Source organism: Pinus tabuliformis, chromosome 5_1 (assembly GCF_031772625.1).
Source record: "Pinus tabuliformis cultivar Carrire ecotype Pingquan chromosome 5_1, CPIR1, whole genome shotgun sequence".
Taxonomy (NCBI): domain Eukaryota; kingdom Viridiplantae; phylum Streptophyta; class Pinopsida; order Pinales; family Pinaceae; genus Pinus; species Pinus tabuliformis.
This window is the reverse complement of record NC_142305.1, coordinates 410531401-410603489: the sequence shown is the minus strand read 5'-3', so window position 1 is coordinate 410603489 and position 72089 is coordinate 410531401.

Here is a 72089-nt window from a genome sequence, read left to right as displayed (position 1 = left end):
AGGAGGAAAGTGTTAACACCCAGGTTGTTCCCTATGACTCCCAAGGGAATACGGCCGGGGTAACCACTAACCAATCTTTGGATCACAGCTTCTAGCCAAACTGTGATCAGAGAGGGCTCTCTCTTTATGATTTGTCTCTGTTATGATGGTGTTTTAGGCTAGGTATTATGCTCAGGTTTTGTTTTATGTTTTGGTTGAAGGATTTCTTTCAGGGCTTAAGATGTAGTGTTTAGAGAGTAATATATCATTGGGCAATGGAGTCTGGAGTTTGTGAAATGTTCTGAAATGCAGGATTGGTGGTGTTTTAACTGCAGGGCCTATTGTGTATCTCAGACAAACAAATTTAACTTGAATAGTGAGGCATGTCAGCCAACAGAAAGCAATTAAGAATTTTCTATTGAGCTGGTGAGGTGAAAGTGAAACACGTTGCACAGGAGAAAACTTGAATTCCTATGACAAAGGTCACTGTGAAAGATGTATTCGGAAAGTGCAGCAATTAAGAATTACACTTATCAAGATTACAGCTGAAGAAAACATTCATTAACAACACAGATTGAACTCAGGGTATTCATTGAATAAATCCTGAAAGTTATTCTTTTTCCTTGTTGCTAAATATTCAAAGTTAGATAACATATGGATTTTAACAAAACAAAATACATAACATAGAGAGTTACAGAGACTTATTGTATGGTGAAATACACAGGAATCCAGCAGTTTTCAATGGACACCAGAATGCATTCAACACTTCAGAAATCCGAGAAATTCCATCACTTTCATTATTAAACTTCTGAAAGGATTACAACATAAGAACTTCTTCAGGAGAAATAAACAACAACCCTTGCAAACTCATGCGAAGGGGACTTTATAGGAATGCTAATACAAAATATCTCAGGCATTGAGTCATCTGAGAGAGAAAATATCTTCAGTACTTCGTACAGAAAGTAGAAAAGAAGTTATTACAACTTTGAATGCAGCATAAATGCTCTTTAAGTCTGTCAGAGGATAATTTGACCTTTGGAGGTCATTGAGTCGGTTGAACCGCTTTGCTTTAACGCTGAATAATGTGTCTTTACTTTTTGTTGCGCTGTATTTTCTCGGCTCTGCCAGCTGTGTTTTCCTATTCTTGCTGTGTTGGCCAAAATCTTTGCTGAGTTGGCTCAGCTTTAATCTTTGATGCATGCTGATTTTGTTTAAACTGTACTTTGCATCACAACTGATATTTTAAAAAACAAAATTTGGTGAATGGCTCACTGTTTATAAAATTTTTTGTATTGTACTTGTCCACCAGTCTTGTGTAGGGAGTTGATGCCTGAGAATTGCATCCATAGTCTCCTCTGCCTCTGTATACTTGTAAAAATTGGGTGCCACATCAAACAGGTGATTGATCTCATTCATTATAAAAAACAAATTTTCTACCTTGTTGTAGATAGTCTGTCCTGTAGCTGGCCCTGTTTCTTCTGAGCTGCTGGGCTTCTCATTGATTTCATTTGTGGCAAATGCATTCACTCTTTTGGAAAAATGCTCATGAATGAGCAGTCTCCCTGCGCTGTTCAGTAAGCTAGGGAGTTCTCTGTTTTGCAGCACCAGGAATTTATCCATGAATCTTTTTACCTCGGTCTGCATGTCTTGGGTTCTTCTCTCCAGTGTCTGCACCAAATTTCTTAATGTGAGAACCCTTTTGATCAACTGAATGGCCTCAGTCCTATTGGGAATTCCCATGTTTGCCAGCTGAGTACTTGTTCTATTATTTAGCACATTGATCATTCTAGTGGCAATTTCAGGCATGTTGCCTAGAGCAGCCCTTGACTTGTGAATTTCGGCTTGTGCTTTTGGGATGAGCTCTACCTGCTCATGGATTGTCTCTATATACTGCCATTGGTCAGTAATAGACTGGCCAATGTTGGCCCATAGCATTGCCTTAAGTCCAGCTATAACCTTATCTAATTTGAGCTCATTTTCTAGCTCTTTTATTCTGTCTTTGAGGGCTTTCACCTCCCTGCCCTTCTCTGCCACTGCTTGCTTGGATTTGTCATACCTGTCATTCACGTTGGCCAGTTTATCCCTGGTCTCATTTAACTCAGTCATTTGAGCTTCCAGGATTTGAATTTCATTCTTCATCTTTTGCATATCCAGGCTTTGGGCCTGCTCTGTGGTTGTTGGTGCTGCTGAAGTAGATGTTGATGTCTGCTCAGTCTGTTGAGGAGGAGGAGAAGTGATAGGAGCAGTTTCCTCAAGATTGATGACCAGAGGGGGCTGAGAGGTCTGACCCTCTTCTCTTTGTTTCAGTTTTGTTTGCAATGCTGCTTGTGTGGCCTCTGATTCTCCCAACTTTTCTTGTGCTTGAACCAGCTGCTTATAAAGGGAAATCATCAAGGTTGTGGCATCCTGCTCATGTCTTTGCTGAGCTACTTCATCTGTTTAAGGGTGAATGGTAGCTGGGAGTTTGATCTTTTTCCTTAAGGAAGCCATGTCAGCATCCCTCAACTTCAATATCTCTTGTATTCCTTTGATGTCTTTGGGATCATGCCCAATCTCAATGATTATGTCTTCCAAGGACCTTATTCTGTTGTCCTTTGCCTGGGATGATGCCCTCTCCAACTCCAGTTGAGAGGCTGTATTATTGAGGCTGCTTTCTAGCTTATAATTTTCTAATGTTTTGTCTGCCAAGGCGGCATACACCATCTCACCAGTCTGTTTGTGCAGTTCAATTTTATCCATTGGGTGTATGTCCTTGGCCAGGACCTCCAGATTGGTTTTGAGGTAATCTGAGGTAGATTGGGGCTACAGTGCTGTTGGCATAAAATGGCTCATGATCATTTTGCCTTCCTGTACATCAAATGCAGACATCAGTCTTTGTTGATTGGTAGGAGCCATTTTCAATAGATGGTTGTACAACTGTATCTTGAAAGGGTCACTCCTCCTTTTGATGTCTATAAACTGTTGCTTGATGCTCCTTTCTCCTTCTCTTTGCTGGCTGGAGGAGCTGACCTCTCCTCCCATAGTTCTGTCCTGTTCCTGCTGGAAGGAACTGGCTGAAGCTTCTCTGCTGGGTGGGCCCATGCCCATTGCTTGCCTTATTGCTATGTCATCCTCAGAAAAGTCATTCAACCTTTGCCTTTTCTCACCCTGGTTTATAGATGATGTCAGGGGAGTTTCTCTATCCCATTTTCTGTTTATGTCCTCTTTCTGTGGAGTTTGGAGGACCGAGGCATCGAAGGTAGTTTCTGGCCTAGGAGGCACTATGTTTTGAGCCTGTTGCTCAGTGGAAGTTGGAGTATCAACTACTCTTTCTTGCTGTAAGGGCTGCTGTCCCTCATGTGGCCCTTCTTCTTGATGCAGTTCCTGTTGTTGTTGTTGTTGTTGCTCTGCCTGCTGCTGCATTTCTTTATCTGCCTGCTGCTGAGTCACTGGAGGTGGCTGCTCCTTGCCATGGAGTGATTGTTCTATCTCCATTTCCTTTTCTTTGCCTTTGCTGGATATATTTTCAGTGGCCTTGGTAGCTTGTTGTTTAGCAGTTGAGGAGGATGCAGTGCTCCCACTTGTGTGCTCGGAAGTGTGAATACCTGTGAACAAAGTTCAAGGTCAGCCATCTTCCTTAGATTCCTTATTGCCCTCTGATTTAGCTCTTCTTGTGACATGGGCTCTTCTAAGGTCCCTCTCCTCCATTTGTCTTAGCATATTTTTCAATGTGAGGGATACTATAATGATCATAGGCAGACAACTTATATTTGAGCCTCCTCATAGTTATAAAATGATTAGGGTCATAGGGTGTCCATAGGAAACTGGTTTGAAGGCCAAGGGACTCAAGCATTCTATCTGCTTCCTTCCATCCTTGCTCCCTCTCGTTATAGACCAAATGGCCAAGTTGGCTTTTCACCTTCAACTGTGCTTTTTTTCCTTTTCCTGAAAAGTGAAGCACATCAACCCTCCCAAATTGCCTAAAGTACTCTAGGGAAAATAGCCTCATAGGCACATACTTAGGTAATCTGAATGGAGGCAAATCACACCCATATATCCTGATGACGGTGTGGTTTTGGTAGAAGTACCAATCCCCAATGCTGTAAGCTTTGGATAGCTGAAGAATTCTCTGCATGTCATCAGTGAGTCTCGGAGGAGGTGAGCTCATCAGCATTGCCATAGCTGGATGGATGAACAGATCTATGAATTCACAATAAGTGTATGGGGACTCAGGTGTAGTGTGGAAGACAGAGGACCAATAGACCACTGATCTGGGATTGCCTTGGGCATCCACTCTTTTGACTGAGAAATGAAATTTCTCATGTTGATGGTACAAGATCAAATGGTAAATGTAGGAGGTGTATCTGAACATCTTTTCTCTGGATAAATTCATTAGCTACTCATGCATTTTGTCGGAGATGTAGGTGGCATAATCATAGCAAACTGGGAGTCTGCCCGGAGCGAACATCAGCATCATTACCAGTACAGTTTGGTCTACCAATTCTATTGAGCTATAGCCCAAAATCAGGCTAATCATATCTACCAAGTCCCTGCCCAACTGGTTAAGGTATACTTGATTCAGAGGAGGATATTGCACAGAATCAGAGTCAATGTATAACTGATTTAGCTTAGTGATTTGGGCATCTGTCAATCTATTCCTTTGTTTTATCAAGTCTACTAGTGACAAGGGGACCAATGTTTTCTGAGTTTTGAAGCAAAGCATGTTCCTGATGGCTTCAGGAGTGATGTAAAAGAGAGCAGCACCAGAAGGATCCAACACAGCCCTCTGAGTAGGGTCATAATATTCAGCACAAAGGTGGATTAAATCAGGAAATTGATTGACTTGAGGCAACTTAAAAATAGGAAGAAAAGAATCCCATATACCCAACACATCTGCTCCAGTTTCATTTTTGGCCTTAAGTTCATTGAGCAAGTGGATATGGAACTTGGTTCTCATCAACATCTCTTCTGAAATATGATAATCCATATCTGCCAAGGCCTGCCATTCCAAGTTCCTTTGAGGGGCATTCGGAGGCTGGACATTTAGTACTACAGGTGTCTCCATTGCAAAAGAGGATTCTGAGTTAAGCGTAAAGTGGTTTCAATTGAGCAGGACAGTATAGAGGAGTGTCTCTTCACCAGGGAGGTGAATTTATGAGGAACAGAGAGTAGTTCTGATAAACAACAATTGAAATACTGTTTGAGGTTTAAATAAGACCAATGCCTGGCCCCACTCTGTCTTTTCCAGCAGGTAAATTCAGTTTAAATGAGTCTTTCGCGAATGCGCGAACAGAGTATGGTTTTTGGTGAAAATGAGGGCAAACAAGGCTCAACTAGTGTTTTTCGAGTTCAAAACTGTAAATGGGATGAGGCGCAAGTGTTTCTGCCGGTCAATTATATGTTTTTTCACAATTTTAATCGTCCTTGGCAATTTACAGACAAAACCAGGTGAAGGGAGGATTTTCAAGGATAAATACCTAGCTTTCAGAGAGAAATGGAGAGGAATGCAGGTGAAAATGGTGCGCTGGCGGTCTCCTAGTCGAGTTCTGCAGGTTGGTGCACTGTTGGACGTGGAAAAAACATGCAGGAGCAACAAACGTATTTGCAGAAAAAGAACCAAAAAACGCGAATTTTGGCTATAATATTGATTTTTCCGGACTTTTGGCGCACTTTTCTGGTGATGTCAGCATGACGTCATCGGTGGGGTCAGGGCCGGGTGACGTCAGCATGACGTCATCAGGTGAGGTGGCAGGCTCTGAGTGGTCCACGGGGATGATGAAGTGGCAAGACACATTGGCAGAAGGTCGGGCGCAGCGGTTGACGCGATGGCAAGGTGGCGGTGACGTGGGATGACATGGGAGTGACGTTGAACAAGCGGGATGACCGAAACCGGAAGCGGTTGGCGGTTTTATATCGCACCGCTTACGATACGGACGGGGTATTTGCAGGCGTACCTCTGATGCGCTGTGGGGAAGACTCGTGGTGACCGTATGACGTAACCCTTCTGACAGATATCGGAAGGTATCTGTCCGCCATCAAAGCCGCTCCAATATCAACGAGGACCGTCAGATCTTGTGGGCCCGATCCGACGGTTGACGGGGGGGGAAGGTGCTCGACCGGTACGGGGTAATTGGCGGACGTCGGAGCCGCTCCGACATGGATGAGAGCCGTTGGATTAGAGGCTCTCCATCGGACGGCTGTCGGATCAATGAAATGATCGGCCGATACGGAAGGGGCGGGGTTATTTTAATATTCATTTTGGGATCTGTGCAGGGCGGAAAAACCTTAGGATCTGGGTTTTTGTAAGGTTTTTCGGTGTATTTGGAAAATCACATATATGCGCCCGAACCATTGGATAATCACAAAAATGGGTTTTTGTGTATTTATTTGGCAATTTAGAGCGGGTAAGGGTAAAGCAAGGTTTTTTACAAGGTTTATGTTTGCAAATGGGGTGCAATGGGTTAAAAATGGATTCAGAAAGGGGGAGGAGGGTTAGAGTTAGGTTTATCAAGATGACCAGGTGTCATTTGATCCCTGATATAGAACTTTATTGGCTATAATGCCAAGGGGAGGGGATACTTATACAAAATTTGGGGTTTATACACCATGGTGTTTATACTAGTAGGGGAAAGGTGATATAGGGGATTTATATAGTAAAGTTAGAGTTAGTATGGATGAGGGGGGTGAATGAAGGGAGAAAATACTGAGCTTATTTGTGAAACACTTAGCTTAAAGAGTAGATCAAAATGAAAAGATTTTTACACAAGAAATGTGGCTTTTGAAGAAACAAGAACCACCATGAAACCATAATCTTCTTCCATGAATCTCAGCTGATGAGGGAGTGTTAGTAATGAAATGGAAAGGGGAAGAAGGGAAGTTAGTCATGCTTTCTGTTTGCTGCAACTTGATGAAGAAGAACACCTTCTCAATTGATTGACTTTGCTTTGGTGAACAAAGTTAACACACCTGCAATGGTAAAGCTAACCTTTCTGCAACCCCAACTACTTACCCAGGTACTTGCCTAGCATTTTTTATTTCTTCTTGAAGGGTGCACTTGGACTTGCAGACCCTTACCTGCCTTTTCTTTTCTTTGGCTTTTTCTTTTGTTTTTCTATCAACTTCTACCCTTATTTCTTCCAAGGTCCCAGATTAAGCTGTTGGGAGCCTTTTCTTCTCTACCTGAACTATTTGTCTGCCAAGATTAAACAGTTTGGACAGACTCCTTTCTCTATTCTACAACTGAAAATTTAAATCATGGAATGATCCAGATTAGACTGTTGGAACATCCATTCGAAATTTAAGTCCATACCAAGCTATTAGCATAGATTGGATTCTCTTGGAAATATGTGATCTTTGAATTATCAAAGCAGAGCATATTTGGACCTTTCATAGCCAATCATGAAATATGAAACCTATTGGTATAGGTAGCTAACAGTGGCTCCACATGGGGATGGTGTTTCATTTGAAAGACCAAGAACAGCAGGTCAGATTGCCTTGCACCTTGATTGCTCTTGCCCATCTTGTGGTTTTCTACTTTGAAGTGCCCAAATTGTGTGCTTTTCTTCTTGGTAGCCCTCTGATTCTATTTACCTTTTGCTGGCAATCAATAAACTTGAAGAAACTGCATTTTCACAATCTAAACAGAAAATAATATATACATCTGCATATATACAAGGGAACCCCGAACTGCACTCATGTGTAATATTCAAATTAGTGCTTGAGCATCCTGCCATTCACAGGACCTTCATCCAAGTCAGTTTTAGTTAGACTTTTAAGGAAATAGGTATTGTTACCTTGTACTGCTTGGACAGCAAATGGTCCTCTCCAAAGGGAGTCAAATTTTCCATGCTTTCCTTTGTCTTCTCTTCTTGCATCCCACTTGAGGACTTTGTCTCCCACATTGAAATCTTCTGCCTTAGTTCTTCTATCAAAGGCCTTCTTTAATTTCTCTTGTAGAACTTGAACTCTGCTGAAAACTTGGTCTCTAGTTTGCTGCAGACATATGATTTGATTGATTCTTCTTTGCATATCATTTGGTTCAGCTTGGCTTTCTTGAAGAAGCTTCATAACAGGCACTCCTAGTGATGAGGGGAATTTTGCCTCTAATCCATAAACCAACTCATATGGGCTGGTACCAATTGATCTTTTGGTTGTTAGTCTATCTGCCCATAGGGCATTCACAAGCTTCTTATGCCAATTCTTTTTGTTCTCTTCAAGTACTTTCTTTATGATGTTTACCAGACTTTTGTTTGATGATTCAGCAAGGCCGTTTCCTTGGGGATAGTATGCAGTGGAATGGCCCAAAGTAATGTGAAATTTGTGGCAGAAGTTCACCATCTTTTTGGATCTGAAAGCAGCAACATTGTCTGTTATTATTTTGTCAGGACAACCAAATCTAGCCAATATGTTGTTTTCCAGGAACTGAATAATTATTGAATCATTTGCTTGTCTGCATGGGGCAACTTCAATCCACTTAGTGAAGTAGTATGTGGCTGTTAAGATCCATCTGTGTTGGCCTGAAGATGAGGGATGAATTTCCCCAATGAAGTCCAATCCCCATTGTTGAAAAGGTCTCTCTGTTGCAATAGGCCTTAAAGGAAGTGGCAGCAACTGTCTCTTTCCCTCAAACACTTGACATTTATGACATGAGGTGATGAATTTCTTGACATTAGAGAACATGGTGGGCCAGTAGTATCCAGCCCTTAGTATCTTGTCCACAGTGGACTTCCAGTACAAGTGTCCACCACAGTCACCTGCATGAAATTCTTTTATGATATTGTCAGTTTCATTTTCAATTAAACAGTGCAGCAATATACCTTCATGGTTTTTCCAAAGCAGATTGCCATCCATCACACAAAATCTTGAGGTTTTCATTTTTAAGAATCTACACTTAGTTCTGGACAGTCCTGGGGGAGCACACAGGTTTTGTAACACATAACAGATATCTGAATACCAGGGGGATTGTTCAAAGGCTACATTGATCTTTGGAGTCGCCATCTCCGGTTCACTGTCCAGCTGGTTAATGTCTAAGGCTTGAAAATTAGTTTCTGTCATTAATTTAGCCAAGCCTTGGCCTTTTATTAGTTTTGTAGGTTTTATCCCTATGTCAAATTCCAAGATGTTAGCAATCCATTTTCCTCTTCTGCCCTCTAAATTTTCTTGGGTGAGAATGTCTTTGACAATAGGACTTGGCACATATGCTATAACATGGGAATAAAGGATATAAATCCTAAAGTATTTAATTGCTTTGACTAAAGCATAAGCTTGCTTTTCCATGATTTGATACTTTATAGGTGCATCTCTGAGAGCTTTGCTAAAGAAAGAAATTGGCTTCTCATTTCCTTGGTCATCTTTTTGTAATAGAACAGCAGCAATAGTATGCTGGGAGGCAAAAGAGAAAATGATAAATTCTCTGTCAAACTGAGGGTTGGTCAACACTGGGGTTTGGGTAAGGGCCAATTTTATACTTTCAAATGCTTGATTGGCTTCAACAGTCCATTTTACTTTTGAATCTTTCTTTATCATGTTATTTAATAATCTGATTAGTTCTGCTAAGTTTGGGATAAACCTTCTCAAGAAATTGATTTTTCCCAAGAATCCTTGCAACTCTTTGACATTTCTTGGGTGGGGCATTTGTAGGATAGCCTGTATCCTATCTGGGTCAATTATAATGCCATCTTTAGAAATGATGTGGCCCAACAGCTTACCTTCCTCTAAGCCAAACATGGATTTCTTGGGATCTAGGGAAATCCCATATTTTCTGCATTTTAGGAAGATCTGTCTCAGATGTTTTATATGTTCTTGGTCTGATTTTGAGAAAGGTGTAAGGTCATCTAGGTAAATGACTAAAAAGTCATGAATCTCCTTTGCAAAAGCAATGTCCATTTCTCTTTGAAATGTTGCCCCTGCATTTTTCAATCCAAAAGGCATTTTTACATATTTGAAAGTTCCCCATGGGGTTGTAAATGATGTTTTATCCTGATCATCAGGGTGAACTAAGATCTGGTTGAAGCCTGAGAATCCATCAAGTAGAGAAATTCTGGAAGCCCCCATTACTCTCTGTAAAATGTGATCCATCTTGGGTAAGGGGTAATTGTCTTTAAGGGATACTTGGTTCAGATTCCTCAAATCCACACACAGCCTAATTTCACCAGTCTTCTTTCTTGTAGGGACTAGGTTGGATATCCATTCAGAGAATCTGATTGGTGCTATGATGCCTGCCTTGAACATTTTTTGTACCTCTTGTTCCATTGCTGGGAGAAGCATAGGATTGATTCTCCTCAGTTTTTGTTTAAAGGGCTTTTGATCAGGTTTCAGAGCATGGAAAATTTTAGGGGCTAATGTTCGCCCAGTGGGCTAATTTCCCATGATTTTTCCACAAAAAAGATTCACCAATTTCCAATTTTATAAAAGACAATTCGCCCAAATTTTAGAATATAAAATTATTTTACCTTAAAAATCGCCAACATTATATAGAGAATATATATAAAATAATTATAAATTTGAATAATTTTACAAATATATCAATAAACATTTATAATTTGCATATTAGGGATTAGTGAGATTCGCCAATGTTTTAAACTTCAAGAAAATTTTCCATCCTTAAAATTTTCCTTGTTTCAGAGGGATAGTGTGCTGGATTACAGAGGTGTCATAGGTGTTATAGACATTTTTGTGCCTCGCAGCATGGAGCATGAAATGTCGATAATTACAGGGATCCTCAGTCCCTAAACATGTTGTTCTTACCCCTAAAAGAACAAGGTCATCAAACAACAGCACTTCCAATCAGTTCTCCACCTGAAAACACTTCAAAACAGGCTTATTTTGGATCATGTCAGCTGCTCCACTGAGCTTCTGCGCTGGAATGCAACTGTCCCTCTTTGTACCTGCGCTGGAAGTCAAAATTAATGAAGGCTACCTGCGCTGGGCGAGATTGGCCAAGTGGCACAGTCATCCTGCAAGGTGTCAACTGCCCAGGAAGCTTCCAAACTGACACTTGGTTCATGAGATTCGCCCTGTGATGAGTAAGAGGTACCTGATCACCATGTGTAAGCAAGGATCTCCAAGTGGACTCAAGAACTGAAGATGAACTGAAGAGGGAGAGGACACTAGTCAGCTCTATGCCAGCCTCAAGCTGACTCATCCTCTCTTCTTCTCTCCTATATATAGAGCTCTTCTATGAGGTCTAAGGAGGCTGGAATTTTGTGTTAAGCAAGGAGGTGCTGTTGGATTACAGTTAGAGCTATTGGGTGATTGTTTTACTAGAGGTGAAGAGGAGAGTTCTTGCTGCTGGGGAGGTGCTGCTGGATTGGAGCCATCATTGGTTGTAACCTTCTCAGAACCCTGTTACTTCTATCAATAAAGTTTTGCATGTTCTCCTATATACTTGTATTACATAGATGTTTTGTGTTTACATGTATATTTCATGCACCCTAATCCATGCTTCAGTTATGAGTACATGTATCTTGTAGTTTGCTCTCTTGTTTTGTGCAGGATCTGTGTGTAGCTGGGCCGGCTAAGAGAGCAAGAAGCTGGGAACGAGATACAAAGAGAGAAGGACAAGGATCGACTAAGCGAAAGACACCAGGTTGGTTGACCTTCTTTTCATTCTCTCTGTATTTTCATAAAGTGGAACATCAAAACTTTACTTTCAGTTGTTGCTAAAGACTGTCACCTTTAGAGTAGGGATAGGGTCATCCGCATCGGATACTTTTCCCCACAACAATAGGACTTTAGGTCCTCATAGCTCCATGCAAAAACATCCTGGAACTCTTTGAATAGGTCAATGTATTTGGGCTTTTGGTCAGGAGGTAAGGAAGCAGATAATTTAATTATCTTGGGCTTCTCACTTGTACCTATGTTGCACTCTTCAATGGCTGCATTTAAGGGCTGCATTTTTGGTTTTCTGGGAATATCATTTGAGTCAAAGATATCGTCTAGCGGGGTTAGGCCTGTTGGTAGAAAATTGTCTTTTAGCTCGATGATTTCAGTTTCAGCATTGGCCACCTCCTCACCATTGATTGATTGAATTTGCTGAATGTTGTCTATGTTGAAAATAGTTGGATTTAGTATTTGTTTTGCTGTTCTAGGTGATATTGGGTGAGCAATCTGTTGAAACTGTATTTTTGATGGACTTGCTCCATCAAATATTTGTGATTGACTTGCTGTCTCAAGTATTTGTGATTGACTTGCTGACTCAAGTATTTGTGATTGACTTGTTGACTCAAGTATTTGTGATTGACTTGCTGACTCAAGTATTTGTGATTGACTTGCTGACTCAAGTATTTGTGATTGACTTGCTGACTCAAGTATTTGTGATTGACTTGCTGTCTCAGTGTCAATATTTAGTCCTGCAAATTCTTGCTGCATAGTTAAAAAATGATTTATTTGCTTGTCATCCTCAAATACTTGCCAATCATTGATATCGTTTGGAATTGAGGGTCTGTGTTTTACCTCAGCTGTAAAACAATGGTGGGGATCAAAGGGCAACTTGTAGGTACTTGCAAAGGTGGCTAAACTATGAGCATGTAGATTGTGGTTTCTGGGAATTTTAGTAATTTGGAATTCAGAGAAAAAGTTTAGTACCTCAGCAACAACAGACCTATAAGTCCTTAGTCTTTTGTCATTGGTGACAAAGTTTCCCTTCACTTGTTGGATAACTAAATCTGAATCACCCATGATTGAAACCCTAGCAGCTTGCAAGAACTTTACCAACTTGAGTCCTAGTAAAAGAGCTTCATATTCTGCCATGTTATTAGTACATCTGAAATTCAATCTATACGCTCTGCCTTCTGCATGACTATTTTCTTTATTGTGTACCCAAACTCTAGCTCCTGCCCCTAATTTGTTGACTGAGCCATCAAATTCAAGGAACCATAGAATATCCTGTTGGGAAGGAGATTTGATGATCTGTTCATGGGCTCGCCATGTGAGCAGAAGTTGTGGTTTTTTCTCTAGCTTGTCTTCTAGGGCAGTCTCATCGTTTGATTGGATGTTCTTGACAACCAGGGCAGCAGCAACATCTAGTGTTTGATTGACTGTTGTTTCATGGGTGGTAATACTTTCATTTGAATCTTCCTCTTGTATGAATATCTTGGTTTCAACCTCACCTTTTAAGGGAATTGCGGTGTCATTGAAGAGAATGTATGAGTCTATGTCTGAATGGATAGCATATATGGGAAAATTTTGAGGCTTTTCTTCACTGCTGACCATGTATTTCATAAGTGTTTCTTTGTACAGTCTTTTTGGTTGCCCAAAAACAGAGATGGTAGCATATGACATGTCTAATTGTAGGGAACCTTGGAGTTTAGTTCCCCATGATCTTGATAACAGCATCCCATACTTAGGTGGGATATCAGTGACTACCACATCCATTAGGATTGTCTTGTTTGGGTATTGAACCAGAGACACACATAAGTCTTTTATGAGACCTAGACACTTGACTTGGCTGGAGTCAAAGGAAAACAGATCCTTATATGGTCTTGTTATGTCTAAATTCAATCTCTCCATGACTGCTTTTGGCATGAGATTTTGAGAGGCACCTGAGTCAAACATTGCATTATGTAATATTTTATCATGAATATGTAAACTGACATAGAAAGGCAGTAGCCCTGTGACTACTATTTTTCCATCCACTTCTGGGCCAAACAGGAGTTCTGGGGTGTCATCCATCACATTGACATCATCTTTGTTACTAGTGAGTTGAAGGGACCTTTTGATCTGTAGTTTATAGATGTCGTGCTTGGCAAGTTCTAAGAGAGGAATTGCTATCTTTAATTTGCCAATTTCTGTTTCTAGATCAAAAGGTTTTTCAGATTGGGTCTTGGGGTTATAGGTGACAGTTCTTTCCTTGTTCATTACATCTTCTTCTTGATTTTTGTCTTGACTTTGGGACTTATCCTTTTTACTCATCTCTTGAGGATAAAGAGTTGAATAAGGATGAGCAGGGGGAGTGACCATAGGCTGCTGTTTTGAGGGCAGTGGTTCAGTGATCTCTTCAACAATCACTTCTTCTGTATGTGAAGTCATTTTGTCATCAGGTTCTATGATTGTAACTCCTTCAGGCTGCTGATTATCCTTTTTCTTTTCAGGCTGGTTAACATTCACAGTTCTGCTCCTCAGCTTGTATTGTTTATGGACTTCATAGACAACAGTGTTGTAGCCTTGTTTGAAGTCAAAGGATTCACCTGACTTTGTTTGGAACAACTTGATTTCATCATCCTCATGATCTTCTTGTGTTAGGAAAACTTGGCTTTCCCCATCTAGACCCATTAAATTAATCTCAGGATCTTCGTTGGGCTCTGCTGATGTGGAAGTTTCTGCATAATTTTCTTGGAAAGGGGGTCTTATGTCTTGATCAGCACTGGTTTTGCCAATGCCTGGGTTTTGAGTTCTCCTAAAATTTGGATTCCTAGGAGGGTTGTTTTGTGGTGCTTCCCATGATGATTTTCTTTCAACCGATTCCACTCTATCACCCAATCTTTTCATTCCATTGAGTATTGCATCCAGCTTCTGATCAAAGGCAGAGGGCTCCTCTTTGAAAGTAGTCCTCTTTTCCAACCTTGCCCTGTTTCTTTTGGCAATTAGGTTGGCTTCCACTGTGACAGCAACCCTTTGGGCCTCTTCAAGGGATTGACAGTCTCTTTCCTTCAACTGATAGGCCATATCAGGGTCAAAACCATCAGGGAATTTGTACAAGGCTAAATCTGGAGGAGGCCTTAAATTTTGTGGAATTGAGTTATATACATTGTTAAATCTTGCACAATACACCAAAACAGTCTCTTGGGGACCTATTTTGATAGTGTCATATTCCCCAAGTATGTGCAGAGGATCTTTCTTCTTCTCTCATCTACTAGTAAAGGCTTGATACAGTTCAGCAAGAGTTGTAATGGAGTTTGCATTCAGGGATCTAAACCAAGTTCTTACATCCCCAGTTAGGCTTTGAACAAACATCCTCATTCTAACACTGTCATCGTCTATTTCATAGGTCTCAAAATGGTCTTGCATCCTCTTGGCATGCTGGGCAGCTGTCAGAGGGCCATTGGAGTCAAAATATGAAATTTTGGTTTGGTAATCTTGGGGTAAAGCTGCAGCATTAGCTGGTATCTGCAAGGGTGCATATCTGTTAGCCATATTTACAGGATTTATAGGATTAACAGGGGCAGCTGGGATAATAGGAACAGTGGGTATCACAGGGGTAACAAGTAGGGGTGAACCTAGAATGTTGGTCAAGGGGATATGTGCAGTGGATGAAGATGTGGGAGGAGGACTTTGAGATGTGGAAGGAGAACTAGGGGAACTAGGGGTAGACCGGAAAAGGACCTTGCATGGGGTAGATATAAGGCTAGGATGATCTGAATCTGAGGTTAAATCAGCAGGCTGCTCCTGCTTTTGCTGCCTCCTAATGTTTCTTGGGATGGTATTTGGATTATTAACAATGATAGGTGGATTAGGGTCAGGATTTGCCCTAGTATGCCGTGGATTTTTCTTAGGAGCCAGTTTCTAACTGTTTTTTAGGATTTTGTAGGAAATTTTATATCTTGAAAGGACTGGATGAAGATTTTGGAATGGCTATATATTCTCAGAGCTAAGAGGAAGATTCCCTAAACAAGCTCCTCCCTAAAGCTGTTAATGTGATACAGAAACATATTAAAGGCCTCTTGACTTATTTCAGGATTGATAGTAGCTATGGAAGATATATAGTAATTGAAAAACCTCAAGCACTCCCTAGTGGAGTCGCCATTTATGTTAACACCGAGGTTGTTCCCTATGACTCCCAAGGGAATACGGCCGGGGTAACCACTAACCAATCTTTGGATCACAGCTTCTAGCCAAACTGTGATCAGAGAGGGCTCTCTCTTTATGATTTGTCTCTGTTATGATGGTGTTTTAGGCTAGGTATTATGCTCAGGTTTTGTTTTATGTTTTGGTTGAAGGATTTCTTTTAGGGCTTAAGATGTAGTGTTTAGAGAGTAATATATCATTGGGCAATGGAGTCTGGAGTTTGTGAAATGTTCTGAAATGCAGGATTGGTGGTGTTTTAACTGCAGGGCCTATTGTGTATCTCAGACAAACAAATTTAACTTGAATAGTGAGGCATGTCAGCCAACAGAAAGCAATTAAGAATTTTCTATTGAGCTGGTGAGGTGAAAGTGAAACACGTTGCACAGGAGCAAACTTGAATTCCTGTGACAAAGGTCACTGTGAAAGATGTATTCGGAAAGTGCAGCAATTAATAATTACACTTATCAAGATTACAGCTGAAGAAAACATTCATTAACAACACAGATTGAACTCAGGGTATTCATTGAATAAATCCTGAAAGTTATTCTTTTTCCTTGTTGCTAAATATTCAAAGTTAGATAACATATGGATTTTAACAAAACAAAATACATAACAGAGAGAGTTACAGAGACTTATTGTATGGTGAAATACACAGGAATCCAGCAGTTTCCAACAGACACCAGAACACATTCAACACTTCAGAAATCCGAGAAATTCCATCACTTTCATTATTAAACTTCTGAAAGGATTACAACATAAGAACTTCTTCAGGAGAAATCAACAACAACCCTTGCAAACTCATGCAAAGGGGACTTTATAGGAATGCTAATACAAAATATCTCAGGCACTGAGTCATCTGAGAGAGAAAATATCTTCAGTACTTCGTACAGAAAGTAGAAAAGAACTTATTACAACTTTGAATGCAGCATAAATGCTCTTTAAGTCTATCAGAGGATAATTTGACCTTTGGAGGTCATTGAGTCGGTTGAACCGCTTTGCTTTAACGCTGAATAATGTGTCTTTACTTTTTGTTGCGCTGTATTTTCTCGGCTCTGCCAGCTGTGTTTTCCTATTCTTGCTGTGTTGGCCAAAAGCTTTGCTGAGTTGGCTCAGCTTTAATCTTTGATGCATGCTGATTTTGTTTAAAATGTACTTTGCATCACAACTGATATTTTAAAAAACAAAATTTGGTGAATGGCTCACTGTTTATAAAATTTTCTATATTGTACTTGTCCACCAGTCTTGTGTAGGGAGTTGATGCCTGAGAATTGCATCCATAGTCTCCTCTGCCTCTGTATACTTGTAAAAATTGGGTGCCACATCAAACAGGTGATTGATCTCATTCATTATAAAAAACAGATTTCCTACCTTGTTGTAGATAGTCTGTCCTGTAGCTGGCCCTGTTTCTTCTGAGCTGCTGGGCTTCTCATTGATTTCATTTGTGGCAAATGAATTCACTCTTTTGGCATACTGCTCATGAATGAGCAGTCTCCCTGCGCTGTTCAGTAAGCTAGGGAGTCCTCTGTTTAGCAGCACCAGGAATTTATCCATGAATCTTTTTACCTCGGTCTGCATGTCTTGGGTTCTTCTCTCCAGTGTCTGCACCAAATTTCTTAATGTGAGAACCCTTTTGATCAACTGAATGGCCTCAGTCCTATTGGGAATTCCCATGTTTGCCAGCTGAGTACTTGTTCTATTATTTAGCACATTGATCATTCTGGTGGCAATTTCAGGCATGTTGCCTAGAGCAGCCCTTGACTTGTGAATTTCGACTTGTGCTTTTGGGATGAGCTCTACCTGCTCATGGATTGTCTCTATATACTGCCATTGGTCAGTATTAGACTGGCCAATGTTGGCCCATAGCATTGCCTTAAGTCCAGCTATAACCTTATCTAATTTGAGCTCATTTTCTAGCTCTTTTATTCTATCTTTGAGGGCTTTCACCTCCCTGCCCTTCTCTGCCACTGCTTGCTTGGATTTGTCATACCTGTCATTCACCTTGGCGAGTTTATCCCTGGTCTCATTTAACTCAGTCATTTGAGCTGCCAGGATTTGAATTTCATTCTTCAGCTTTTGCATATCCAGGCTTTGGGCCTGCTCTGTGGTTGTTGGTGCTGCTGAAGTAGATGTTGCTGTCTGCTCAGTCTGTTGAGGAGGAGGAGCAGTGATAGGAGCAGTTTCCTCAAGATTGATGACCAGAGGGGGCTGAGAGGTCTGACCCTCTTCTCTTTGTTTCAGTGCTGTTTGCAATGCTGCTTGTGTGGCCTCTGATTCTCCCAACTTTTCTTGTGCTTGAATCAACTGCTTATAAAGGGAAATCGTCAAGGCTGTGGCATCCTGCTCATGTCTTTGCTGAGCTACTTCATCTGTTTGAGGGTGAATGGTAGCTAGGAGTTTGATCTTTTTCATTAAGGCAGCCATGTCAGCATCCCTCAACTTCAATATCTCTTGTATTCCTTTGATGTCTTTGGGATCATGCCCAATCTCAATGATTATGTCTTCCAAGGACCTTATTCTGTTGTCCTTTGCCTGGGATGATGCCCTCTCCAACTCCAGTTGAGAGGCTGTATTATTGAGGCTGCTTTCTAGCTTATAATTTTCTAATGTTTTGTCTGCCAAGGCGGAATACACCATCTCACCAGTCTGTTTGTGCAGTTCAATTTTATCCATTGGGTGTATGTCCTTGGCCAGGACCTCCAGATTGGTTTTGAGGTAATCTGAGGTAGATTGGGGCTGCAGTGCTGTTGGCATAAAATGGCTCATGATCATTTTGCCTTCCTGTACATCAAATGCAGACATCAGTCTTTGTTGATTGGTAGGAGCCATTTTCAATAGATGGTTGTAGAATTGTATCTTGATAGGATCACTCCTCCTTTTGATGTCTATAAACTGCTGCTTGATGCTCCTTTCTCCTTCTCTTTGCTGGCTGGAGGAGCTGACCTCTCCTCCCATAGTTCTGTCCTGTTCCTGCTGGAAGGAACTGGCTGAAGCTTCTCTGCTGGGTGGGCCCATGCCCATTTCTTGCCTTATTACTATGTCATCCTCAGAAAAGTCATTCAACCTTTGCCTTTTCTGAACCTGGTTTATAGATGATGTCAGGGGAGTTTCTCTATCCCTTTTTCTGTTTATGTCCTCTTTCTGTGGAGTTTGGAGGACCGAGGCATCAAAGGTAGTTTCTGGCCTAGGAGGCACTATGTTTTGAGCCTGTTGCTCAGTGGAAGTTGGAGTATCAACTACTCTTTCTTGCTGTAAGGGCTGTTGTCCCTCATGTGGCCCTTCTTCTTGATGCAGTTCCTGTTGTTGTTGTTGTTGCTCTGCCTGCTGCTGCATTTCTTTATCTGCCTACTGCTGAGTCACTGGAGGTGGCTGCTCCTTGCCATGGAGTGATTGTTCTATCTCCATTTCCTTTTCTTTGCCTTTGCTGGATATATTTTCAGTGGCCTTGGTAGTTTGCTGTTTAGCAGTTGAGGAGGATGCAGCTGCTCCCACTTGTGTGCTCGGAGGTGTGAATACCTGTGAACAAAGTTCAAGGTCAGCCATCTTCCTTAGATTCCTTATTGCCCTCTGATTTAGCTCTTCTTGTGACATGGGATCTTCTAAGGTCCCTCTCCTCCATTTGTCTTGGTTAGCATATTTTTCAATGTGAGGGATACTATAATGATCATAGGCAGACAACTTATATTTGAGCCTCCTCATAGTTATAAAATGATTAGGGTCATAGGGTGTCCATAGGAAACTGGTTTGAAGGCCAAGGGACTCAAGAATTCTATCTGCTTCCTTCCATCCTTGCTCCCTCTCGTTATAGACCAAATGGCCAAGTTGGCTTTTCACCTTCAACTGTGCTTTTTTGCCTTTTCCTGAAAAGTGAAGCACATCAACCCTGCCAAATTGCCTAAAGTACTCTAGGGCAAATAGCCTCATAGACACATACTTAGGTAATCTGAATGGAGGCAAATCACACCCATATATCCTGATGACAGTGTGGTTTTGGTAGAAGTACCAATCCCCAATGGTGTAAGCTTTGGATAGCTGAAGAATTCTCTGCATGTCATCAGTGAGTCTCGGAGGAGGTGAGCTCATCAGCATTGCCATAGCTGGATGGATGAACAGATCTATGAATTCACAATAAGTGTATGGGGACTCAGGTGTAGTGTGGAAGACAGAGGACCAATAGACCACTGATCTGGGATTGCCTTGGGCATCCACTCTTTTGACTGAGAAATGAAATTTCTCATGTTGATGGTACAAGATCAAATGGTAAATGTAGGAGGTGTATCTGAACATCTTTTCTCTGGATAAATTCATTAGCTGCTCATGCATTTTGTCGGAGATGTAGGTGGCATAATCATAGCAAACTGGGAGTCTGCCCGGAGCGAACATCAGCATCATTACCAGTATAGTTTGGTCTACCAATTCTACTGAGCTATAGCCCAAAATCGGGCTAATCATATCTACCAAGTCCCTACCCAACTGGTTAAGGTATACTTGATTCAGAGGAGGATATTGCACAGAATCAGAGTCAATGTATAACTGATTTAGCTTAGTGATTTGGGCATCTGTCAATCTATTCACTTGTTTTATCAAGTCTACTAGTGACAAGGGGACCAATTTTTTCTGAGTTTTGAAGCAAAGCATGTTCCTGATGGCTTCAGGAGTGATGTAAAAGAGAGCAGCACCAGAAGGATCCAACACAGCCCTCTGAGTAGGGTCATAATATTCAGCACAAAGGTGGATTAAATCAGGAAATTGATTGACTTGAGGCAACTTAAAAATAGGAAGAAAAGAATCCCATATACCCAACACATCTGCTCCAGTTTCATGCTTGGCCTTAAGTTCGTTGAGCAAGTGGATATGGAACTTGGTTCTCATCAACATCTCTTCTGAAATCTGATAATCCATATCTGCCAAGGCCTGCCATTCCAAGTTCCTTTGAGGGGCATTCGGAGGCTGGACATTTAGTACTACAGGTGTCTCCATTGCAAAAGAGGATTCTGAGTTAAGTGTAAAGTGGTTTCAATTGAGCAGGACAGTATAGAGGAGTGTCTCTTTACCAGGGAGGTGAATTTATGAGGAACAGAGAGTAGTTCTGATAAACAGCAATTGAAATACTGTTTGAGGTTTAAATAAGACCAATGCCTGGCCTCACTCTGTCTTTTCCAGCAGGTAAATTCAGTTTAAATGAGTCTTTCGCAAATGCGCGAATAGAGTATGGATTTTGGTGAAAATGAGGGCAAACAAGGCTCAGCTAGTGTTTTTCGAGTTCACAACTGTAAATGGGGCGAGGCGCAAGTGTTTCTGCTGTCAATTATATGTTTTTTCACAATTTTAATCGTCCTTGGCAATTTACACACAAAACCAGGTGAAGGAAGGATTTTCAAGGATAAATACCTGGCTTTCAGAGAGCAATGGAAAGGAATGCAGGTGAAAATGGTGCGCTGGCGGTCTCCTGGTCGAGTTCTGCAGGTTGGTGCACTGTTGGACGTGGAAAAAACATGCAGGAGCAACAAACGTATTTGCAGAAAAAGAACCAAAAAACGTGAATTTTGGCTATAATATTGATTTTTCCGGACTTTTGGCGCGCTTTTCTGGTGACGTCAGCATGACATCATCGGTGGGGTCAGGGCCGGGTGACGTCAGCATGACGTCATCAGGTGAGGTGGCAGGCTCTGAGTGGTCCACGGGGATGATGAAGTGGCAAGACACATTGGCAGAAGGTCGGGTGCAGCGGTTGACGCGATGGCAGGGTGGCGGTGACGTGGGATGACGTGGGAGTGACGCTGGACAAGCCGGATGACCGAAACCGGAAGCGGTTGGCGGTTTTATATCGCACCGCTTACGATACGGATGGGGTATTTGTTAGGCGTACTGTTATGAAACCAGCTCACAAAAAGATAGAAAAGAGAGATCCACGCCTTAGAATTCAGCCTCTTCGAGGGGGCAACCTCCTTTACATTACATAAATGAACAATTCTTGGATGATACAAATGAAAATACCTCCTTTCTATATATAGGAGTCTAAGTGGTCCCAATACAATCAAAGCCTACATAACAATAATATTGTAGGGCACAACAGTAACAATGGTGGGCTTCTATGTGGCATAATAGTAACAATATGGGCACTACATGGGTACATCAATATAATAAGTGGGTTATACTAATAACAATCAGGGGTTACACTAGTAGTATAGGGGCCTAACATGCCCCTCTCCTTCAAAAAGCGTTGTCCTCAATGCTTGAGTAGTTCTTGATGCTTCTATATAAAATTCTTGTCCTCCCATGTGGAATATTCAGCGGGTAAGTTCTTCCACTTGATGAGATACTCTAAAATTGATCGATTTCGTAGCTGTCGGGTTCTTGTTTCTGTGACTGCTCCAGGTTCCAATATGATTTTTCCTTCCTCTTCAATTTCTGGCAATATTTCTTGAATTGGGATCTTTTGCAAATTTTGAATAAGTGGCCATACTTCTTCGTTCTTCTTCCATTCATCCGTTGCTTCGTTTATCCAATTTGGTTGGATAATATAAATAGCACAAAACAATGCTTCCACATCCTCATCCTTGAAGCGTCTTCCCATTCGGTAAGGTCGCCATTTTTTAAGTGCATGTAGTATTGCCAACATTTCCTTCTCATAAATATCTTGCTTGAGATGTAGCAGTAAAAATACCCAATCACTCACATCAAAACATTTTTCACTACGATGTTGATCTACCTGTTGTTTCATTTGATTTTTCACCGAAGTGGCGTTATCCTTTAAAAGTTGGAGAACTTGTTGTTGATGCTCGATATGATCTTTCTCTACTTGAACCTTTTTCTTCTTGATATGTCCTTCTATCTTTTGAGGAGCGGTAATTTCTTCCATTCCTTTACAAGATATGGTCGGATTCATTTCTTGATGCTCGATGTGATCTTTCACTTCTTGAACATTTTTCTTCTTGATGTGTCCTTCTATCTTGATAGTTTGAGGAGTGGTAATTTCATCCATTGAATTACAAGATATGGTTGGATTCATTTCTTCTTTCTCGATGTGATCTTTCACTTCTTGCACCTTTTTCTTCTTGATATGTCCTTCTATATTGAGAGTTTTAGGAGTGGTAATTCTTGCCAATGCTTTACAAGATATGGTCTGATTCATTTCTTCTTTCTCTGGGGTGGTGTCCTGACGTATATCCTCTTCTTTTGATATTTCTTGATCATTTTCTTCCTCCTCTTCATATTCTATGTAAAATAATTTCTTCTCAGCACACCTATGACCTTTAGTGCATTTTCTATCACAATTGTAACAAAGCCCTTTTTCTCTTTTTTCTTCCAATTGTTGTGGTGTAACCCTTGTAGGTTGTGGAAGGCTGGGAGAAACAACACTTCCATCTTTATAGTTGTGAGGGGTATGCTTCCTGGTTTCCATAATTTTGCTTTCCATTATGTCACAAAGCCCTTTTACTCTTTCCAATTGTTGTGGTGTTGCTCTTTATATCCTCATAATGTGCTATCATTTCCTCCGTGAAAATTGACCACGTAACAAGTTTTTTACGAGAACAAAGCCCTTTGTACCATAAAAATTGATCTGGTTCTAAATATGAAGATGCAATACATACCTTTTGTAACAGTTGTACACCATGTATATCAAAATATTGCTCCATCTGAAGTATCCAATTTACCGGATCCTTGCCATCAAACTTCCTCATCTTGCTTTTTCTTGATTTTAGAAGCTCTACCTTGAAACGACTATAACTCTGTACTTTCAGATCTTTAAGATCTGAACTTGTGACCTGTAGTAGCCCTCTGTGTCCTCTTTCCAATGCCACAAGTTTGATCCAAATTGGATTCTCCAAGAAAAAGTTATGCACAATCTCCTGCAGTGACCGGATTATAGACTAGTTCAGTAGAGCGAACTTGTATGAAGTGCCACGTGTCACTGTTTCAACCTTTGACTCTAAAAAATATATAAAAAGAAACTACAATCTGTCCTCTTTCTGTACCGTGTTACGAAATTTCAATCCGATGCTCAGAAAGAAAATTATGACGATTTTCCCTAGGTCACCTGTTTTGAGTGTAATTCAGGAGTATGCAAAAAGACCAACTTCCGCAGATCATATCTCCGAAAATATCGGGTGAAAAGATCTGAAATTTGGATCCAAGGTTCAGTGCCAATTCTTCTTAAATGGGTTTTTTTTGCGACTTCTGAAACGGCACATAAAAAATGTTATAGCGAAAATTCCACGATGACCTGTTTGGAGCAGCAAAACCCTAGAATCCAAAGCTCTGATACCAAATGTTATGAAACCAGCTCAAGAAAAGATAGAAAAGAGAGATCCACGCCTTAGAATTCAGCCTCTTCGAGGGGGAAACCTCCTTTACATTACATAAATGAACAATTCTTGGATGATACAAATGAAAATACCTCCTTTCTATATATAGGAGTCTAAGTGGTCCCAATACAATCAAAGCCTACATAACAATAATATTGTAGGGCACAACAGTAACAATGGTGGGCTTCTATGTGGCATAATAGTAACAATATGGGCACTACATGGGTACATCAATATAATAAGTGGGTTATACTAATAACAATAAGGGGTTACACTAGTAGTATAGGGGCCTAACACGTACCTCCGATGCACTGTGGGGAAGACGCGTGGCGATCGCATGACGTAACCCTTCTGATAGATATCGGAAGGTATCTGTCCGCCATCAAAGCCGCTCCAATATCAACGAGGACCGTCAGATCTCGTGGGCCCGATCTGACGGTTGACGGGGGGGGAAGGTGCTCGACCGGTACGGGGTAATTGGCGGACATCGGAGCTGCTCCGACATGGATGAGAGCCGTTGGATTAGAGGCTCTCCATCGGACGGCTGTCGGATCAATGAAATGATCGGCCGATACGGAAGGGGCGGGGTTATTTTAATATTCATTTCGGGATCTGTGCAGGGCGGAAAAACCTTAGGATATGGGTTTTTGTAAGGTTTTTCGGTGTATTTGGAAAATCACATATATGCGTCCGAACCATTGGATAATCACAAAAATGGGTTTTTGTGTATTTATTTGGCAATTTAGAGCGGGTAAGGGTAAAGCAAGGTTTTTTACAAGGTTTATGTTTGCAAATGGGGTGCAATGGGTTAAAAATGGATTCAGAAAGGGGGAGGAGGGTTAGAGTTAGGTTTATCAAGATGACCAGGTGTCATTTGATCCCTGATATAGAACTTTATTGGCTATAATGCCAAGGGGAGGGGATACTTATACAAAATTTGGGGTTTATACACCATGGTGTTTATACTAGTAGGGGAAAGGTGATATAGGGGATTTATATAGTAAAGTTAGAGTTAGTATGGATGAGGGGGGTGAATGAAGGGAGAAAATACTGAGCTTATTTGTGAAACACTTAGCTTAAAGAGTAGATCAAAATGAAAAGATTTTTACACAAGAAATGTGGCTTTTGAAGAAACAAGAACCACCATGAAACCATAATCTTCTTCCATGAATCTCAGCTGATGAGGGAGTGTTAGTAATGAAATGGAAAGGGGAAGAAGGGAAGTTAGTCATGCTTTCTGTTTGCTGCAACTTGATGAAGAAGAACACCTTCTCAATTGATTGGCTTTGCTTTGGTGAACAAAGTTAACACACCTGCAATGGTAAAGCTAACCTTTCTGCAACCCCAACTACTTACCCAGCTACTTGCCTAGCATTTTTTATTTCTTCTTGAAGGGTGCACTTGGACTTGCAGACCCTTACCTGCCTTTTCTTTTCTTTGGCTTTTTCTTTTGTTTTTCTATCAAATTCTACCCTTATTTCTTCCAAGGTCTCAGATTAAGCTGTTGGGAGCCTTTTCTTCTCTACCTGAACTATTTGTCTGCCAAGATTAAACAGTTTGGACAGACTCCTTTCTCTATTCTACAACTGAAAATTTAAATCATGGAATGATCCAGATTAGACTGCTGGAACATCCATTCGAAATTTAAGTCCATACCAAGCTATAAGCACAGATTGGATTCTCTTGGAAATATGTGATCTTTGAATTATCAAAGCAGAGCATATTTGGACCTTTCATAGCCAATCATGAAATATGAAACCTATTGGTATAGGTAGCTAACAGAAAGGTGAAAATACCTTGCATGTAAAAATGAGGGGTATTTATAGCCAAGCATAAAACTCACCCTTCCGACTGTTCAACTTCCCTCATGACTGTTTGACCTATTGGACTCTTAAGATTTACATGAGACATGTGGGTTTCTTGGACTTCCATGTTACATTACATTTATTTACACATTATGGCCCACAATAGTGATGTGGCCAACATGACTCATGACTTGACTCGACATGACAATGTTGGTATGTTCATCTTGTTGCTGGTGTCCATTTCAAGTTGCAGTGTTGCTGAGTGATGGATGTGCTCTTGGTATAACACAAATTCACCTCCACATGGCAAGGTGTGTGGAGTCTTCGACAGTATTGGTGTTCACTTGATGTTGCATGTGAAAATGGCTTGCTTTATTGTACTTTGGCATGATTCACATGTTCATATGTTTGTGAAAAATTATCCTAGCATGCATTGTCCATTCATGAGAAATTATCCTCACATGCATCATTCCTTTTCTCATTCATGAACAAATCTCCTTCCATGTGCTCTCCTTATTCATCTCATACATCATCACGTCATCTCTTATCCATGTACCTATATTTTCAATCACTCATGATGAGATGACATTAAATCCATCAACCTTCTTGTATACCATGATCCGTTGTCATTCACTTCTAGATGCAGGTGAGCGGGAGAGAGTACGAGGCTATGAAACTATGTAAGGAACATTTCAAGTTCGAATGCGGACTTTTGGAACTGCTCATGAAACTTGCGTAGAAGTCCCTAGGAGATTGAGATGGACAATCCAAATTGGCAGTGAGTGTCCCTAGGATCTGGCTCAGCTGGAGTGCATATCTACAAAATTTCTTGGGGGAAGCAGTGTGGGCAGGAAGGGAGCATGGTGGAAAAAACTATGTAATTCCTCTAAGGAATTGGATATGGGCTACAAGATGCTTTCCAAGGAGAAATCCACATTTTTTCAAGGGGATCACAATGGGCTATGGGATTCTTGGTAACAAAAACTTCCCAATCAGTGGGAGGCTAACCTGCGAAGTAGCTCTGCATATTTTTTTAGATATGTAGGATGTTGGGCATTTGAGGAACTGCTCATGAAATTTATGTAGTTTTATGGGTGAGTAGTTGACTAACTGACTGCATGGTTGACTAGAAAGAATGTGCCAATTTTTTAGGGGGATAGGGATGAAAACTCATTGTTTGTACAACATGTCTATGCAGTTTGCTCAACATCAGTGTAGGCAAGGTCTGTAGTTGTTTCACAATTTTTTATGTGAGTGAGTCCAAGGGTCATTACATGAAAAAATATCTGGCTTACAAGGAGGAGGGTTGGTTGATTAGCTTGTGGGAATCATAGATTGAAATTGCTTGCTAGACACTTATGTGTTATTTTGGGTAGTAATCAGTCAAGTTGATTCTGGGGTGGAGGCTCGGTTGTTAGAGGGTGATTGTGTCATCATAAATTCAACAAAAATGACTAAGTGTGTGAGCGATTTAATTTATGCATACGTAACCTTGCAAACACACACTCAACATGACTTGAAGACAATACGCCTCAAACCATCAAGACAACATATACTCAACATGAATGACTGATGGTGCGAGCAACAAGCGCGAATATTATGATAGATCATTGAAAAAGCATGATGATGCTTGCATAATGGTTCATATCACTTCTTGTGTGAGTGCGATAGATTTTTTCATAGCGATTACAACTTTTACACACAAAGTGGGACCTTTTGCATGACTAGAACATGGCTGCAAGTGTGTCATTATGACCAACATGCAAAACTGTGTCCATTGAACAATCAATCAAGGAGGGAGCAAAGACTGAACACAATCTCATGGGGCAAGCCCAAGTGCTTGCAAAAATCAAGTAGAAATATAAGGGAGGCTCCAAAATTAGATGCAAGCCAAAATTTTGGAGGGTGTTGCAGCCGCTACAACAATTGGTGGCACACTTGTTCAATTCCAGATTCTCTGTTTTGGACCATTTACAACATAGGGACTTGTTATTTGAGGGATTATTGAATATTTATGTGGGTTTCTTTGCCTTCCCCACTTACGCCATGGACATACATGGTCCACCTTTCTCCACCTTAGTCAAACACAACAAGGGTGTGAACTTGATTATAATGTTTCAAAAACGAGAAGGGTATTTTGGATAGCAAGTTAGAAAATTTCAAAGTATAATGTTTCATCTCTGGTGTTTCTCCTCTACTAGAAGGCCTGGACAGTACCCTAGAGGTGTCACATAGTAACACATGCATTTCTCCATCACCAACAAGCCTGGTTAGTAGCCCGGTGGAGTTACATGCTTCACCTGTCTGAGTAGGAAGCCTTTCTCTTCTTTCATCTTTGTATGTTTTAAAGAGGACTATGCGTAAGCACTTATTTATATTTTTGGTAGAAGAGGGATCTCAACTTATTTAGAGTAGAAGAGGTTTTTCTTGTAGAGAAGCATGTTTGACCTATGACATAGGTTTTCTCATTTAGATTTTCTGCTTCTTCATTTGTACTAGTTGGATGAGATTGATCACATAAAGTAGAAGGTTGAGTACACACCTGGGGTTTTCCAGTCTGGACATAGGTTCATTGTAGGACCCAAGCTTCCCGTGCATACGACTCATATTTGTCATCAAGACTTCATCGAGTGAAGGTTATAACCAAGCACAGAGAAGATGGATGCATGATAGGCCAAGTGATAGAGCATCAAAAGACTCATTATATCTAAGCCACATACGCATTCAAATACCACAACCTAGTAAATAGAAAAAATAAAAAAATAGCAGGATACTAAACAAACAAAACAACATGAACCAAAAATAGTAAGAAAAGTGAAAAAGAAAAACAATAAGTAATAAAAAAACTTATGTACATGGTGTAGGGTCCGACCAAACCTACTAGAAATAGTGTTTGAGATCTTAGCCATTGAGAGGAAGATTTTCAACCCTCCCATCAATTGATTGCAGATAATATGTGTGTGGTCCAAGATTCTCATGGTCTCTGCATGGACCAATCCAAAGGGACTAGAACTGCGTATGCTTGCATTTGCCTTCATGGGGCTTCTCACATTTGAAGAGTAAGTCATTGACATAGAAGTTAGGTTTTCCTGTAGACTTCTTGTTGAACCATCTGTTGATATGCTTCTAGTGGAGTCTAAAGTTTTATTTTTTTTCATCCTTTCTTCCCCAAGTTTGTGAAGTTTATCCATCGTACATTGAACTAGCATGCAAGGATTGCCTTTGGATTCTTGAGACAACCGAAGTGCATGCAAGTAGATGTTGGGCATTAGGAAGGCTTCTTTACCATAGACCAAGAAGTATGATGAGGTATTCAGAGAGGGTTTGGGTGTTACATGGTCATCCCATAAATCATTCGTTAGGTTAGAGTGCTAGTTACACTGTTGAGAGTAAATAGTCTTTCTAATTATAGGGATAATGTTTTTCTTTGTGTATTATGCGAGAAATTTTCCCTCTAGGTAGTATTTAGATGAATATTTTAGTGCAATACCATTTTTCAATGCAAAATCATAAAGCTTCAAAGATGAAAAGTAAGTTGCATTGTCAAATACAAGGGATATCAGAATGCCAAAGCATGAGATGATGTTTTTCTAGAGGATGTTGATGACTTCCTAGTTGTTCACTTGCTTCAACGAAACTACTTTTGTCCAAACCCAATTATTGGAATGGTTAAGTCAATGCAATAGGGTGCAGTGGGGTTGCTAACCTTCATGCTCTCCTAGCATATCATTGAAAAACTAGGCACTTGTGAGGGTAAGCATGTGCGTCATGGAATAATATGGGCCAGTAGAAACTAGCTTGCATAACTTTGTGTGTAGTGATATTTCCTGTGAAGTGACCCCTGGATGGTCTGTCATGCAAATCTTGCAAAACATTCTCTGATTCATGTGCCTCGAGACACCTCAAAAATATTCCATTATTGTGATTTCTGTAAAGCATTCCATGCACCAATTGATTCACTAAATATTCAAGGCGCAATGCCCTCTTATGTCTCATGGAAAAGTGAGAGGGTATGGTGTCATGCTCAAGGCACTAGCACACATCTTCATACCAAGATTTTTTATTTATAGTGGGTGGTTCTCGCACAACATCATACATTTCAATTTCCCACTCCCACCCGACAAGCTCTGCTTCTTCTTCCTATGCGTGTACTACCTTAGATGCGAGTTTGCAGAGACCATGACCCTTGACAATGTGAACTGGATTGGTGTCAAGATCATACTCTTGCAAGCATGTCATCCAGTTCACATGCCATTCACCCATCTCTTTCTATACTAATAATGAGCGAACTTGCATGACGCACATAGACTATGCAATGGTTCTTAAGAAAGTAGGTTTTGAGGTGTTTCACTAATTTGTATATTGCATATGATTATTTATCAACGACAGGGTAGTTGAGTTCAGGTCCCTACTTGCTTGCACTCATGAAGGAGATGGTACATTCATGGTTCAGTTGATCCTTCTGAGTGATTGCAGTGAAAGAGTTGTCGGAGGCGAAGGTGTATAAGAGGAAGTCTTTGTTGAAATATATGTTGTAGAGTGCAGGAACTTTTGCAATAGATTTCTTGATACAAGTGAATGCGTACCTTTCCCTCTTGCCCCAGTTTTAGACTGCATCCTTCTTGATCATGTCTTGCACTGGTTTTTCTATTTGTGCATAATCCAAGATGAACTTCCACAGGAATTTTATCTTTCCCAAGAAATATTACATTCCTTTCTTTTTGGATGGGTGAGGGATTTGTGTAATAGTCCAGACTCGGTCCAAATCCACCTTGATCCCACTTTTGGCAACGATGTGCCCAAGGAGGTTCCCCTTAGAAACTACACATATTCTCTTTTTGGGATTCAAGGAAATCCCATATTTCCAGTATCGCTCAAAAATTTTCTTCATATGGCATATGTTCTCTTCCCATTTTCTTGAAAACATAGTCACATCATCGAGGTACACCACTATTCTCTATCCGATGAGTCTGTCGAAGGTGATGTCCATGATGCTTTGAAAGGTTGCACCTACATTCATGAGCCCAAATGACATTCTTCTGTATGCAAATGTACCCCACTTGGTATGAAAGGTAGATTTCAGTCTATCAGGTTCTGCTACCAGAACTTGATTATATCCCAAAAACCCGTCAAGTAAGGAAAACATTTGTGCCCCAAATATTTTTTGCAAAATGTGATCCATAGAAGAAACGAGGTAATTGTCTTTGTTTGAGGCACAGTTTGAGTTCCAGAAATCAACGAACAAGTGGATTTCCCCATACTTATTTCATACAAGAACAAGGTTTGAAACCCATGTAGAATTTCAAACTCTGTATGTGATTCGTGTGTCCAAGAACTTGGTGAGCTCTTTCTGTATTATGGGTTGAAGTGATGAATGTAATTTCCTCAACTTCTATTGATATTGATTGACCTATTCCTTCATCAAAATGATGTGTTGGATTATTCACATGCTATACATTTTCAGATCATCATATGTCCATGCAAACACATCCTGGTACCATTTGAAGAAGTAGACAAAGGCTTGATGGTCTTGCTTTGTGCAACACGTATCGATATTGATGAAATTTGGATCTTGTTTTGTTCCCTTGTCAATCAGTTTGTGCATCATGGTAGAGTTATGGGTTGTTCTGTTCATTGGCCCCTAAAATCATTCTTTCAAGTCATAGATTTTTTCCAAAGATACCACACCCTTGGGTATGAGCTCGCCCTTCTTGATACCCACCCCAACTTGTAGAGATTTATCATGCTTATCTTCATCTATTGTTGCATCATTGAAGATATCAGCATTGGCCATGAAATGCAGTATCTATTGATCATCATCAAACACGGTTAAATTAGTTATGTGGTCTGCGATATATGGTCTATACAAAATTCCAACAGTAAGTCTATCCCTTAGTAGTGACATTCTAGAAGTTGCATTTTCCAAAGCATTGGTAGTTTCATTACGTTTCCTTTGTACAATAGATATATTAAATGCTTGGAACTTAGAGATTAGTATCCATGCCTCTTGCTCGTAAGTTTCGAGATGATTTCATAAATAGTGAATGGTGTTATGTGCTAGCATACCACTATTTTAGAATCACCTACCACTTTGAGCATAACCACATTGAGGCTATGTTGGGTTGTGTTATATTCTTTCCATGACTATCCCACATAGTTAATCGGGGGTTAGAGTGGGGGAGGTCAAAGGGAGTTTGCGGTGTACTTGTAAGCCCACTTTATTGGGTCCAGGGCAGCGCCCCAAAAAATTTTGGTTTTGGACCCTATGTTTGGTTGCGCAGACCCACCTATGGTTTTGTGCATGATTTTCACACATGTTTTTTAGACGCGATGGTTTTTTGGTCCATAGTATTGGATGCTTCGACATTTATAAATATGTATTATAACATTGAAATGAACATAATGAAAAATAAAGCTGGTAGTCCCGGTTTTGGGATCCAGGGGAAGAGATATGTGTATATGTGTTTTATGTGTTATGCTCTCGCATTGTTTATTTTACGTGTTTTAGAATTCGTATGCAGGTAATTTCTGTACAGGGCTAAAACCTACAGACTAATGGATTTTTCGAGATCAACAAAAGTGCTTCATACTCAGTAATGTTGTTTGTGCACTCTAACTCCTAGCAGCTTGAAATCAAATGTTTCCCATTTTTAGGGTTGATCAAGGCACACCTGACTCCTGAGCCATCCCGTGTCTTTGATCTGTCAAAGTACATGTGTTTTCGGGAAAAGTTTCTATTCAGAACGACCCTTTCCCACTGGGTTGTGACAGAGACCTCAGAAACAAACAGGGAAAACTACTCTTATATTCTCCCTTATGAACTATAAAGGAAGATGATTAAGATGAACCGACCTGTGTCTTGTGCTAGTTGTTCGATCCGATCTCTCTTCTCTTCGCTAGCTTCCAACGATCTGCTCCCTCACTTGCCCAGTGTCACCAAGTTCTTGCAAGTTCACAGAAGAGAGAAACTACACAAAGACATGGATTTATGTTCATAAAACGTTTAGGATCAGATTTAAGCTAAACATACAAATATAACACACATCAGATATACAAGCATGTAGGAGAAACTCAAGTAGTTTTATTGATAAAACAAGAAGATCCAGGAGGAGTTACAACCGCTGATTCCTGATCCAGTATCAACCTCCCAGCATAGAATCCCTTCTTCACCTCCAAAAAAGCATAAATCACCCAATACTCTGATATCTATCATGAAACCAACAGCAATTCTCTGTAATGTACAAAATTCCAGCCTCTGGATCTCTTGGTGAGGGATCCATATATAGATGTATGCAAAGAGGATGAGTCAGCTCATGAATTGATTAGTGGCTTCTCTCTGTCAATTCTTGCTTCCACTTGGAGACTGAGAGCCTCTTACTCATCACTGGTCGAATTCAATGAGGCAAGTGTCATAGGAGAAGATTCTAGAAGCTTCCATTGTCTCTCAACCTCGTTGAATGACTCTGCCACTTGTCATTTCCCCTTGGTAGTGCATTCAAGTGCATTGCAACGCACCTAGCCAGTGTATTTGGGTGCTTTGCAACGCAGTCACCTAGTGGAGCACTTGAAATGATCCTGTTTTGACTAGTTTTGAGCAGTTTCTGGTGGAGAACTTCTGGGAGAAGCTGTAATTTGTTGACCTTGTTTCTTTAGGAGCTGGAACAACACTTTTAGGGACTTAGGATCCCTTGTTTTATGGACATTTCATGCTTATAGCTGTAAGGCACAAAAATGTTTATAACAGTTTCCCCCTAAAGTATGAGGCCGTTTATCGGGTGAAATGCTTTATTAGGAGGATCCGAAGTTCTTCTAATGCTGGAGAGGAGACCTGTAATGAGATATAATACAATACATTATTTTCATACATTTTCATCATCTAGCTGAGGCGGGCATTCCCATGCTCAGCTTTATAAATTCATTTTCATGTACATAGGACAAACAATCGTCTGATGGTAGACTGGTGATTTTGATGAAGTCATCATCCTTCTGGTAGGATGATTATCTGTGCTGTAATGTTGTACATTTCAATGTCTTTATTTTTCCTGAATATATATCGCAGCCCGGATGGATGAAACTAGATCCGGGGTCTTCAATCTCGTCCGATCTTCACTCTAAGTACAAGTCGATCCATGTGAGAAATGTTTTGAAGTCGAACATGGAAAGACATCGCTTGATTACCAGTCAATGATGTAAACTGTTAACAAGCGCCAGAGGAATCACCGATAATGATAATGACCCTCAAGGTACTGCAGTACAATTCACGTGGTGTGAATAAAGGACTTGGCATCGAACACCACGCAAAATCTTTCGGTCGAAGGTCATTGATGTATACCTGTCGCCGGAAGTGAGAAACCTGCCATTGAGGCATGCAAGATTCAAAGTACTGAAGGGGTGTTCCTAGATCAACTTCTTGGATAATGAGCTGATGTCGACAAGAATCGATCCGTCAAAGGAGGGCCTTAATGAATCCCACATCAATGACACGGAACGGAGCAAATGATTTTGATGGAGGTGAAAATGATCTGGTGACATACGGTTGAGGGTGGCGGTCATGAAAGAGTGAAGTATAATGTATGGTAGTGGATGGGACACGGGTGACTTCTCTGGATGACTTCTCTTGAACATGTCAGTGACACTTATGTGATGGATCGGTAGCATTTACCCCAAATGTGGATGGTATGGCGTGACCATGCTGATGTGACCGGTCAATGAAACAACCCAACCCAAATCTGGCATGGAGTGGAAGTGTCATGTTCAAGAGCGACTTGCTACCAATAAAGTTTCTTTGAGTTTTCTTCCCAATTTTTCCCTAGTCATTTCTGACCAGTACCTCTTTATTTTTGTCAAGCTTGAGGAGGATCACATATGCTTGTTCTATAATTCGCCCTTCGGGCAAACCCATCGCTATGTTTTAACGAGCCTACCGATAGTGAAACTCGTTCTCGTCTAAAGACAAGTTTGTCGCTATTAATCTTTTTAACGAGTCTAACGACAAATATAACTCCGTCCTTTTCCTTTTTAGGGAGTCTGAAAAGGTACGTAAAGATAACTCCAGAATTCCTTTTTCGTCATCTAATCCCTTAAGTCCGAAAAAGTATAAAAGAATACAGAAGGGATGAATTTTCGATAGTTTTAACGAGCCGAACAAAACAAGCGCTCGATCTTTTTGTGCAATAATCCCTCAAGTCCAAAAAGATTAAAATCTAGAGGAGGGATAGCACTTCCTGTCGCTTTAATGAGCTGGAAGGCCAAAAATCGGCAATCTTTTCATATTTTACGAGTCAGATGAAAAGAGCTTAAAGAAGACTCGTCTTTTGAGGAACGAGTGATGAGACGGGTAGCAGCTGATTCCAGGTAAGGTTTGGAATTTTCCAATCACGGCAGTGTCACAAGGATGGCTAGTGAAATCACTCTTCGCAGCTGTTCCTCAAAATGGGTAAACAATCAAATGGAGGTGAACGATCGGCCAATGGAAAAGTGGAGGTGATGGTGCAAACATGACCAAGGCTTTAATGGCTGAAAATGCTTCATTCACGATGGTTATTTACCGGAGGATAGTTCATTTTTTAACGAGCTTAAACGCGGGTGGAAACATTTGCTCGATCTTATGTTTATTTTTTAACGAGCTTGAACTATGCGCTAAAACTGCTCGATTAAGCCAGTCATATGATAAGAATGTCTCATATAAAAACGGCAACTTATATATTTTTGCCCCACGTCCTTTCTTTATGCAAGTTTGGTGATGACTAATCCTACGAGTTTAAAGGGTTAGAGGTCTTAAAAATTTAAAAAAATAAATAGTCGCCCCTTGCTTGCATGCCAAAAGGTTTGCATGCCCCCAGGTATAAAACAGAATTTCAAAGTTACCCCTCAATTTGTAGACAAAACATTTGTTCTATCAGGAGAGGCCTACCTCTTACAGGTTACCCAAATATTTCTCTATTCGCGGTGCAAACAAAACACTTCTTCGATGATGTCTACTGAGATAAACAAAGGTGAGTGACTCCGTCTGTCAACTCACATAACTTTGACAAGAGAATCTTACTCTAGAACAACCCCTCTTCCAATCACAGACGGGGTACGGACTAGTCATATTCTCCCGCGGAAACCTACCCTATACCCAAAGTTTTCCTACCGAAACAGACCAGGACACATGCCCCCTAGGTTTCAGTCATATCCCTCCGAATTACTCGCGCTCATCGGGAGGACGGACTAGGACTTGAGACATTTCTTGCATGAAGAGACCATTTAGGGGCGGTATATGACTATTTTCTATGCGTGATCCGGGAAATGAAAGCTGGTCCACGAGCTTGACCACTCTTCCTTCGTGCGGAAAACACATTACTCTAAAGAGTGAGGAGACGATGGCTCCCATGCAATAAATATAGTCTCGTCCAAGGAGTAGGTTATAATCCAAGGGTCCTTGAACGACCATGACGTTCATGCGAACTTTCTTCCCTCTCAACGTTATCGGCACATCGGGAAGGATCCCTAAAGATTGACTGGTTCCTTTATCAAAGCCTGTCAGATTTCACATTTCAGGCAACAGCGATGGCGAACCAAGCGCTTTCCAAGAAATAGAGGAAAGGATACTCACATAAGCCCCCTCATCTATGATGGTGCAAGCCATGACCATTCTGTATATTTGAATGATAATTCGGAATGGTATGCTTGCTGGCAAACAGGGTCTGCCTAGTTGATTCTAGTCGAAGGATACAACTAGGTTGCTTGGAGGGTGGACCGAGTAAACGGTCGGGTATGGCTCTGACGAACTTCCTTCCTGCGGTAAAGGAATGGGTGGATTGCCCCCATGTTCGTCGGAGTCTGTGTTGATGAAGAGAATTTGGATGGTGTCATCCTTATTCTCTTCAGTGATTGTATCATTCGAAGATAAAACCTCTCAAGGCAAGACCGGGTCAACTGCTGCCTCGACCTTTTGACTTTCGTCTGGTATGGATTCAGTTGGTTTATCCTCAATGATAGACGCTTCAGCTGAGCACTTGAGCAGGCCAGCTGGGTTCTCAACTAGTGATGGACTCGGCATGAGTTTTTTATATCCAGGAGGAACTCGTAACAGTGAAACCGGACGATCATCCAAAACTCTTTTGGCCTCGTCTAAGAAGGGACAACGGTGGAGGGAATGGTTTCCTTCGCACAGTCTACAGGGAAATCTAGCTTTCCATTTTGTCCTGGGGCTTCACTTTCACTAGTTGACGGTGTACTTTCAACATGATCTCCAGAGGTTGATGACACCAGATTGTGCAAATGAGGAGACCAGTCCCTTCGTATCCGGGGGATGCAAGGACAATCTCTGTGAAAGTGGTCTCCTCTACAAATGACACATGGCGATTTAGGCCTGGTCGGTGCTGTGTGTGGATTTTTATTAGACGACACTTGTTTTCCATTATTCGCCTTTGGCTCCTTCTTCTTTTTCTCTTTATTCTTCTTTTCCTTCTTCTCCTTAGGAACTTGGCTTTTAGCTTTACCAGTCCTTTCAAGCGAAGAGGAAGGACGAGAAGAAGAATTAGAGGAAGTAGAAGGTTGGTGGGTAACTCTGGACTCGTCTAATTGCTGATTCGATTGTTCAGGAACAGTGGTGTTCTGAACGACATTGGTTGAGAAGAGCCATACTGGCAAGCCAATTTTCAGTCCTGGAAGCGACAATGTGGCCATATGGGGCGCACCAACATCTCCCCAAGGGGAGAGGGGACTAAGATTTCCACCAAGGGGAATTCCTTGGTTGGTAGGCTCCATTTTCTCAACCTAAAGATCAACGCAGGAAAAGGGTATGAATATTCCGTTTAAAATAAATTTCAACACGCTTTGACACAACTTTGTTTTTTCAGTTTTAAAGAGTCGAGAAAAAACAAAAGATGACTCTAGTCTCCTTCAACTTTTAATGACCCTGAAGTGACAAGTGCTCAGATGGACCTTCTACGTTAAGGAGTCTGAAAAGGAACGAAAGGGACTGCTCAAGAGGTCTAGGTAGAGGGAGTGCCAAACCAATCGCAAAACCGCAGAATACTTTTTAGGGTACAACGGTTAATCTTCCCGAATGCTGTGTTCAGTGCATTGCGATCAGTAGGGCGGCCAACACGGCTTCCTATGGATAAAGGTTTTATGCCTATAAGGGTCTCCCAATATATACTCGACGGTACGTGGGAGCACAAGTCCGTACTAGCACTTATCGTCTCAAAGTGGAGGAATCACCCAACCATCAGTGAGGACAACAGTTACCAGGCTTTACGACGCCGAAATACGTCTCTAGCCTAGACCTCTAGATGTTGTGTGTTAAGTTACAAAGCGTTGTTAAGTTAATTGAATTTATTTTAGGTTGATCTTTCTTATGAAGTTTTCCTTTTGGGTTCACCACGAGATGTAGATGTAATTCCTAAAATGCAATCTAAAGATGATAAGCAAGCTTTTATCTCTTTTCAACAATGAAAATCCTAGCTACAAGGGGAAAAGAAAGACACAATCTTTTCTCAAAGAGCACAGAGCAGACTGTAAATGTACTTTTCCTAAATCAAGCCATACAAACTGTCAATATGAAAATGCACTTGTGCATGTATTTTTTTTTCACTTTCTTAATATTGATGCCTAGAAAGAAAGTTGTTGTACAAATTTGAATTCGATTTCAAGTGAAAAACACAAACAAGCTTATTTTCGAAATCAAAAGGTAGAGACGATTACGACACTTTATGATTTTGAAGTAAACACTTGTTTCGACACTAGAAATTCACAAATTCAAGCCAAAGGCAAAAGTAAAAGCATAACCAACTGTCAACAGCAAATAAACTTTCTCCTAAGATCAAAAACGACACTTACGACAGATCTAGATCTAAGGGCGACAGTATGACCAGTTTACTTTTGCAATGGGAAACTGTAAATGATGTAACAAATACACAAAAAAAAATACAATTTCTTTTATACAACTGAGGCGGAATTAAGGCAAAGAAAAGGGGATTTTAAACAGACAAACACACTGATCACAGGCTTCAAAAATCAGAGGCAAAACTGGAAAAAGTGAGCAAAGAACCTCAGCTAGGCAGGGCTAGGCTGATCAACGCACCTGCTCCACAGAGAAACTGAATTGCAACGCAGGTAGCCCTCTCGGGAACTGCGCTGAAATGCAGAGTCTCTTCACAGAGCCTGCGCTGAAGCAGAAACGAGAATTTTCTCTGGGTTCTGGGTCACGGTTTGCAGTTTAATATATGGTTTTTAGCCGGGTAAAAGCAATCAATTGTGTACAATCAGAGGGTTGATTTACAAGAGGTTTAAGAGCTATCACAAAGGGTAATAAGATCATTTGTGAGTCAACTGTTCAGATCATGAACAGGCCCATTGAATGGACTAGAGTAGAAGATGTCTACTTTGCATTCGTAAATGGAAAATGCAGTTCGATTCACTACTCCTAAGTTTATGAGATGAACAACAATAGAAACACAAATAAACTAACTAGACACGATCCCGAGTGGAGTCGCCATTTTGTTTTCGGGAAAAGTGTCTATTCAGAACGACCCTATCCCATTGGGCTGTGACAGAGACCTCAGAAACAAACAGGGAAAACTACTCTTGTATTCTCCTATATGAACTATAAATGAAGATGATTAAGATGAACCGACCTGTGTCTTGCGCTAGTTGTTCGATCTGATCCCTCTTCTCTTTGCTAGCTTCCAACGATCTGCTCCCTCACTTGCCTAGCGTCACCAAGTTCCTGCAAGTTCACAAAAGAGAGAAACTACACAAAGACATGGATTTATGTTCATAAAAATCTTAGGATCAGATTTAAGCTAAACATACAAATATAACACACATCAGCTATACAAGCATGTAGGAGAAACTCAAGTAGTTTTATTGATAAAACAAGAAGATCCAGGAGGAGTTACAACCGATGATTCCTGATCTAGCATCAACCTCCCAGCATAGAATCCCTTCTTCACCTCCAACAAAGCATAAATCACCCAATACTCTGATATCTATCATAAAACCAACATCAATTCTCTGCAATGTAAAAAATTCCAGCCTCTGGATCTCTTGGTGAGGGATCCATATATCGATGTATGCAAAGAGGATGAGTCAGCTCATGAATTGATTAGTGGCTTCTCTCTGTTAGTTCTTGCTTCCACTTGGAGACTGAGAGCCTATTACTCATCACTGGTCGAATTCAGTGAGGCAAGTGTCATAGGAGAAGATTCTGGAAGCTTCCATTGTCTCTCCACCTCGTTGAATGACTCTGCCACTTGTCATTTTCCGCTCAACGCACCCTAGTAGTGCATTCAAGTGCGTTTCAATGCACCTAGCCAGTGTATTTGGGTGCTTTGCAACGTAATCAGCTAGTGGAGCACTTGAAATGATCCTGTTTTGACTAGTTTTGAGCAGTTTCTGGTGGAGAACTTCTGGGAGAAGCTGTAATTTGTTGACCTTGTTTCTTTAGGAGCTGGAACAACACTTTTAGGGACTTAGGATCCCTTGGTTTATGGATATTTCATGCTTATAGCTGTAAGGCACAAAAATGTCTATAACAACATGGTGTACAACTTGTCTGTACATAAACTATTCAATGCGCTTTCACTACTGCAACTATTATTGCTACTACTACTACTACTAACGTTACAATGTACTCTAAATGTTCGATTTACATCACTTGGGCAAGGGAGGAGACCCAAATACATGTTTTGTGGGGTTGGAGTTGGTCGTGCAGGATAACAACCTAGCTTTGTTCCCAAAAGGTAGTTCCCAAACATGAGATTTTTGAAGGCCAACAATTTGTTTTCACCATTGATGGGAGTGACAATGTGCCTCATGCATATCTTGGATAAAAATCGGATTTGATTTTTCTTTCCTTTGTACAGAAGCCACATGTGTGACCAGTCTATAGTAAATTATCCATTTATCTTGATGGACGAGTCTCGGTTGAGTAGTAAGCCATATGCTTCTGGTACAACCACAACGATAATGTTTATGCACTGGTGAACTCGACTACCATGAGATAGTCGAATGATCACATCCCAACGTTCACTAATGGTTGGTACAGATGTCTGATCGAGCTAGACGATATGCACAGATGTCTTGCTCCATTGCACATTGATCCTTTTGGAAATGGAGAGCAACATGATGTTGGAGGCCGTGCAAAAATCAACCAAACAATTGTGAACATTACAATTAAATATTTCAAATGAAAGCAAGAACAGAGGGAAAAAAAACATTTTCTTCATCCATTTGGTGTGTGTTTAGCATAGTTGAAAGTGATCTTGGAGGTGTTCTTGCTCCCTTCCTAGTAGAGGTTGCACATTGCATTGATTTCTTACCCAATGCACACTGCAGGATGTCCCGTTTACTCTACGTCTTGGCCAACTCAAACAAACTGGTGTTTGTGCAAGTTTTCTTCATGTCTTCCACAATGTTTTAATCCAAAGCGGGTAGAATCACCGAGATGTATAGGGTAATACTGGTGTTTGTGTTGTTTGGTGGAGTGTTCTATAGTTTGCTACTCATGGACATACTCTTGTCTGTCATTGTCTTCCCAAGCTTTCTTTGTGTTTTCTTCTTTTGGATAGTTGGTGCATCATCCTTCCTCAATAGTACCAGGTTTTATTTCACTTCCCTAAGTGTAGGCGAAGTCCCCTTTCTTATGAGATTATAAACATCATTTTTATTTTGGGGCTGCTTCTTGGTGTTTGTCTTATGCGTTGCTTGTGAGCACTTATACATGTTCACCACAAACTTAGAGCTTTATGCATCATCAGGCACAACATCTTCGTGATTTTCTGTATCTCCCAGCTATCCCTGCATATTTATTTCTACTTCAAGTGTGCAATTTCATACTGAGAATGCAACTAGCTTCTAGTTTGAACAAGCCCCTTCTGAGTGATCATCTTCATGAAATGAACATAATTGGTTGTTCACACATTGTTCAAGCTCGAATGGTACCATATGCACAGTTTTAGTCGGGAAGCAGTTGCTGCTTGATGACATGCTTCCTTTTCTTTGTCTCGGTGGTTGACTACTCACATATGTGTCCACTATTCATTGTTTGAGTTCAAGTAGTATTGTTGTCAAGTGTTTGAAAAGACGAGTAGGGGTATCAATATCACTTGCTTCCTTGTCCTTACTATTGCTCGGAAGAGCTTGGGGATTCCTTCCTGCATCTTTGGAGTCCTTTGTTGGTTCATCATCCTTTCTGACTCCAATCGCATGCAGGTCATTTTCAACAACAATTTCCTCTTCACAATTTTCTAATAGTGGTTGTTTCACAGCCCCTTTGACAAACTACGCAATGTTGGTCCGAAGTACAGATGTGTACTAGTCAATCGTGATTGAGTCATGAGGTTTTCTCTCCATTGAAAACATATTCAATATGGGAAGAAAACACTGATTGAAATATTTTACCTATTCTTTTCCCTCCACCTTTACGCTTCCCAATTATTTGAGTAACATGGTTAGGGTCTTGTCATCAACAAAATTATCCAAAAAAATAAGTTTGAACATACCCTCATTATGTACAGAGTTGATAGGAAGGCTATGATACCATGATGTTGTGGGGCCATCCAAGGTAGATGGGAAGAGTCTACATTCAACATCATTGTACTGTACCTCAAGGATTTGTAGTTGTAGGTAGACATTGTCAAAGTGATCTTCTGCCCTCACCGTGCTATCATGGTCAAACTTTGTAATCATTTTCTCTGAATTCTTCGAAATCTTGGGCAAAGAACCTAGGATAGCCAATGGTCCTTGAGTCAACCATTGCAGATTTTGATCAGCCATGTCTACTTCTTCTTTGTCCTCTTCCTCCTCTTTAGAATCTGACAGTTACGGCTCTGATTCTGATAGTTTTTCTCCTCCTTTTCCTCCTTCGTTGCCTTCCCCTCCACCTCCTATACTGAATTATGAGCCCAAGATCATGAGGGTGTCTGGTTTTCCCTATTGGAAGACCGAAGGTTCCTCTCCATTCTCAACAACTTTTGCTAGACCTTTAAGTGTGGAAAGAACTACCTCTTCCATTGAGGATACAACAACTCCTATGGGAGTGGCTTTTTGTTTCCTTGATATCTATGGAATATGTTGTATTCCTGGGAACAATCCGACTACTTTCGCGAACTAACAGGTGATGGGATGGAGGGAGCGAAGGTGTTGATACAAATTTTTGTGTTTAGTCCTGGGAGGTGAGGAGTAACCAACTTTAGAGTCACACGTAGTCGAGAGGGAGTGAAAGTTACTACCTTGACCAGATAGTAGATGAGTGGGGGTGAGAGGACATTCAATGATAAACAACTAGCGTCCCTCCTAGTGCCAGAAATGTTGATAGAGCTGGACCTGCCAACATTCAGGGGATCTCCCTAGTATGACATCCCAAATAGACCTCACACTATTCAGTGTAGGATTCCGACCCAGTATGATGACCCAATTTCCATTATCTTAAGTGTTTTCCTTAGCTCTTACTTTTAATCACATGAGAATGATCTCCTTTGTCTTTGAGGTTCGCATGCCTCATGAGTGCTACTACTACTTTTGTCAAGGTTCTTTCACTGTAGAGGGAGAGGCTGGAAGTGAGTCTCTAGTCGAAAGGGAAGAAACCCCAACTCTGTTAAAGACACACAACATAATAGGACATGCAAAACTTGTAAAGGACCAATCCATAGGGATGTGGCAATCTAAACACACAAGAGAAGATAATACGTACAACACCCAGCAGGACAGTATGTGCGAGTGTGATGATCGTTATAAGAAGTTCATGGGAAAGGTTTTTTCTGATGTCTAGTGAGGAAACCCACATGGACAAGAGAGTGTTAACAACTTATACAACATATTTCCATCAATATATATGTATTGGGGGAACATAAAAAGTTCAACTGTTTAATACAGGTTAAAGGAACATGCATTTCAAGTGCTCAAGATTAGTCTAACAAACAGTTACAATACATGTGCCAAAACGTGTTTGCTCATTATCAGGCTTCTTAAATAAGCGAAAGCTCTAAGACACATTGATACACCATACATCACTAACTGCATGAAAGGGCTATTGGAGCCACTGCTCACTCCTAAAAAAAAGACTACAGACTCTCAAGGCTATGTGGGAGGAGCCATGGTAAAAGCCTTTTCCATGTACAAATGAGGGGGAATTTATAACCAAGTGTAAAACTGGCCCATGTGAATGTTCCACTTCCCTCATGACTCTTTGAATTATTTGAATCTTCATCTTGACATGACTATTCGTATGAAATGTGGGTCTCATTGAATTCCACATTACGTTACATTGATTTATAGTGTATGGCCCACAATACTGATGTGGACAACATGACTCATGACACGACTTGACACGATAGAGCTAGTATGCTCATGCTAATGTTGGTGTCCACGTCGAGTTGTAATGTTGTTGAGTGATTGATGTGCTCTTTTTTTATCATAGCTTCACCTCTGCATGGCAAGGCATGCAAAGTCTTCGACAATCTTGGTGTTTGCTTGATGTTTCATGTGCATGTCACTCACTTGATTTTTCTTTTGCATTCTTCACATGCTCATCCGTTCACAAAAACTTCACCTTACGTGCATTGTCCATTCATGATAAATTCTCCTCACATGCATCATTCATTCACGCATTGGCGAACAAATCCCCTTGTATATGCTCTCCTTGTCCATCCCATCCATCGTCTTGTCATGTTTTATCCATATACCTGTATCTGCAATCACTCATGATGTGACAATATGAAATCTATAATCCTCCAAGTCTACCATGATGCATTGTCTTTCCCTCTTTGATGCAGGTGACTGGGAGAGAGGAAAATTCTATGAAACTACATAAGGAAAGTTTCAAGTTGGGATGCATGCTCCTGGTGCTGCTGGTGAAAATTGGGCAGAAGTCACTAGGAGACTGAGATGGACAATACAGATCGAGAGAGACTATCTAAGGGATCTCGCTTACATGGAGGAAAGATCTGTACAATTTATGGGGGGAAGCAATGTGGGCAGCGAAGGAGTTTGGAAACAAAAACTATGCAATTCCTCTAGGGAGCTAGTAGTGGGTTGCAGTATGCTTTCCTAGAAAAAAAGTGCATTTTTTCATGGGGCTTGCAGGGGGATGTGGAATTTCTGGTGATTAAAACTTCACAATTGCTAGGAGGATGACCTAATGATCACCTCTGCACAGTTTTTGAGCTGAGCGGGATGCTAGGCAGCTGAGGGACTGGTCATGAAATCTGTGTAGTTTTCTAGGTGAACAGTTGGTCGGTTGACTGGGTGGTTGACTGGAAAAAATACAACTTTTTTAGGGTGATAGGGACAGAAACTCAGTGTTTGTCTGGCCTTTATGTGTAGTTTCCCTAGTCAATAGAGTGAGCAAGGTCTGCATATTTTGCACAAATTTTTATGGGAGTGACTCTCGGGGTCACTACTTAGTCAAACATTCTGGTTAACCAATAGGATGGTTGGTTTATTAGCTTGCAGGAAGAGGAGATTCAAATGGATTTTTGGACACTTCTATGCCATTGTATGTAATAGTCAATTAACTCAATGCTAGGGTGGAGGTCCAACGATTAGAGGATGATCTAGTCATCAGAACTTTATAAAAATGACTAAGTGTGGGAGTGAGTGAATTTGTGCATACGTGACCTTGCGAACAAACACTAAACATGACTTGGCGACAAGATTGTTATAGACATTTTTGTGCCTTACAGCATTGAGCATGAAATGTCCATAATCCAAGGGATCCAAAGTCCCTAAATAAGTTGTTCCTACCCCTAAAGGAACAAGGTCAACCAATGACAGCTTCTCCCAGAAGTTCTCCACCAAAAACAACTCAGAAACAGTCAATTCAGGATCAATTCAGAGGCTCCACTAGCTATCTGCGCTGAAATGTAGAGGTTACACTGGCTATGTGCACTGCAACGCAGGTAGAAGCACTACCAGGGTGCGCTGAGCGGGAAATGACAAATGGCAAGCTCATTCAACGAGGTAGAAAGACCCTGGAAGCTTCCAGAATCTTCTCCAATGACAATTGCCTCAATGGATTCGACTAGTGATGAGTAAGAGGTTGTCAACCTCCAAGTGGAAGCAAGAACTGGAAGAGAGAAGCCACAAGTCAAAACATAAGTTGACTCATCCTCTCTGGTTACATCTATATATGGATCTCTCACCCAGAGGTTCAGGAGGCTGGAATTTTGTACTTTGCAGAGAATTGTTGTTGGTTTGAGATGGAGATTAGTACATTGGGTGATTTATGCTTTGTTGGAGGAGAGGAATGGATTCCTTTGCTGGGAGGTAGATGCTGGATCGGGACTCACTTGGTTGTATCTCCTCTTGAACCTTGTTATCGTATCAATGAAGCTATTTGAGTTTCTCCTATATGCTTGTATTTCAATGATGTTTTGTTATATTTGCATATTTAGTTTATATCTGATCCTAAACTAGTTATGAATGTGAATCTATATCTTTTGTGTAGTTTTCCTCTCTTGTGGTCTTGCAGCAACTGGGTGAAGCTGGACCAGTGAAAGAGCAGGCAGCGGGAAGCGAACAAAAAGAGAGAGTGATTGGATCGACAAACTAGCGGAAGACATCGGTTAGTTACATCCTTCTTTCTCTATTTACATCTCATAAAGAAGAATACTTAGATAGTTTTCCTTGTTTGTTGCTAAGGCACTATCACCTCTTAGAGTGGGATAGGGGCATTCCGAATTCGATACTTTTCCCAACAACAAAATGGTGACTCCACTGGGGAAAGTATATTGTTAGTTTATTTGTGTTTCTATTGCTATTCATTTCATAAACTCAAGAGTGCCGAATCAAACTGCATTTTCCATTCACAAATGCAAAGTAGAGATCAGCTACTCTAGTCCACTCATTGGGACTGTTTATGATCTGAACAGCTGATCCACAAGTGCTCTAACAGCCCTTTGTGATAGATCTTAGTCCTCCTATATCTCATCCTTCTAATTGTACCTAATTGATAGCTTTTATCCAGCCAAAAATTGTAGATTAAACTGTAAACTGTAACCCAGAACCCAGAAACAACTCTCGTTTCTGCTTCAGCGCAGACTCTGTGAAGAGGTTCTGCATTTCAACGCAGGTCCCGTGAAGGCTACCTGCGCTGAAATTCAGTTTCTCTTTGTTCAGGGTGCGCTGATCCGTCTTTGCCTTGTGCAGCTGTGGTTCCCTGCTTCCTTTTGCTCAGTTTTATCTCTGTTTCTTGCAGCCTGTTATCAGTCAGTGTACCTATCTGAAACCCCTTTTCTTTGCCTCAATTCTGCCTTGGTTGTATAAAGAAGATGTATTTGTTCTTTGTGTATTTGTTACATCATTTGCAGTTTCCCATTACAAAAGTAAACTAGTCATATTGTCGCCCTTAGATCTAGACCTGTCGTAAGTGTCATTTTGATCTTAGGAGTGAGTTTGTTTGTTGTTCACAGTTGATTTAGCTTTTAATTTTGTCTTTTGGTTTGAATTTATGCATTTCAAGTGTCGAAACAAGTAAATCATAAAGTTTCGTAATCGTCTTTTTGAGTTCGAAAAAGGAACTTGTTTGTGTTTTTCAGTTGAAATCGAATTCAAATTTGTACAACAGCTTTCTTTTTAGGCATCAATATTAAGAAAGTGAAAACAAATACATGCATATGTGCATTTGCATTTTGACAGTTTGTATGTTGATTTAGGGAAAAGTGCATTACTGTGTGCTCTATGCTCTTTGAGAAAAGATGGTGTCTTTCTTTTCCCCTTGTAGCTAGGATTTTCATTGTTGAAAAGATATAAAAGCTTGCTTATCATCTTTAGACTGCATTTAGGAATTGTATCATACATCTCGTGGTGATCCAAAAAGGCAAACTTCTAAGAAAGATCAACCTAAAATAAATTGAATGAACTTAACAACGCTTTGTAACATAACGCACAACATTGAGGTCTAGGCTAGAGACGTGTTCCGGCGTCGTAAAACCTGGTCACTGGTCGCCTCACTAATGGTTGGGTGATTCCTCCTGAGAGACGATAAGTGCCAGTACGGATTGTGCTCCCACGTACCGTCGCGTATATATTGGGAGACCCCTATAGGAATATAACCTTTATCCATAGGAAGCCGTGTCGGCCGCCCTACTGATCGCAATGCACTGAACACAGCATTCAGGAAGATTGACTGCCCGTACCCTAAAAAGTATTCTGCAGTTTTGCGAAAAGTTTGGCACACCCTCTACCTAGAACTCCAGAGCAGTTCCTTTTGGCCTTTTTGAGATTCTATAACAGAAAAAGTCCATCTAAGCATTTGTCACTTCGGGCTCGTTAAAACATCGAAGGAGACTAGAGTCATCTTTAGCTTTTTCTCGACTCTTTAAAATTGAAAAAGCAAGTTGTGTCTAAAGCGTCTAAAAAATTCATTTAATCCGGAAACACACTTTCCCCTTTTGTATTTGGGTTGATCGAGTAATCCATAATCGTGGAAGAAATTCAATTGAAACCCCTTCGTTCGCGGAGGCTTACGAGTCAACCGTCTTTGTCTCCAGAATCGAAAATAGTACGGACAAAGCGAACTCGTTTAACCGGTTCGAAATCTCCTATCAAAGTTAGAACAAGTGTTCCGACAACATCCGAGATTCCGGTTACTCCAAACATTTCTGGAAACCCTGCCTCTATAGAAGAAGTTCAACAGCCACAGAGGGACAGTGATACTGATCCTAGTCTGAGAGCAAATACTTGCGTTACTGAACCAGTTCCATCTGCAACCGGTTCAGAAAGCCTTGCCCCTCAAACATATGTCGCCGTCGATTCAACCCCTTCTTCGGCACCAGAAATATTTTACGGACCTGACGGTCTTCCCCTTCCACCTCGTTTGATTGCGATAGAGGAAATTGTAGAAGATCCGCAAGCAAGTACTCCAACACATTTTGGAGTCGGGGTCACTCTATTTCCTTCGACATCAGAAGTTAGTCTACCACCAGTGGAAGTTCCTGTAGAATCGCTAGGTGATCTTTTGGATAGACTCAAAATGTCTGAACAACCGTCAACATCTAGGACTGTGTCAAATGACACAGTGACGGCAGAACTCCCTGCCGTCACTCCGACAATGTTTGCCGGCGTACCATCTGTCCCGACTAGCTCACAACCGCTAGAAGGAGCCCATCCAGGGACTATTTCGACAGTGTGGTACGTTCCTGTTTGTTCTTCTGGAATAATATCCGGCAACTCTTATGTTGAGACTCGACAAATTGATCCATTTGGAGGTCAATTTGGGCCATCCAGTCCCCAAGGGCAAACAATCCCCTTGAGTTCCGGATTACCACCGTATGGGGGGCAGTATGCCCTTTCATTACCCCCTCCGGGAGGATATCCATACGGGAGTTCTCAATAGTATTCAGGTTATACTGGAGTTACGACAAGTGGTTGGGTACCTATACTACCCCAACAACCAAGAGTTGTGTATTCTATGCAACAATGTGTACCTATGTCGAACATCCCGACAACACCAGCTATTGTAACAGTGTCACAAGTTCAAACGATGCCTGTTGTATGTCAACCTCAGATTTCTCAGGTTGTGATGCAACAACCCCTTGACCCTGTGACTCAACCACAATCGCCAACTGGTGGGGCGACACAGGTCCAAACGGGTACAATTACCCCACACCTTGGTCCGACGGTTAGTATAGCACAATAGAACATGGCTTCACAACCGTGGCTGGTGCAATACCAACAACCACAATTCCAACAAGTGTACCAAGGTTCTGAGCAGCAGATCTTTGCGAACAGTGGACAACCGTACATTTAAAACGGTCAAAATCAACCACTTTACAGTGGTCAAGTCCACCAACCATATCAGTCATACCAGCATCAATTACATTATGCTGGTATGCAAAGGCCAACTGCTCAGGCAATTCCATCGTACCCTGGGTATGCTTCATCTAACCTGAATCAACAGTTACCATTCGTGGAAACTTTAGAGTTACCCGATTTACACCAGTTAACAAACGATCTAATTGCTTACGCCCCTTGGTGGCCAGCAATTCCTCAGAAACTTCCATCGGACATTCCTAAATTTAATGGAAATCCAGGTGAAGACCCATTGAATCACGTGATGACATTTCATCTATGGTGTTCATCAAACACCCTAAACGATGATTCGATAAGGCTTCGCCTTTTTCAGAGGACATTAATGGGTCCGGCGGCAAAATGGTATATTGAATTGCCTAGAGCTTCGTTCGACAATTTCAGCACCTTAGCCACTGTTAACACCCAGGTTGTTCCCTATGACTCCCAAGGGAATACGGCCGGGGTAACCACTAACCAATCTTTGGACCACAGTTTCTAGCCAAACTGTAATCAGAGAGGGCTCTCTCTTTATAATTTGTCTCTGTTATGATAGGATTTTTAGGCTAGTTATTATGCTCACGTTTTGGTTTATATTTTGGTTGAAGGATTTCTTTCAGGGCTTAAGATGTAGTGTTCAGAGAGTAGTATAACATTGGGCAATGGAGTCTAGAGCTATGAAATGATGGAGTGATGATGTTCGAACTGCAGGGCCTATTGTATATCTTAAACAAACAAATTTAAACTTAAGTGGTGAGGTATGGTCAGCCAACAGAAAGCAATTAAGAATTCTCTATTAAGCTGGTGATGTGAAAGTGAAACATGTGGCGCAGGAGCAAACTTGAATTCCTGAAACAAAGGTCACTGTGAAAGATATATTCTGAAAGTGCAGCAATTAAGAATTACACTTATCAAGATTATAGCTGAAGAAAAACATTCATTAACAACACAGATTGAACTCAGGGTATTGCATGAATAAGTCCTGAAGGTTATTCTTTTTCTTTGTTGTCAAACACTTAGAAATTAGAAACATATACGGATTTTAATAGATCGAAAATACATAACAAAGAGAGTTACAGAAACTTATTGTATTGTGAAATACACAGGAATCCAGCAGTTTTCAACAGACACCAGAACGCATTCAACACTTCAGAAATCCGAGAAATTCCATCACTTTCTTTATTGAACTCTGAAAGGATTACATCATAAGAACTTTTTCAGGAGAAATCAACAACAACCCCTCAAGCTTATGCGAGGGGCAAATATATACAAAACGTATTACAAAATATCTCAAGCGTTGAGTCATCTGAGAAATGAAATATCTTCACCAACTTTTCAAGATATTTAGATCAGAAAGTTATTACATCATTGAATACAAATTAAATGCATCTGTATGCTTGTCAGAAGATATTTTGGCCTTTGGAGGCCACTGAGTCGGTTGGAGTGATCTGCATAAATGCTGAGAAATGCGCTTTTGGAGCTGCTCTGCTGTAGCTTCTCAGCCTGGACACCTGTAGCTTCCTACTTTGCTTTGTTGGCTGAAATTTCTGCTGAGTTGGCTCAGCTTTAATCTTTAATGCATGCTGATTCTTTTTAAACTGTCCTGTGTATGACAATTTGCATTTTTGATGATCAAAATTTGTTGAATGGCACCCTGTTTATAAAATAGTTTGTATGGCCTTGGTCCACCATTCTAGTGTAGGTAGTTGATGCCTGAGAATGGCATCCATAGTCTCCTCTGCCTCTATATACTTATAAAAATTGGGAGGCGCCTCAAACAGGTGTTTGATTTCATTCATTATAAAAAATAAATTTTCTACTCTGTTGTAGAGAGTCTGTCCTGTGGCTGGCCCTGTTTCCTCTGAGGTGCTGGGCTTCTCATTGATTTGACTTGTCGCAAATGTGTTAACCCTTTTGGCATACTGGTCATGTGTGAACAATCTCCCTGCACTGTTGAGTAAGCTAGGGAGCCCTCTGCTTTCTAACACCTAAAACTTCTCCAAAAACCTGTTCACCTCAGTCTGCATGTCCTGGGTTCTTCTTTCCAATGTCTGCACTAAGTTTCTCAGTGTGAGAACCCTCTTAATTAACTGAATGTGCTCAGTTCTGTTTGAAATTCCCATGGCAGCCAACTGAGTGCTCGTCCTATTGTTAAGCACATTGATCATCCTAGTGGCTATTTTCAGGCATGTTGCTTAGAGCAGCTCTTGATCTTTGAATCTCAGTTTGTGCTTTTGGAATGAGCTCTAACTGCTCATGGATTGTTTCAATATATTGCCATTGCTCATTAATAGATTGGCCAATGTTGGCCCACAACACTATTTTAAGCTCAGCCACCACCTTATCTAATTTGAGCTCATTCTCTAGCTCTTTGATTCTATCTTTAAGGGCTTTTATCTCCCTGCCCTTTTCTGCCACAGACTGCTTGGATTTGTCATATCTGTCATTCACTTTGGCCAATTTATCCCTGGTCTCATTCAGCTCTGTCATTTGAGCTTCCAAGGCCTGGATCTCATTCCTCAGCTTTTGCATGTCCAGGCTTGGGGCCTGCTCTGTTGCTGGTGGTGCTACTGAAGTGGATGTTGCCGCCTGTTCTGCTTGTTGAGGAGGAGGAACTGTGATTGGAGTAGTTTCCTCAAGGTTTATTACTTCAGGAGGAGGCTGGGAGGTCTGCCCTTCTTCTCTTTGCTTCAAAGCTGCCTGTAGTGCTGCCTGTGCAGCCTCTGATTCTCCCAGCTTTTTCTTGTGTCTGGATAAGCTGCTTGTAGAGAGACACCAGCAAATATGTGGCTTCTTTATCATGCCTCTGCTGGGCAACCTCATCTGTTTGAGGGTGGATTGTGGCTGGCATTTTTATCTTTTTCTTCAAAGCAGCCATGTCTGCATCCCTTAACTTCAATATCTCCTGGATGCCCTTGATATCTTTGGGATCATGCCCAATCTCAATAATTATATCTTCTAAGGACCTAATTTTGTTGTCCTTAGCCTGTGATGATGCCCTTTCCAACTGAAGTTGGGCAGCTGTATTATTAAGTCTATTTTCTAGCCTATAATTGTCCAAGGTTTTGTCTGCCAAGGAGGCGTAGACCATCTCACCTGTTTGTTTGTGCAACTCAATTTTATCCATTGGGTGGATGTCTTTGGCAAGGACCTCAAGATTGGTCCTTATATAATCTGCATGAGACTAGGGCTGTGCTACAGCTGGTAAGAAATGGCTCATGATCATCTTGCCTTCACTGACATCAAAAGCAAACATCAGTCTTTGCTGGTTGGTGGGAGCCATCTTCAGCAAATGATTATACAACTGTATTTTTATGGCCTCACTCCTTTTCTTTATGTCTATGAACTGCTGTTTGATGCTCAGTTCACCCTCCCTCTGCTGGCTAGAGGAGCTGACTTCTCCTCCCACAGTTCTGTTCTGTTCCTCTTGGAAGGAACTTGCAGATGCTTCCCTGCTAGGTGGGCCCATGCCCAGAGACTTCCCTGTTGGCATTTCCTCATCAGAGAAAGGGTTTAATCGCTGTCTTTTCTCACCATGACTTTCTGATGTGGTCAAGGGAGTCTCTCTGTCCCTTTTTCTGCTAGTATCCTCCTTTTGTGGAGTTTGGAGGATTGATGCATCAACTGATGTTTCTTGCCTAGGAGGCACCGTATTTTGTGCCTGCTGTTCTGTGGACATTGGGGCCTTAACTGCCCCTTCTTGCTGTGGGGGCTGCTCTTTGTTATGCTGCCCTTCTTCTTGCTGCAATTCCTGTCGTTGTTGTTGTACCTGTTGCTGCACCTTCTCATGCTATGGCTGTTCAGTATCCATTTCTTTTTCCTTGCCCTTGCTAGATATATCTTCAGTGGCTTTAGGTGCTTGCTGATTTACAGTCGAGGAGGATGCAACTGCTCCCACTTGTGTGCTTGGCAGTGAAAACACCTGTGAACAAAGTTCAAGGTCAGCCATCTTTTTAAGATTCCTCATCGCTCTTTGATTCAACTCTTCTTGTGTAACCAGCTCTTCTAGGGTTCCTCTCCTCCATTTTGCTTGGTTTGCATGTTTTTCAATGTGAGGGATCTTTACATGATCATAGCCAGAGAGCCTATATCTGAGCCTTCTCAAAGTGATGAAGTGGTTGGGGTCATAAGGTTTCCAGAGGAAACTAGTTTGAAGGCCAAGGGACTCAAGCATCTTGTCTGCTTCTCTCCAACCTTCCTCCCTTTGGTTATAGACAAAGTGGCCCAGTTGGTTCCTGACTTTCAACTGTGCTTTCTTTCCTTTGCCTGAAAAGTGAAGCACATCAACATTGCCAAACTGCCTAAAGTATTCTAGGGCAAATAGCCTCATAGGCACATATCTGGGTAGTCTGTAGGGAGGCAGTTCACACCCATACATCCTGATGACGGTGTGGTGCTGGTAAAAGTACCAGTCCCCAATGCTGTATGATTTGGATAACTGCAGGATCCTTTGCATTTCATCTGTGAGCCTTGGAGGAGGTGAGCCCATCATCATTGACATAGCTGGGTAGATGAACTGATCTATGAACTCACAATAAGTATAAGGAGATTCACCTCTACAGTGGAAAACAGATGACCAATAGACCACTGATCTTGGATTGCCTTGGGCATCCTCTCTTTTGATTGGGAAAGAGAATTTCTGATGTTGATGATATAAGATCAAGTGGTAAATGTAGGATGTATACCTGAACACTCTTTCTCTTGCCAGGTTCATTAGTTGCTCATGTATTTTATCTGCTATATAGGTGGCATAGTCATAGCAGATAGGAGACTTGCCAGGAGCAAACATGAGCATGATTACCAGCACAGTTTGATCAAAAAACTCAATGGAGTTGTAGCCCAGAATGGGACTAATCATGTCTGCCAGATCTCTGCCCAGTTGGTTGAGGTATACTTGATTGATTGGAGGATACTTCACAGAGTCAGAGCCAATGTATAGCTGGTTTAGTTTGGTGACCTGAGCATCTGTCATTCTGGCTCCTCGATTTATCAGGTCTACAAGTGATAGAGGGACCAGTTTCTTCTCAGTCCTGAAGCAGAGCATATCCTTGATAGCTTCTGGGGTGACATAAAACACAGCTGATCCTGAAGGGTCAAGAACTGCCCTCTGAGTGGGGTCATAATTTTCAGCACACAGATGGATCAAATCAGGGAATTGGTTAACTTGAGGGAGCTTGAAAATAGGGAGGAATGAGTCCCATATGCCCAGCACATCTGTTCCAGCCTCATGCTTGGCCTTCAATTCATTGAGCAGGTGGATGTGGAACTTAGTACCCATCAACATTTCCTCTGAAATCTGATAGTCCATGTCTGCCAGAGACTGCCATTCCAATTGTCTCTGAGGGGCATTTAATGGAGCAATGTTCAATGCTATTGGAGCTACTGGTGGATCCATGATTTCACCTAAGATTATGGATGGAGTTACTATGCAGAGAAACACAAAAGAGTTTTTCTTTAATGGAAAAAATGTGAATTGTATGGGACAGAGGATGAGTGAAACCGCTACAGCAATTGAAATACTGTTTGAAGCGCAAATAAGACCAATGTGTGGTCTCAATTTGCCTTTTTTAACAGGTAGGTACAGTCTGAGTAAGTTGTTTCACGATTGCGCGAACAGAGTACATTTTTTTGGGAAAATGTGGGCAAACAAGGCTCAGCTAGTGTTTTTCGAGCTCACAGTTGTAAATGGGGGCTAGGCACCAAGATTTCGCCGGTGAATTTTGTGAGTTTTTTGTCGTTTAAGCTCTTTTGAGGGAATTCACAGACAAAGTAGGCATATGAATGATTTATAATGGAAAATACCTGGTAAAGAGCGAGCAATGGTCACGAACAACTGAGGGAATGGCGCGCCGGAGGTCCCCGAATTGATTTCAGCAAAGGTGGTATAATTTGGACGTAAAATCATGCAGAGAAAGCAGCAGCTCTTGGGGGAAAAAGTATGAAAAAACGCGAAAATTGGCCTAAATATGGATTTTTGGCATATTGGCGCGTTTTTTGGATGACGTCAGCATGACGTCATCAGGTGGGGTCAAGGTCGGATGACGTCAGCATGACGTCATCGGGTGAGGTGGCAGGCTCTGATTGGTCCACGGATATGATGAGGTGGCGGACATATCAGCGCGGGGGCGGACGCAGGGGCTGACGCGACGGCGGGGTGGCACTGACGTGGGTATGACGTGGTGGTGACGCTGGCTGGGCGGATTGACCAAAACCGGAAACGGTTAGCGGTTTCTCATCGCACCGCTTATGATACGGAAGAGGGATTTGTCAGGCGTACCTCCGATGAGCTGTGGGGATGACGGGTGGCGGAGGCCTGACGTCACCCTCTGACAGATATCGGAAGGTATCTGTCGGACGTCGGGGCCGGTCCGATATGGATTAAGGCCGTCCGATCAAAAGCGCTCGATCGGACGGTTGACGGGTCGTTGAGATGATCGGTGGATATGACAAGGGGCGGGATTATTTTAATATTTATTTTCGAGATCAGTGCTTGGCGGAGACCTCTTGGTATAGGTGGATTTACAAAGGTTTTTTAATGTCTATTCAATATAAAAATATAAAAATAACCCGCCGCCCATACTTTGGATAAACGAGAAAAGTGGGTTTTTTATTTATCTTTGCAAATTAAAGCGGGTATAGGTAGGACAAGGTCTTTTATAAGGTTTTCTTTGGCAAATGAGGGTTTCAAGGGGCCAAATGAATTCAGAAGAGGGGAAGGGGGGTTAGGCTTAGGTTTATCAAAGTGACCAGATGTCATTTTGATCCCTGACAGAGGGCATATGACTATAATGCCAAGGGGAGGGATATTTATACAAAATTTGGGGTTTATACACCATGGTGTTATAATACTAGGGAAAAGGGAATCATAGGGGAATTATATAATAGAGTTAGGGTTAAAATGGATGAAAGGAGTGGATGAGGGGGAGATAACACTAAGTATTTTTGAAAATAACTTAGCTTAAGGAGTAGATCAAAATGAAAAGAGTTTTAGACAAGAAATGTGGCTTCTAATAGGACTAAGAACCACTAAAACCACCAATTCTTTCATGAATATCAACTGATGAGGGGATGTTAGTAATGAATGGAGAGGGGAATATTGGGAAGTTAGACATGCCTCTTTTCTTGTTGCAACCTGATAGAGAGGAACGCCTTCTCTGTTCATTTATTTTTCTTTGTGAACAAAGCTAACATACCTTCACTTGTAAGGAGTGAAATTTCTGCAACCCCAACTGCGTACCCATCTACTTGCCTAGCATTTTTTGTTTCTTCTTGGAGGGTGCACTTAGGCTTGCAGACCCTTATTTGCCTTTTCTTTTCTTTGGCTTTTTCTTTGGTTTCTCTATCTACTTCTACCCTTATTTCTTCCAAGGTCCCAGATTAAGCTGTTGGGAACCTTTCTTCTCTACCTAAACTACTTGTTTGCCAAGATTAAACAGTTTGGACAGACTTCTTTCTCTATTCTACAACTGAAAATTCAAAACATGGCATGATCCAGATTAGGCTGTTGGACCATCCATCAAAATTTGAGTCCACATCAAGCTATAAGCACAGATTGTATTCTCTTGGAAATATGTGATCTTTGAATCATCAAAGCAGAGCATATTTGGACCTTTTCATTTCCAATCATGAAATATGAGACCTATTGGTATAGGTAGCTAACAGTGGCTCCACATGGGGATGGTTTTCTCATTTGAAAGGCCAAGAACAACAGGTCAGAATTCCCTGGCCCCTTGACTGTCTTTAACAAAATCTTGAAGCTTGCTGCTTTGAAATGCCAAAATTGTGTGCTTCTCTTCTTGGTGGACCTCTGATTCTATTTACCTTTTGCTGGCAGCTTAAGAAAACGTTGAGAAATTGCATTTTTACAAGTTGACAGAAAATAATATATACATCTGGATATGTACAAGGGAAAACTCAGGTTGCACTTATGGGTGATATTCAAAATAGTGCTTCAGCATCCTGCCATTCACAGGACCTTCATCCAAATCAGTTTCATTGAGACTTTTAAGGAAATAAGTATTGTTTCCTTGTACTGCTTGGACAGCAAATGGTCCTCTCCAAAGGGAATCAAATTTTCCATGTTTCCCTTATCCTCTCTTCTTGAATCCCACTTGAGGACTTTGTCACCAATGTTGAAATCTTCTGCCTTGGTTCTTCTGTCAAAGGCCTTCTTTAATTTTTCTTGTAGGACTTGAACTCTGCTGAAAACTTGGTCTCTAGTTTGCTGTAAACATAAGATTTGATTGATTCTTCTTTGCATATCATTTGGTTCAGCTTGGCCTTCTTGAAGAAGTTTCATAAAAGGTACCCCTAGTGATGAGGGAAATTTGGCTTCCAATCCATAAACCAACTCATATGGGCTACTTCCAATTGATCTCTTGGTTGTTAGTCTATCTGCCCATAGAACATTCACAAGCTTCTTATGCCAATTCTTTTTGTTCTCTTCTAGCACTTTCTTTATGATGTTTACCAGACTTTTATTTGATGACTCAGCAAGGCCATTTCCTTGGGGATAGTATGCAGTAGAATGGCCCAAGGTGATGTGAAATTTATGGCAGAAATTCACCATCTTCTTGGATCTGAAAGCAGCAGCATTGTCTGTTATTATTTTGTCAGGACAGCCAAATCTAGCCAATATGTTGTTTTCCAAGATCTGAATGATAGTGGAATCATTTTCTTGTCTACATGGAACAGCTTCAATCCACTTAGTGAAGTAGTCTGTGGCTGTTAAAATCCATCTATGTTGGCCTGAAGATGAGGGATGAATTTCCCCAATGAAATCCAAGCCCCATTGTTGAAAAGGTCTCTCTGTTGCAATAGGCCTCAAGGGAAGTGGCAGCAACTGTCTCTTTCCCTCAAACACTTGACATTTATGACATGAGGTAGTGAATTTCTTGACATCAGAGAACATGGTGGGCCAGTAGTAACCAACCCTTAGTATTTTATCCACAGTGGACTTCCAGTACAAGTGTCCACCACAGTCACCTGCATGAAATTCCTTTATGATATTGTCAGTTTCATTCTCAATTAGGCAGTTTAGCAATATGCCTTCATGGTTTTTCCACAATAGATTTCCATTTATAACACAGAATTTAGAAGCTTTCATTTTTAAGAACCTACATTTAGTTCTGGACAATCCTGGGGGAGCACACAGGTTTTTCAATACATAACATATATCAGAGTACCAAGGGGATTGTTCAAAAGCTACATTGATCTTTGGAGTCGCCAGCTCCGGTTCACTGTCCAGCTAGTTGATGTCTAAGGCTTGGAAATTTGCTTCTGTCATTAGTTTGGCCAAACCTTGCCCTTTTATTAATTTTTTAGGTTTTATCTCAATATAAAATTCCAAAATGTTGGCAATCCACTTTCCTCTTCTGCCCTCTAAATTTTCTTGGGTGAGAATGTCTTTGACAATAGGACTTGGTACATAAGCTATAACATGTGAATAAAGGATGTAAATCCTAAAGTCCTTAATGGCCTTAACCAAAGCATAAGCTTGTTTTTCCATGATTTGATATTTTAAAGGTGCATCTCTAAGAGCTCTGCTAAAGAAAGCAATTGGTTTCTCATTTCCTTGGTCATCTTTTTGTAACAAAACAACAGCAATAGTATGCTGGGAGGAAAAAGAGAAGATGATAAATTCTCTGTCAAATTGAGGATTGGTCAAGACTGGGGTTTGGGTAAGAGCCAGCTTTATACCTTCAAAGGCTTGATTTGCTTCAACTGTCCATTTTACTTTTGAATCTTTCTTTAGCATGTTATTTAGTAATCTGATTAGTTCAACTAAGTTTGGGATAAACCTTCTCAAGAAATTGATCTTTCCCAAGAATCCTTGCAGTTCTTTGATATTTCTTGGGTGGGGCATTTGTAGGATAGCTTGTATCCTGTCTGGATCAATTCTAATGTCATCTTTAGAAATGATGTGGCCCAATAGTTTACCTTCCTCTAAACCAAACAGGGATTTCTTGGGATTCAAGGAAATTCCATATTTTCTGCATTTTAGGAAGATCTGTCTCAAATGTTTTATATGTTCTTGGTCTGATTTTGAGAAAGGTGTAAGGTCATCTAAGTAAATGACTAAAACGTCATGAATCTCCTTGTCAAAAGCAATATCCATCGCTCTTTGAAATGTTGCCCCTGCATTTTTCAATCCAAAAGGCATCTTTACATATTTGAAAGTTCCCCATGGGGTTGTGAATGTTGTTTTGTCTTGATCATCAAGGTGCACCAGGATTTGATTAAAGCCTGAAAATCCATCCAGTAATGAGATCCTTGAGGCCCCTACCACTCTTTGGAGAATGTGATCCATCTTGGGTAAGGGATAGTTGTCTTTGAGGGATACTTGGTTCAGATTTCTTAGGTCCACACACAACCTTATTTCACCAGTTTTCTTTCTTGTTGGGACTAAGTTGGAGATCCATTCAGAGAATCTGATTGGTGCTATGATGCCTGCCTTGAACATTTTCTGTACCTCTTGTTCCATTGCTGGGAGGAGCATTGGATTGATTATCCTCAATTTTTGTTTAAAGGGTTTTTGATCAGGCTTGAGAGGGATAGTATGCTGGATAACAGAGGTATCATAGGATTTTAGGTCCTCATAACTCCATGCAAAAACATCCTGGAACTCTTTAAAGAGGTCAATGTATTTAGGCTTTTGGTTAGGAGGTAAAGAAGCAGACAATTTAATTATTTTGGGCTTGTCAATGGTACCAATGTTGCATTCTTCAATGGCTGCATTTTTGGTTTTCTGGGAATATCATTTGAATTAAAGATTTCCTCTAGTGGAGTTAGGCCTGTTGGTAGAAAATTGTCTTTCAGCTCTATGATTTCAGTTTCAGCATTGGTCACTTCTTCACAATTGATTGATTGAATTTGCTGAATGCTTTCCTTGTTGAAAATAGTTGGATTTAGCATTTGTTTTGCTGTTCTAGGTGATATTGGGTGAGTAGTTCTTTGAAACTGTATTTGTGATGGACTTGCTGTATCAAGTATTTGTGATTGACTTGCTGTATCAAGTATTTGTGATTGACTTGATGTATCAGCGTCAATATTTAATCCTGCAAATTCTTGTTGCAGAGTTAAAAAATGGTTTATTTGCTTGTCATCCTCAAATACTTTCCAATCATTAACATTGTTTGGAATGGAGGGTCTGTGTTTTACCTCAGTTGTAAAACAATGATGGGGCTCAAAAGGCAGCTTGCAGGTACTTGCAAAGGTGGCTAAACTATGAGCATGCAGATTGTGGGTTCTAGGAATTTTAGTGATTTGGAATTCAGAGAAAAAGTTTAGTACCTCAGCAACAGCAGACATATAAGTCCTTAGTCTTTTGTCATTGGTGACAAAATTTCCCTTCACTTGTTGGATAACTAAGTCTGAATCACCCATGATTGAAACCCTGGCAGCTTGTAAGAACTTTACTAACTTGAGGCCTAGTAACAAAGCTTCATACTCTGCCATGTTATTAGTACATTTGAAGTTTAATCTATAGGCTCTGCCTTCTGCATGACTATTTTCTTTATTGTGTACCCAAACTCCAGCTCCTGCCCCCGATTTGTTGACTGAGCCATCAAATTCAAGGAACCATAGAATATCCTGTTGGGAAGGAGATTTAATGATCTGTTCATGGGCTGGTAATGTAAGTAGAAGTTTTGGTTTTTCATCTGGCTTGTCTTCTAGGATAGTTTCATCATTTGATTGGGTATGCTTGACAACTAGGGTAGCAACAGTGTCTAGTGATTGATTGACTGTTGTTTCATGAGTGGTAATTTTTTCATCAGAGTCTTCCTCTTGTATGAATATCTTGGTTTCAACATCATTTTTTGAGGGAGTTGTGCTGTTATTGAAGAGAATGTATGAGTCTATGTCTGAATAGACAACATATATGGGAAAGTTTTGAGGCTTTTCTTCACTGCTGACCATGTATTTCATGAGTGTTTCTCTGTATAGTCTTTTTGGTTGCCAAAAAACAGAGATGGTAGCATATGACATGTCTAATTGTAAGGAACCTTGGAGTTTAGCTCCCCATGATCTTGATAACAGCATCCCATACATAGGTGGGATATTAGCAACTACCACATCCATTAGGATTGTTTTGTTTGGGTATTGAACCAGAGACACACATAAATCTTTTATGAGACCCAGACACTTGACTTGGCTGGAGTCAAAGGAAAACAGGTCCTTGTATGGTCTTGTTATATCTAGATTCAATCTCTCCATGACTGCTTTTGGCATGAGATTGTGAGAGGCACCTGAGTCAAACATTGCATTATGTAATATTTTATCATGAATATGTAAGCTGACATAGAAAGGTAACACCCCTGTGACTACCATTTTTCCATCCACTTCTGGGCCGAACAGTAATTCTGGGGTGTCATCCAGCACATTGACATCATCTTTGTTGCTAGTGAGTTGAAGGGACTTCTTGATCTGTAGTTTATAGATGTCATGCTTGGCTAGTTCTGAGAGAGGAATTGCTATCTTTAGTTTTCCAATTTCAGTTTCTAGGTCAAAGGGTTTTTCAGATTGGGTCTTAGGGTTATGGATAATCGTCCTTTCCTTGTTCATTAAATCTTCTTCTTGATTTTTATCTTGACTTTGGGACTTGTCTCTTTTACTCATCTCTTGGGGAGTAACATTTAAATTAGGTTGAGAGGGTGAAGTGGCCATAGGCTGCTGTTTTAAGGACAGTGGTTCAGTGATCTCTTCAATAATCACTTGTTCTGCAGGTAAATTTGTTTTGTCATTAGGCTCTGTGACTATGGCTCTTTTAGGCTACTGATTATCCTTTATCTTTTCAGGCTGATTTACATTCACAGTTCTGCTCTTCAGCTTGTATTGTTTATGGACTTCATAGACAGCAGTGTCATAGCCTTGTTTAAAGTCAAAGGATTCACCTGATTTAGTTTGGAACAATTTGATTTCATCATCCTCATGATCTTCTTGTGTTAAGAAAACTTGACTTTCACCATCTAGACCCATTAAATTAATCTCAGGATCTTCATTGGGCTCGGTTGATGTGGAAGTTTCTGCATAATTTTCTTGGAAAGGGGGTCTTCTGTCTTGATCAGCACTGGCTTTGCCAATGCCTGGGTTTTGAGTTCTCCTAAAATTTGGATTCCTAGGAGGGTTGTTTTGTGGTGCTTCCCATGATGATTTTCTTTCAACCGATTCCACCCTATCACCCAATCTTTTCATTCCAGTGAGTATTGCATCCAGCTTCTGATCAAAGGCAGAGGGTTCCTCTTTGAAAACAGTCCTTTTTCTAACCTTGCTCTGTTTCTTTTGGCAGTTAGGTTGGCTTCCACTGTAACAGCAACCCTTTGGGCCTCTGCAAGGGATTGAGGATCTCTTTCCTTCAACTGATAGGCCATGTCAGGGTCAAAACCATCAGGGAATTTGTACAAAGCTAAATCAGGAGGGGGTCTTAAATTTTGTGGGATTGCGTTATATACATTGTTAAATCTTGCACAGTACTCCAAAACAGTCTCTTGGGGACCTCTTTTGATAGTGTCATATTCACCAAGTATGTGCAGAGGATCCTTCTTCTTTTCCCATCTGCTAGTAAAGTCTTGATAAAGCTCATCAGGAGTTGTGATGGAGTTTGCATTCAGGGATCTAAACCAAGTTCTTACATCTCCAGTTAGGCTTTGAATAAACATCCTCATTCTGACACTGTCATCATCTATTTCATAGGTCTCAAAATGGTCTTGCGTCCTTTTTGCATGCTGGACGGCTATCAGAGGGCCATTGGAGTCAAAGCATGAGATTTTGGTTTGGTAATCTTGGGGTAGAGCTGCAGCATTAGCTGGTATCTGCAAGGGTGCATATCTGTTAGCCATATTTATGGGGTTTAGAGGATTAACAGGGGTAGCTGAGATAATAGGAACAGTGGGTACCACAGGGGTAATAGGTAAGGGTGAACCTTCAGTGTTGGTCATGGGTATATGTGCAGTGGATGAAGATGTGAGAGGAGGACTTTGAGATGTGGATGGTGAACTAGGGGAACTAGGGGTAGACCGGAAAAGGACCTTGCATGGGGTAGAGATAAGGCAGGGATGATCTGAATCTGAGGTTAAATCAGCAGGCTGCTCCTGCCTTTGCTGTCTCCTAATGTTTCTAGGGATGATATTTGGATTATCAACAATGATGGGTGGATTAGGGTCAGGATTTTCCCTAGTATGCCGTGGATTTTTCTTGGGAGCCAGCTTCTAACTGTTTTTTAGGATTTTATAGGAAGTTTTTATATCTGCAAGGACTGGATAAGGATTTTGAAATGGCTATATATATTTCAAAGTTGAGATGAAGACTCACTGAAAAGCTCTTCCCTAAAGCTGTCAATGTGACACAGAAACAGTTTTGAAGGCCTCCTGACTGATTTCAGGCTTGATTTGCAGCTTTGAGAGATGTATAGAAATTGGAAAATCCTAAGAAGTCCCCAGTGGAGTCGCCAATTATGTTAACACCCAGGTTGTTCCCTATGACTCCCAAGGGAATACGGCCGGGGTAAACACTAACCAATCTTTGGACCACAGTTTCTAGCCAAACTGTAATCAGAGAGGGCTCTCTCTTTATAATTTGTCTCTGTTATGATAGGATTTTTAGGCTAGTTATTATGCTCAGGTTTTGGTTTATATTTTGGTTGAAGGATTTCTTTCAGGGCTTAAGATGTAGTTTTCAGAGAGTAGTATAACATTGGGCAATGGAGTCTAGAGCTATGAAATGCTTTGAAATGCTGGAGTGATGATGTTCGAATTGCAGGGCCTATTGTATATCTCAAACAAACAAATTTAAACTTAAGTGGTGAGGTATGGTCAGCCAACAGAAAGCAATTAAGAATTCTCTATTAAGCTGGTGATGTGAAAGTGAAACATGTGGCACAGGAGCAAACTTGAATTCCTGAAACAAAGGTCACTGTGAAAGATATATTCTGAAAGTGCAGCAATTAAGAATTACACTTATCAAGATTATAGCTGAAGAAAAACATTCATTAACAACACAGATTGAACTCAGGGTATTGCATGAATAAGTCCTGAAGGTTATTCTTTTTCTTTGTTGTCAAACACTTAGAAATTAGAAACATATACGGATTTTAATAGATCGAAAATACATAACAAAGAGAGTTACAGAAACTTATTGTATTGTGAAATACACAGGAATCCAACAGTTTTCAACAGACACCAGAACGCATTCAACACTTCAGAAATTCGAGAAATTCCATCACTTTCTTTATTGAACTCTGAAAGGATTACATCATAAGAACTTCTTCAGGAGAAATCAACAACAACCCCTCAAGCTTATGCGAGGGGCAAATATATACAAAACGTATTACAGAATATCTCAGGCATTGAGTCATCTGAGAAATGAAATATCTTCACCAACTTTTCAAGATATTTAGATCAGAAATTTATTACATCATTGAATACAAAGTAAATGCATCTTTATGCTTGTCAGAAGATATTTTGGCCTTTGGAGGCCATTGAGTCGGTTGGAGTGATCTGCATAAATGCTGAGAAATGCGCTTTTGGAGCTGCTCTGCTGTAGCTTCTCGGCCTGGACACCTGTAGCTTCCTACTTTGCTTTGTTGGCCGAAATTTCTGCTGAGTTGGCTCAACTTTAATCTTTAATGCATGCTGATTCTTTTTAAACTGTCCTGTGTATGACAATTTGCATTTTTGATGATCAAAATTTGTTGAATGGCACCTTGTTTATAAAATAGTTTGTATGGCCTTGGTCCACCATTCTAGTGTAGGTAGTTGATGTCTGAGAATGGCATCCATAGTCTCCTCTACCTCTGTATACTTATAAAAATTGGGAGGCGCCTCAAACAGGTGTTTGATTTCATTCATTATAAAAAATAAATTTTCTACTCTGTTGTAGAGAGTCTGTCCTGTGGCTGGCCCTGTTTCCTCTAAGGTGCTGGGCTTCTCATTGATTTGACTTGTGGCAAATGTGTTAACCCTTTTGGCATACAGGTCATGTGTGAACAATCTCCCTGCGCTGTTCAGTAAGCTAGGGAGCCCTCTTTTTTCTAACACCTGAAACTTCTCCAAAAACCTGTTCACCTCAGTCTGCATGTCCTGGGTTCTTCTTTCCAATGTCTGCACTAAGTTTCTCAGTGTGAGAACCCTCTTGATTAACTGAATGTGCTCAGTTCTGTTTGAAATTCCCATGGCAGCCAACTGAGTGCTTGTCCTATTGTTAAGCACATTGATCATCCTGGTGGCTATTTCAGGCATGTTGCTTAGAGCAGCTCTTGATCTTTGAATCTCAGTTTGTGCTTTTGGAATGAGCTCTAACTGCTCATGGATTGTTTCAATATATTGGCATTTCTCATTAATAGATTGGCCAATGTTGGCCCACAGCACTATTTTAAGCTCAGCCACCACCTTATCTAATTTGAGCTCATTCTCTAGCTCTTTGATTCTATCTTTAAGGGCTTTTATCTCCCTGCCCTTTTCTGCCACAGACTGCTTGGATTTGTCATATCTGTCATTCACTTTGGCCAATTTATCCCTGGTCTCATTCAGCTCTGTCATTTGAGCTTCCAAGGCCTGGATCTCATTCCTCAGCTTTTGCATGTCCAGGCTTGGGGCCTGCTCTGTTGCTGGTGGTGCTTCTGAAGTGGATGTTGTTGCCTGTTCTGCTTGTTGAGGAGGAGGAACTGTGATTGGAGAATTTTCCTCAAGGTTTATTACTTCAGGAGGAGGCTGGGAGGTCTGCCCTTCTTCGCTTTGCTTCAAAGCTGCCTGTAGTGCTGCCTGTGCAGCCTCTGATTCTCCCAGCTTTTCTTGTGTCTGGATAAGCTGCTTGTAGAGAGACACCAGCAAATCTGTGGCTTCTTTATCATGCCTCTGCTGGGCAACCTCATCTGTTTGAGGGTGGATTGTGGCTGGCATTTTTATCTTTTTCTTCAAAGCAGCCATGTCTGCATCCCTTAACTTCAATATCTCCTGGATGCCCTTGATATCTTTGGGATCATGCCCAATCTCAATAATTATATCTTCTAAGGACCTAATTCTGTTGTCCTTAGCCTGTGATGATGCCCTTTCCAACTCAAGTTGGGCAGCTGTATTATTAAGGCTATTTTCCAGCCTATAATTGTCCAAGGTTTTGTCTGCCAAGGAGGCATAGACCATCTCACCTGTTTGTTTGTGCAACTCAATTTTATCCATTGGGTGGATGTCTTTGGCAAGGACCTCAAGATTGGTCCTTATATAATCTGCATGAGACTGGGGCTGTGCTACAGCTGGTAAGAAATGGCTCATGATCATCTTGCCTTCACTGGCATCAAAAGCAGACATCAGTCTTTGCTGGTTGGTGGGAGCCATCTTCAGCAAATGATTATACAGCTGTATTTTTATGGGCTCACTCCTTTTCTTTATGTCTATAAATTGCTTTTTGATGCTCAGTTCACCCTCCCTCTGCTGGCTAGAGGAGCTGACTTCTCCTCCCACAGTTCTGTTTTGTTCCTCTTGGAAGGAACTTGCAGATGCTTCCCTGCTAGGTGGGCCCATGCCCAGAGACTACCCTGTTGGCATTTCCTCATCAGAGAAAGGGTTTAATCTCTGTCTTTTCTCACCATGACTTTATGATGTGGTCAAGGGAGTCTCTCTGTCCGTTTTTCTGCTAGTATCCTCCTTTTGTGGAGTTTGGAGGATTGATGCATCAACTGATGTTTCTTGCCTAGGAGGCACCGTATTTTGTGCCTGCTGTTCTGTGGACATTGGGGCCTTAACTGCCCCTTCTTGCTGTGGGGGCTGCTCTTTGTTATGCTGCCCTTCTTCTTGCTGCAATTCCTGTCGTTGTTGTTGTACCTGTTGCTGCACCTTCTCATGCTGTGGCTGTTCAGTATCCATTTCTTTTTCCTTGCCCTTGCTAGATATATCTTCAGTGGCTTTGGGTGCTTGCTGATTTACAGTCGAGGAGGATGCAACTGCTCCCACTTGTGTGCTTGGCAGTGAAAACACCTGTGAACAAAGTTCAAGGTTAGCCATCTTTTTAAGATTCCTCACCGCTCTTTGATTCAACTCTTCTTGTGTAACCGACTCTTCTAGGGTTCCTCTCCTCCATTTTGCTTGGTTTGCATGTTTTTCAATGTGAGGGATATTTACATGATCATAGCCAGAGAGCCTATATCTGAGCCTTCTCAAAGTGATGAAGTGGTTGGGGTCATAAGGTTTCCAGAGGAAACTAGTTTGAAGGCCAAGGGACTCAAGCATCCTGTCTGCTTCTCTCCAACCTTCCTCCCTTTGGTTATAGACAAAGTGGCCCAGTTGGTTCCTGACTTTCAACTGTGCTTTCTTGCCTTTGCCTGAAAAGTGAAGCACATCAACATTGCCAAACTGCCTGAAGTATTCTAGGGCAAATAGCCTCATAGGCACATATCTCGGTAGTCTGTAGGGAGGCAGTTCACACCCATACATCCTGATGACAGTGTGGTGCTGATAAAAGTACTAGTCCCCAATGCTGTATGATTTGGATAACTGCAGGATACTTTGCATTTCATCTATGAGCCTTGGAGGAGGTGAGCCCATCATCATTGACATAGTTGGGTGGATGAACTGATCTATGAACTCACAATAAGTATAAGGAGTTTCACCTCTACAGTGGAAAACAAATGACCAATAGACCACTGATCTTGGATTGCCTTGGGCATCCTCTCTTTTGATTGGGAAAGAGAATTTCTGATGTTGATGATATAAGATCAAGTGGTAAATGTAGGATGTATACCTGAACACTCTTTCTCTTGCCAGGTTCATTAGTTGCTCATGTATTTTATCTGCTATATAGGTGGCATAGTCATAGCAGATAAGAGACTTGCCAGGAGCAAACATGAGCATGATTACCAGCACAGTTTGATCAACAAACTCAATGGAGTTGTAGCCCAGAATGGGACTAATCATGTCTGCCAGATCTCTGCCCAGTTCGTTGAGGTATACTTGATTGATTGGAGGATACTTCACAGAGTCAGAGCCAATGTATAGCTCGTTTAGTTTGGTGACCTGAGCATCTGTCATTCTGGCTCCTCGATTTATCAGGTCTACAAGTGATAGAGGGACCAGTTTCTTCTCAGTCTTGAAGCAGAGCATATCCTCGATAGCTTCTGGGGTGACATAAAACACAGCTGATCCTGAAGGGTCAAGAACTACCCTCTGAGTGGGGTCATAATTTTCAGCACACAGATGGATCAAATCAGGGAATTGGTTAACTTGAGGGAGCTTGAAAATAGGGAGGAATGAGTCCCATATTGTTGTGGGGGAAAGTATCCAACTCGGAATGACCCTAACCCACTCTAAGGGTGACAGTTCCTTAGCAACAGCTGAAAGCAAAGCTATCTAAAGTTTCTTCTTTATGACATGCAAGAGATAAAAGGGAGAGATCCACTTACCAATGTCTTGCGCAAATGGTCGATCCAATCTCCTTTGTTTGCCACTTGCTCCTAGCTCCAAGTCTTTTCACGGGCCCAGCTACACGAGATCCTACAAATAAGACAAGAAAAGGAAACTACAAGAAGCATGCATTCATAATCGATTCAAGGATTAGCATAAATCAAAGACGCAAGTAAGACAATACACCATTGAAACACATGCGAATAGAAGAACCTCAAATGCTTTATTAATATATGGAAGTAAGGTTCAGGCGGTGATACAACCATGAGAGGTCCAATCCAGCATCACCTTCCCGACGGAGAGAAATCTCTTCTTCACCTCCCTCAAGCAATCACCCAATACTCTCGACTGTAAACCAACAACAATTCTTTGCACTAAATTCCGCCCTCTAGATCCCATGGGATGAGATCCTTATATAGAGTTTTGGAGTGAAGATAAGTCAGATTGATGTGTGACTTGTCCTCTTCAACTCCAGTTGTTCTTCAGTTCTTCACTTGGAGTTTCTACCTTCCACTTGGAGTTTTAGAAGCTCTTAACTCATCATTAGGCGAATCTTATGATCAAGTGTCTTTTTGGAAGCTTCCTGGGCACTGGCACATTGAGAAAAAGATTCCTCCACATGTCAAAGTACGCCCAACGCAGGTAGCCTTTGTTGCACTTGCTATGCAGCGCAGGTACACCATGGAGCTCTTGACATTCAGCGCAGATGCCTAGTGTAGCAGCTGCTTTGATCCAAAACTGACCTGTTTTTGAGTGTTTTTCAGTGGAGAACTGATTTGCAGTGTTGTGGTTTGCTGACCTTGTTCCTCTAAGGGTAAGAACAACATGTTTAGGGACTTTGGATCCCTTAGATTATTGACATTTCATGCTCTATGCTGTAAGGCACAAAAATGTCTATAACAGTTGCCCCCTAAAGTATGAGGTCGTTTATCGGGTGAAATGCTTTATTAGGAGGATCCGAAGTTCATTCAATCGTCGGGAGGTGACCTGTAACAAAATACAATACAATACATTATCTTTTCATACTTTCTTTTCATGATCTAGCTGATGCGGGCATTTCCCATGCTCAACTTTATAAATACATTTGCTGTACATAAACAGACGATCGTCTGATAATAGACTAATAATTCTCTGCTTTTAATTATCGTCCTTTTAGTAGGATGATCATCTGCTGCACATGTCTATGTTTTTATCTCCTGGATATATATCGCAGCCCGATGGATGAAACTAGATCCGGGGTCTTCAAACTTGTCCGATCTTCACTCTAGTAAAAGTCGATCCATGTGAGAATTTCCTGAAGTCGAACATGGAAAGACATCGCTTGATTACCAGTCAATAATGTAAACTGTTAACAAGCGCAAGAGGAATCACCGATAATGATGATGACCCTCAAGGTACTGCAGCACAATTCACGTGGTGTGAATATAGGATCTGACGTCGAACACCACGCAAAGTCTCCTGGTCGAAGGTCATTAATGTATACCTATCACCGGGAGTGAGAAACTTGCCATTGAGGCATGCAAGCTTCAAAGTACTGAGGGGGTGTTCCTAGATCAACTTCTTGGATAATGAGCTGATGTCGACAAGAAGTGATCCGTCAAAGGAGGGCCTTAATGAATCCCACATCAGTGACATGGAACGGAGCTAGTGATGATGGTGAAAACGATCTGTGAAATATGATTCAGGGTGGCGGTCATGGAAGGATGAAAGATGATGTACGGTAGTGGATGGGACCCGGTTGACACTTTCTGAATGACATCTCTTGAACATATAACGACACTGATGTGATGGATCGGTAGCATTACCCCATGTATGGATGGTATGGCGAGACCATGGTGAAGGGACCGGTGAATGATAATAACCCAACCCGATATTTACGGAGGCAAAAGTGTCATGTTCAAGAGCGACTTGCTACCATTAAGCTTTGAGGTTCTTCCCAATTTTTCCCCAGTCATTTCTGACCAGTATCTCTTTATTTTTGTCAAGCTTGAGGAGGATAACATATGCTTGTTCTATAACCTACCCTTCGGGCAAGCCCATCGCTATGTTTTAACGAGTTTAGCGATAGGGAAACTCGTTCTCGTCTAAAGACAAGTTTGTCGCTATCTAATATTTTTAATGAGCCCAGGGACAAAGACAACTCGGTCCTTTTCATTTTTAGAGAGTCTGAAAAGGGTACATAAAGTGGACTCCCGGGGTCCTTTTTCGTCATCTAATCCCTTAAGTCCGAAAAAGTATAAAACAATACAGAAGGGATGAATGTTCGATATCTTTATCGAGCCGAACTAGACAAGCGCTCGATCTTTTTGTGCAATAATCCCTCAGGTCCAAAAAGATTAAAATATAAAGGAGGGATAGCTCTTCCAGTCCTTTTAACGAGCTGGAAGGCCAAAACTCGGCAAACTTTTCATTTTTTTATGAGTCAGTGAAAAGAGCTCAAAGAAGACTCGTATTTCGAGGAACGAGTGATAAACAGGGATAGCAGCAGATTCCAGGTACAGGTTGGAATTTTCCAATCACGGCAGTATTACAAGGATGGCTAGGTGAGATCACTCTTCGCAGCTGTTCCTCAAAATAGGTAAACAATCAAGTGGATGTGAATGATCGGCCAAATGAAAAGTGGAGGTGACGGTGCACAAACACGACCAAGGCTTTTATGGCTGATGAATTTACGGTCTCAAATGGTTATTTACCGGTTCATTTTTTCTGAATGAGCTTGAACTCTGGGGAAAGCTTGCTCACAAGCTTATGTTTATTTTTTAACGAGCATGAATTTCCGCATTAAAACTGCTCGGATCTTGCGTTTATTTTTTAACGAGCATGAACTTTGCCAAAACTGCTTGTTTTTACCAGTCATAAAGTAGGAAGGTCTCCTGGAAGATTCCTATTTTTTAAGGAGCTTCATCTCCCTACGCTTTGCTCCATATCCTCTCTTTGTGCAAGCCGGGTATCGACTTATCTACGGGTTAGCGGGGTTAGTCCTACCTAAAACTAAAAGTCGCCCGCGCTTGCATTCCAAGAGGTTTGCATGCCCCCAGGTGTAAGTCTAATTTCAAGGTTGCCCCTACTTT